The sequence below is a fragment of the Dermacentor albipictus genome, unplaced genomic scaffold (genome assembly GCF_038994185.2).
Source record: "Dermacentor albipictus isolate Rhodes 1998 colony unplaced genomic scaffold, USDA_Dalb.pri_finalv2 scaffold_30, whole genome shotgun sequence".
NCBI classification, from domain to species: Eukaryota; Metazoa; Arthropoda; class Arachnida; order Ixodida; family Ixodidae; genus Dermacentor; species Dermacentor albipictus.
In genome coordinates, this window is record NW_027225584.1 from 2,135,671 (window position 1) to 2,207,759 (window position 72,089).

General features: G+C 47.2%; 1 protein-coding gene and 1 long non-coding RNA gene across 2 annotated transcripts; both read right to left on the minus strand.

Moving 5' to 3' along the window:
• Positions 1-24,101: 24,101 nt before the first annotated feature.
• Positions 24,102-33,058, minus strand: LOC135909836 (uncharacterized). The gene is made up of 3 exons (XR_010566822.2): positions 32,716-33,058; positions 31,077-31,213; positions 24,102-25,969 (listed from the first exon to the last, which is right to left on the minus strand). It is a non-coding gene; the product is annotated as an uncharacterized lncRNA (long non-coding RNA).
• Positions 33,059-51,218: 18,160 nt separating this feature from the next.
• Positions 51,219-52,082, minus strand: LOC135909868 (G protein pathway suppressor 2-like). Its single transcript, XM_065441902.1, has one exon. The coding sequence runs from the start codon at positions 52,080-52,082 to the stop codon at positions 51,219-51,221; it is 864 nt and encodes a 287-aa protein (XP_065297974.1).
• Positions 52,083-72,089: the final 20,007 nt, after the last annotated feature.

Consider the following 72,089-nt stretch of genomic DNA (forward strand, 5'->3'; position numbering starts at 1 on the left):
TTGGTAGGGGGCAGCCTGCGCCTATTCAGGATAAAATTCAGTTTTGTTCGGCATATTAATGCATCTTTAACGCGTACGCGTCACTTTGACGCGGTAAGTTTTTGCGGTTTTGTGACGTTGTGTGAGAGGCAGGTGAAGTGGGCTCAGCCCGAAAGCTTTTGTCCAATAGCCGAGGGCTAATGGCAAAAAGGTGTCGAATCAGAAATAACTATTTTGTTTTGTTAGGTCAAATTATGGATAATCAGTGTGTACACGTCATATCAGATGGGGAGCTATCGCGGTTTTCGTGACGTCGCGTGACAGACAGGTGAAGTGGGGGTGGTCCAAAAACGTTTTGACTAATCGTGGCAGACTGATTGCAGAATTGGAATAGAAAAGTTTGGAATAATTTTACGTTATAGCGCCCAAGGTTTGTGTTTCTTGCTCTTTGAAATGTTCGTGTTGCACCTCCACACTTAAAGAATCAGTCATAAAGAAATCCGATTAATATTCAATAAGAATGGTATCGCGCGAGAGCCTGCAAGCAATTCATTATTACTAATTTTATGCTTGCAAGAACCATTCAAGATGCTAGGCTGGCAAATATTACGCGCAAGGAGTTACGAAAAATATCTCAGATGCCTGAGGTTTATAAATCACATAGTTGTGTTCAACAACGCAAAAAGTGATTTACAATCAATGACGAAGATGCTTAACTATTGTAGAGTATTATGGGTATATAGGTTTAAAAGTTAACTTATGCGTCGGTATAATGTTTCGTATCCTGGGGCAAGGAAACAGTACATCCTGATTAGTGGTCAACTTCTAGAAGCAGTGAAGGAAAATGTTAATCTGTGACAAGTATCGTGTTAGAACAGTGCGCGCAAAGGCACAACACACCTAAAACAAAGGCACAACGCAAAGGAAAGGCACATGTGCATTTCGTTGATGTGGTGCTTTTGTGTGCGCTCAATTCTTACTGATGCGAAATCATCAAATGGCACAAGTGAAGAAATGGCGCCAAAATTCCAATTGACTGAGACGCCACGAAACGAGTGCGCCTCGGCGGAGCAGAGCGGTCGAAAGGCCAGCTGCCCCGAAAGCGCGCCAGGTGTTGCGTGCGGGTAGGGGACATTGGCGCGACCTAGCGTAACCCTCGTTATCGCTCTCGCAAGCCTGTGTTATACGCTCGTTCCTTGTCCGCGCAAGCTCTCGACCGCGCTCTAAATGCGCCTCGGTAAGGCCAAATCAAAAATTGGAGGACGCTTAAGCTTCGCCTGCAAGAGTGGAACGCGACAGCATTCCCGTCGACCCGCCAAGGGGTGTAAGACAGTGGGCTACAGGGCAGCCATCACTTACGAGGCGCCCCGCATCGGACGCGGTGAGCGCCGAGCCATATGGTCGAGCAACGCGGCGTTCGGCGCAGCAACGAAACGTGCGCCTGAGCAAGCGGAACGAACCGAAGAACTCGGTATCTCGGAGGGGGAAATGATGCACGCCAGCCAAACGTCGTGATCGGCACGGGCAGAGAGATAGACAGATGGCGATCTAAAGAAAGGAAGGACGCTTGATTCTGCAGAGGGAGCAAGGCGAAGCGTTGTCAGGGGAGAGGGAGTCGGACCGCGAACCGCCTCGCACCGGTCCTCGCAGCTCCAATGCGCGCGTGGCGCGCCATCTGTCGGGGCAGCGCCGTACATGGAGAGGAGGGAGTCTTCTGTGTTTGCCGCAAGATGGCTCTGCGTGTGCGGAAAGCGCAGAAGAAATGCAGCGGAAACGCACTTCGCTACTCGTGTAATTGCGACTTCTGTAAGTTACATGTTCATAATTACCGATATACACCGCAGTATAACTTTCCACGGCTCGTTTCGAAGGCAACACCGCATTCACTAGAGGCGCGTTTGTACCGCTTGGAAGCATCGAACTCATGGCTGAGTGGTAGCGTCTCCGTCTCACACACCAGAGACCCTGGTTCGATTCCCACCCAGCACATCTTGGAGTTGCTTTTTATTTATGAAGTGCCTGCCGTGATTTATCGCTCATGGTCAACGCCGCGGACGCCGACACCGACGCCGACGACACGAAGCTATCAGACACGAGCTCCTTAACGCTATCGCGTTAAAATGCGCCAAGCCGTTGGCCAAACGTCTCAACGCGCTCGCATGCCCGCGAGTAGCTCATAACTCGAAGGACGGCTTAGTGGCATACAATTGGACATTAATGATTTCGTATTCAGAACTCATAAGAAGTGCTTAGGTGTCCTGGTTCTTTAAATGCGCAAACATTTCTATGCCTACCCAACGAGGAAATCGGTCCGTCCATCCGTCCGTCACGTACGGCGATCGTTTCCAGATAGGGCCTGCAGCAGCGAGCGAAGGGACCTTCGTGCTGTCTCTCGCTTCAACGCGAGCTAAGCGGCGAGCTAAGCAGCTCACACGAAGCTATCAGCACTTGGTGCACTCTGTCCCCATTGCAGATTGCTTTCGAGATAGCGCCCGTGCGGCCACACCATACGCAGCCGCTGCCGGAGTATGCTTGATCAGCATTGATAATGGTTCGCATCGAGGAGAGGTGGCGTCATCCACCACGTTTACGTACAAGGTCTAACATGACACTGGTAAATTACCTCCCGTACTACAGCATGCATCGGCCAATGGTCATCTTCCACGAAGCAGCGGCATCACCCAGACGCACCGCCACCAAATTTGAAGATAAAGAAAAAACGCAACAGTGACCAAACAAGAAACAGCGTACATTTACAGTAAATGCTATATATGTTTGCTTCAATTACAAAATATTTCTCGTCATTTTATCCCACGTCTACATGCTCCGGGAGTTATCTTTAACACAAATGAACATTGCTACTACTCGCCTCTTCTTCGTGGTCTCATGCTGGTCTCAGTTAAAGGGAAGCTGAAACACTTTTCGAAAAAAATGAGTTCTCTGCGGCATTCTACAGTTTTGAGTCCCCTGAACACGAATATCTCGTTCAAAAAGGGCGGAAACAAGCGCAAGCAGCTGCTTTTTCATGAAAACGCGCACCAGCGCCTCAGGGAATCGCGCGAACGCCGCTGTTGCCCGTGATTGGTCGGAGCCGCTGTGATGTCAATGGCGGCAGTCGCCGGTCGGCGCCGCCGTTTCAGAGCGTAGCACCATGTAGCACGCTGTTCTGTTCTGGCTTCATAGCTGAGTTGTAAGCATTATGGAACGTTCTCGCTGTCTCGGACAGCTTGTATTTTCGCCGTACATGCAAGGTAAATGTACCTGGTAGCGAAGCTTCCATAGGAGCCCATACGTTCAAAACATGGCGGTCCATCGCCGGTTCATGGGGCTTAGCGCCATCTGTACGTGGTGGGAACACTTCCGGCGGAAAAAAAAAATAACGTGACGCCATGTCCGTTAAAAGCAGAAGTGACGTCATTTTGTTTTCGAAGGCGCGAAATTTGTTTTGTTGTTCTTCCTTTGGAGCTATATATTCAAATGCCCCGCCAGTCGACTTGATGGGCGTTTCGAGCTTTCAGCGTGGAAAGCGATGCAGGAAAAGGCCAGCCGTACGGTTGTCGAAATCGCATCCCTGCGCAGAACATACTTTCTTTGGAGGCCGACGAAAGCTTTAGGTGTAGAGTGCTGATCCTATTGTCGGATGCCAAGTCTGTCGGCCAGCGCAGTCGCACGAAAACAACTACACAATTATCTGGCGGTCGCAACTCACTACTTTTGACTGAACAGATTAAGAAGCAATGAAGCTACCCGCGTCACCAAATTCAGACAAACTTCGACAAGCAAGAAAGCACAAATTGTGAGGGGGGCGTATTTCAGCAGGTGATACGAGTGCGCCTTTCTGCCCATTTCAAGACGTGCATTGCACTGCGAGTGATAGTGGCGTCAACGCCCCCTGTAGCGATGGGCGCTGAAAAAAATGCATTTAATAATAATAATAAAATTAAACGTATTTTTTTTAACTCAGCACGAATATATAAAATTGGCTAGGAATTTTATTTTCGTTGAATGAATCTAACTGTGTCTCGTTTGAATTAAAAAAGGCGTTTTTCTTTCCAAATGTTTGTTCCCTCCAAACATAGTCGCGCTTCGATCGCTGCTCCCATAACCCCCCATGCTGATGTCGGTGACAATCTGTACTGAACCGCTTTTCGCCCGAAGCTTCGCGACCTATTTGAATCGGCCTTGGTACATGTTCGAACCGACAGCCGATACGGAAAACGATGGCGGCAACGGTGGCAACGACGATGTTGAGTGTGCCAAAAGCGAGAGTGATGTGTGCACCTTCTCGCGCTTTGGAAATCTTAGCTGTTACGTATGCTTTTTTTTCATGTAGCTGCACGTTCCAGTGACGCGAGAAAAAATGCGCTAAAGTGTCACTGGGAACTTGCTGCTGGAAGAATGCCGAAGCACTAACTTCTCATTAGATTGTAAACACGGGTACAATTCCGCGATGTCAAGCACCTTGCCGCTGCTTGTCTAAAGTCCCGTGGTTTTCTGAGCGTTGATACACGATCGCGAACATAAGTGCCGCGTTTCAAAGCGCGCACATGCAGTGCTGCGACGTACAGTCATGGAAGTTGCTTATCATACACATCCAGATCGAGATGGCCAGGGGGATTATATGTGGAATATTCAGAACATGGTTCGACGACTTTGCGATTGTGGCTCGATCAAGAATCGGTATGCGCGCTCCATGCTAGTGTTGTCATAAAGATATTAGGCAGTTTTAGCACCGCCGTGTGGTAAACATGATAACTGCAACCGTACGTCGAATGTCACTAGGCAAGCCTATACTCCATTTCATACCTCAGGTGCAACGCTGTGGAAGCTACGCACGAAGTCCGGTTACCAAAATTTATTAATGCGCGCGTTTCCGTCTATGCTTCGCAGCATGCCAGCGGCGTTTGCTCGCGCGAGCATGCACGTGAAGCTGCCGCGACGGGCTGCAATCAAAGAATGCCGAAAAGAAAATTGATTTAAAAGAACGTGTTAGCAGCCGTATAAGTACACGGATTGTTTCTATGGGTAAATTCTTTTTTTTTCATTCAGAACTGATCTTATATATGAAAAGCTTTCTCAAAAATCGGATCAAGAAACACCGAACTTTTTCTAAGTGCGAACGCAGCCACTGCAAGAAGTATCTCAAGCCTCCACAGCGTTGCACCTGATGTATGAAACGTAGTATAGCAACGCTAGAACAACGCGTTTCCGCATTTGTCTAAGGCTATCCGGCTATCGCGCAAATGGTCCGAGCACAGCACAGTTGATTTCGTCGGCACGAACTTATCTCTCCTCACCGCACTGCGCTGCAAGCTTCTTGTCCTTCGGGAACCTGTGAAACACCACATCGTCTCGCCCGCGTGTGTTCGCGCAGCCGAATGCTGCACAGAACGAGGGCATGTTGGGGGCCCTTGGCTGTAGGCACTCACGCAGCACAGAAGGAAAGAACAGTTTACGAAAATCGCAAAACAAACGTGAGCGGCGGTGGCGGCAAATCTCTCGTAGCGTCGTTCAGTAAAGCGCAGGACGGAAAGAGGCATGCCAGCGCATGCCAGTACGCCGGTCCGGCAGCTCGGTCCCCGCCAGTGACGTCACTCTCACCGGTTCTCTCCTCTGGTAACCACCTCACCCGGCGCTCCGGGAAGCGATGGGGGCGTGTCCGCGGGGGTGATTTAAAAAGCGATTTCCGCCCCTTATATTAACAAAACGAAAAAAAAATTTCGGAACCGTAAATTATTAGGTCTGTTCTTCCCAATGACAGCAATTCATGGAAACTGAAAACCGTTTCAGCTTCCCTTTAACATTTCGGGGTTGCACTCGCGTTTCACGATTCTTTTGCGGTGTTTCTAGCAATTATACCTTACACAGCAGCGTACGATGTTCTAAACAGCAGGTAATTAGTAGCAAATGCTAATGCGTCATATAGATAACTCCCACAGGAGATTCTGCATGTAATCTTTTTTGATCATGAATCGCCTACTCGCGCAGGTGTCCAGCTTCAGACCCAGTAGTCACAGCCTCAGTGGAGACCTAGATCATGAGAAGAGAATTTCACGATCATGAGAGGCCATGAGAAGGGAATTCTCATGAGGTCATGAACAGCGAATTGAGAGTAGGGTGTGCTTCGGCTAGCTCAAGACAGGGCTAATTGGAGATCGCTGGGCGAGGCCTGCATCCTGGCAAGGGACATATAAATAAGGTGATGATGAGAGTGATGATGATGATGATGTCTTTCTGTGTCCGCCAGCGCTTCGCCGTTACCGAAAGTCGTTGATGTCGCACCGTAGCCAGGATGTGTGTTAGGATAGGATAGGATAGGATTCGCGACCTATTTGGCAACCCGTCAGGTCGCCAACAGGCTGCGCGAAAAGAGCTTGCCGCCCGTGTCCAGTCGTCGACCGAATCGTATGTCTCCTACATACAGGAAGTGCTCGCACTTTGCTGGAAAATCGACGAGCACATGACCGAGGTAGACAAGGTGGGCCATATTCTAAAAGGCATCGCGGAGGACGCCTTCAATTTGCTCGTCTATAACGACGTTTCTATTGTCGAGCCATCGTCAAAGAATGCCGCCGCTTCGAGGTAGACAAAAGCCGCCGCGTCGTCCCACCGTTTTCCGGACTCCCAAACACTCCGCCACGTCCTCTCGCTCCGCTCTTACCGCCACTCTTACCGCCACACGACCATTTTAAGAGAACGTCACACGTATCGTTCGCCGTGAGATTGAAGCGGCGAGTCCGGCCCCCCTTTATCCACGACCCCCTGACGGCACCTTTGACCAAGCGGCCCCCACTGTCTCCATTGTACAAGCAGTTGTGTGGCAAGAAATTGCAAACCTTGGGATCCCTACCACCTGCTCTGTCTCCCGACCTGATTCGGCACCCATTCCCATATCCACAACTTGTAATTACCAGTATTTCGCTCCCAGACCACGCAATCCTGCTGAATGGCGAACCCCAGACGACAAACCGATCTGCTTCTGCTGCGACCGTGTTCGTCACGTATCCCAGCACTGCCGCACCACCTGGATACCGCCGTACTTGAGCTCATTCCCTGCTCCTCACCCATACGCCGACGCTCTCCGTTATTCACCTCGCCGTCTGTACCATACTCCGGATGCCCCTGACAGCCGCTCCTCCGTGTGATCGCCGTCGCCCGAACGCCGTCGCTCCCCGTCACCCCAACCTTGCCGCTTTTCATCGCGAAACCAACGGACGGAAAACTAGGCCATGCACCTTTTGCAGGTTGTGCTGCATCACGTTCGTCCTGTCGAAATCCTCCGTGATGCTCCTCACCAACATGAACCTAATTGAAGGAGACGTAAATGGTGTTCCGTTGACGGCATTAATTGATACTAGAGCCCAAGTATCCATAATCAGCGCTAATCTATGTCGTCGCCCTAAAAAAGTTCTTACGCCTGCCATCACTCGAGCCGTGCGCGTCGCCAATGACGCCACTGTTGCCGTCAGGGGTATGTGCACTGCTCGCATAGGAATTGTTGGCCGCCAAGTTCCAGTCCTGTTCATTGTTCTGACCAGTTGCCCCAATGCCCTAATCTTCGGGTTCGACTTTCTGACGGTGCCTTCTACCCTCATCGACTATTCCACCGGTACGCTGTGCCTCGAGCTCCCTCTTCTTTCAGACTTTCGCCCCGAACAACCGAACGCCCTCTGCACTACAGCGTTTGTTCGCTTAAATCCAAAAGCCCTAACCTTCGTCGAATCGGCCTCAACGGCAACCGTGCCTGATGGCGACCATGTCGTCACACCTATTCGTGATGTCCTCCTGGTGCGCGACATCTCCGTGTCCCACTTCGTCGTAACCCTTGCCGCTAATCGGATGTGCCTCCCCGTTGTCAATTTTGGCTTGACGAAGCAAGTGTTACCTGAAGGCATGGTGGTAGTCACGCTCCGGTCAGTGACAGACGTCCACGTCACTGCGTTTGCCGCCGACGCGTCTCCAGATCCTCGTGATTACCCGCAGGGTGCCTTGAGCCTCGACGGCCCATTACGACCCATGGTCGCTCCGGACCTCGCACCTGACCAAGCAGCCGCCCTATATCGCCTTTTGCTTTCCTGCCGCGACATATTTGACACTGACAATTGACCACGCGGTCAGACGTCACTTGTTAAGCATGGGATAAACACTGGTAATGCTATTCCCATCCACCGCCGACCGTATCGCGTGTCCACGGCAGAGCGGGAAGTTATTCAGCAGGGAGTAAACAAGATGCTCCCCAGAGGCATTGTTGATCCCTCGTCGAGTCTTTGGGCGTCGCCGGTCGTGCTCGTCAAAAGGAAAGTTGGCTCGTGGCATTTCTGCGTTGATTACCGCCACCTAAACCTAATTACTAAAAATGACGTTTACCCTTTACCGCGAATCAACGGCGCTCTTGATTGTCTTCACGGTGCCAAGTACTTTTCGTCCATCGACCTCCGATCTGGTTATTGGCAGATTTCCGTCGATGAGTAAGACCAAGAAAAGACCGCTTTCGTCACTCCAGATGGCCTCTACCAACTCAAGGTTATGCCGTTCGGTTTATGCAATGCCCCCGCCACGTTCGAACGGGTGATCGGCTCTCTGCTTCAAGGTTTCAAATGGCCAGCTTGCCGTTGTTACCTCGACGATGTTCTTGTGTTTTGTCCTACATTTGCGACGCACCTTGAGCGCGTCGCAGCTATCGTTGACGTCTTCGGCAAGGCTGGGCTCCAATTAAACTCATCAAGTGCCACTTCGGTCGTGGACAGATTACAGTGCTAGGCCATCTCGTCGATGCATCCAGAGTACAACCCGACCCGGACAAGGTTTGAGCAGGAATGGCTTTTCCTGCACCTCAGTCTGTCAAAGACGTCCGCAGTTTTGTAGGGCTTTGTTCTTATTTCAGATGGCTCGTGAAAGATTTCGCAGCAATCTCTTGACCACTCACTGAACTTCTGAATTAACAGAGACGTGCCTTTTACGTGGGGTTTTCCTCAGACTGCCGCGTTTTTGCGTCTTATCACGATTCTCACCAATCCACTGGTCTTGGCCCACTTTGACCCGTTCGCACCTACAGAGGTCCGAACCGATGCCAGTGGTTATGGGATCGGCGCCGTCTTATCGCATCGCCAACACGGACACGACGGTGTTATAGCCTACGCTAGCCGGCTTCTGACAACTCCAGAGCACAACTATTCGATTACCGAGCGCGAATGCCTTGCTCTGGTCCGCAAGGCATTCGTTCAAGGCATTCGCAAGGCATTCGTGGTCCGCAAGGCAAAGTTCCGCCCATATTTATATGGCAAGCCCTTCTCTGTAATCACAGACCATCATGCGTTCTGTTGGCTTTCGTCGCTCAAGGATTCTACTAGCCGGCTCGGTCGTTGCGCCCTCCGACTACAAAAACATCCCTACACAGTGACTTAGAAGTCGGTACGCCAACACCAGGACGCAGATTGCCTCTCTCGCTACCCAGTCGAAGACGCGACCTCTACGTCTGATACTGACACCGATGCCTGTGTTCTCTCTGCTTTTCCATTGCTCCATGTCGCCGACGAGCAGCGCCATGACGCGTCCTTGCGCATCATCATTGACCGCCTGGAGTCGTCACTTGCCGACAATTCCCTTCGCTTATTCACACTTCAAAATGGAGTACTCTACTGCCACAACGTTCACCCCGAAGGCCCTGCCTTACTCCTTGTGATACCTAACACCTTCGCTCGGCTGTTCTCCACGAACTTCACGACCTCCTCACTGCCAGTCACCTGGGTGTGCGACGTACCTACGACCGGATCCGCAGACGCTTTTTTTGGCCAGCGCTTGCTCGCTCCGTTCGAAGGTACGTAGCTGCGTGTGAGAAATGCCAGCGACGCAAGACACCATCGACGCTCCCTGCTGGGTACCTTCAACTACTCGACATTCCCGCGGAACCATTCTTTCTAGTTGGTTTGGAACTTACTTGGCCCTTTTCCTCTTTCTACCTCTTGGAACCAGCGCTGGATTAAAGGGGGGAGGGCTAAGGGGGCTGCATCCCAGGGCCTCACCTCGGACTGTAGGAGAAGTGGGCCCATTTATTCTAACCTGCTTAGCATTTGGAACCATGGGCAACGGAACTTCGAGCGACATGTATGAAGATATAAAACCAAAACGAGCCGAGGGGCCCCCCACCTAATATAACAGTATGCATTTAGCCTGATCATTTGGGGAGAGCTTGTCGAGCTGCAAAAACAGGAATCCCCCGCCACCCCGGCGGGGCTCTCTTCCTTACGAAGCGAGGTGCGTTTGCTTGGAAGAGTTTTCATGGTTTCCTGTCAGGCTGTCTGGCCAATGCTGTCTCGAGAGGAGGGGCAAGAGGGAAACGCCTAAAACATGCAATGTGGGATGAGGACCTAAATCTTCCTTGCCCCTCGTCACCGCCACTCCACCCTCCACCTCTCAAATAGTTCCGCCGCTGTCCTTCTCATAGAAAGGATGTGCTGCAGTACCCAACAGTGCCTCCCATTAGACTTTTCTTTACCGTGATGGTAATTTGGGCGGGGGAGGATGAGTCCGATAGCAGATGATGATAAGTCTGATGGCAGAGTCTAGACAGGAAAGGAAAGAAGACGTTACACGTGCTTTTGTCCGTGTGCCGTGGGCCATAAAATGTTCACTGTTCGGACTAGGGTTGTGGAAGGGTGAAGGGGGAAGTTGGAGAGCTGGACACAAAGGCCTGTCTCCAGGGCCCATTCCTGTCTAGTGGCTGCGCACCCTCGCGCGCGCTCGACGGAAAAAATAGGTCAGACTGACCGCCGAACTTTCGAGAAAGAAGTAGAAAAATATGAATGAGGAGTCGCCCTCTCCCGTTCGTTCCCGCGCTCGAAGTCGACAGGGCGAAAGAAAATTCGAGAACCTCCCAGAACAGTCGTTTGCTCCTAGCCAATAGGAAGACGAGACCGGAACGGGAGAAGGAGTAAGTTTGTACTGAGAAGGAGGAAATTTGTACAAGGAACTCTATGCGTATGTGAACGCCTGCTTTGGCGCTAGTAACAGACAAACGCGGCGCGCGTCTATAAAAGGAAGTTGATCGCGGCCTGAGATTCAGCCCCGAGCCGCCGGTTAAGCTTGCATAAGCCCGCCCGCTGAGGAGCTCCCGGGGGACGCACCACTCTCGACCAGCCACGGGCCATCCAGGCAGCGTGCGCCAGTCATCGGGACGGCCTCCGTTGGACACCTGCGGTCGCGTCGGACTGACGAAGTGCCCGGTGAACAATTAGCATCCATTCATGTGAAAATGCTCGGTCGGAAGCATCGAAGTGGTGCGTCTAAACGAAAGGCGAAGTTAGAAAGAGGAGAGCGTGAAAAGAAGCTACCAAAGATGACAAAGTACCTACTGAATGCAGCTTCCGCGAAGCAGTATGATCGCTCTACCCAGAGTCCTTGTCAAACTCCCAATAGTACCGACTGTGCGTCTGTGGTGGACTTGCCAACTCCATCACCACGGTTTCCAGGCAAGAAGCAAGGTTTGACTAATCTTGGTTGTCTGGATCCTGTGAAAACGGCGCCATCCTCGGTCGTCCATATTTCTGAACAACCGACGCTAACCGAGCCCTGTCCTGTTCCTGAGTCAGCAACCAGCAACCACAGAGTTCCAGGTGTCCGGTCCGCCACGCCAGATTTCTACTACTGCTGATCAACAGGTGCCAAACCTCCCCGATGAGCCTCTTTCTACTGACGAGCGCCAGGAAACAACACTCCAAGATCTGACCCACATGTTTTCTGTTAGTTTGGCGTCAAATAATCATGTTCCCACCCACAAAGTGTGCCCCGAGAGGACGAATGCGACGGCTTCTCGTTGCGGCAACGAGAAGTACAGACACCCCCGCAGCAAGAGGTACGTTGCGAGATTCTCCGAAGGGACCCTGCTAAGTGGCCGGACGTTATTACTGACAGCTTTTAGAGTGTATGCCTTGAGAAAGGGCCATTGTATTTTTAAAATCGGGCAGAAAATTTTTTGTCTTATGAAAGGCAATACGAAACTCAGAAACGCTATATGTCACCTCATCTTTTCGTGCGAAAGGCTGTAAATGTGGAGGCGTACGAACGACACTGGTTAATGAACTCGCAGTCCAAAGGTTGCGTTTACTGTTTCATGTGCACACTATTTTCCATTTCCAGCAACCCCAGTGCTTTCACCACGCACGACTTTTGTGATGGGAAAAGAGCAGAAGAAAAGGTTTGCGCACATGAAAATAGCTCCGAGCACCGGAATTACGTGGCAGCATGGCTTGCCCGCTCTAACTGGAGCAGTACAATTGACAAGGAGCTGGTTAAGCATCTTGTCACTGAGACCGCTTAGTGGACAGAGGTGTTAAGCGCGTAGTCGTTGTAGTTAAGCATCTAGCTGAGCGCAACCCAGCGTCTAGGGGTAGTGAGGATATTTTTGGTTCACTGAGAAATGGCAATTATGTGGGAGTGTTCGAGGCCATTGCCAAGTTTGATCCCTTTCTAGAGGAGCACATCAAACGCTACGGGAACAAAGGAAAAGGTCACCCATCGTATCTGTCAAAAACCATTTGTGATGAATTTATCGAGCACATGGCAATGGCTGTCAAGGAACGTCTCATTGATGAAGTGAAACGCGCAAACTACATCTCTTTAATTGTTGATTCGACTCCAGACCTTGCTCGCGTTGATCAGCTGTCAGTTGTTTTACGATACTATTTAAATGGGAAAGTGTACGAAGGCTTTCTTAGATTTGTTCCCATTGAATCGCATACCAGCTTGTATCTTTTCGATACCGTGATGTCCCTCTTGACGACCAATGGCATCTCAATTGATGATTGTAGGGGCCAAGGTTATGATAATGCGAGTAATATGTCAGGAAAATACAAAGGACTGCAAGCTCAAATGAAACACCTGAACGAATTGGCAGTCTACGTCCCGTGTGCTGGTCATTTACTGCACTTAGTTAGCGCGTGTAACGTTGACAGTTGCCTTGAGGCAGTCATATTTTTCACTGTAATTCAGAGGCTGTATATGTTCTTTGCTGCCTCATCTAAGCGATGGAGGTATCTTTTGGACAGCATGAGCGGAACTGGCCAGCAGCTTGTTTTGAAAAGTCTCTCTGAGACCAGGTGGTCAAGGACGACGACGAACGTGCCAGTAAGCGGCGAAGACCGGCTCCCGCTTCTGAAAATGATTTCGGTGATTTAATTTGAGCCCAATTCGACTATTTTAGTGCCAACGGACTCTTTAAGTTGTGGCAATCCCGTAGACACCCGACTCTTGTAGGCGCGTGGCCTTGTTGCGATTTTATCGGCCTTTTCCGTCCAGACCACGCCGCTGCGACGCTAACCCTAGCCGCGCTTGTGTTAGCGAGGCGAAGTGCTGCTGCGGCGCCAGCTTTTCTCCTCAGTGTCTGCAGTGATGGAATATGAAGTGGAAAGGGAGCTTCTGACTCCCGAGGAATTTTCCAAGGATCCCGGATGGGAAACACTTGCTGCCAGGCGCTGCCGAGCCAAATCGGCGCCCATCGAGCGAGTTGGTGCCATTTTTACCGGCGCTAAGCCAAATGACAACGCGACCGCAAAGGGTCGCCGAGACCGCAGCAGCGCTAAAGCCAAAATTATTCGGGGTGGAAGGATGCCTCCGTTGCCCAAAGAAGACGCGAAGATCATTGTCAGGTCGAAGGGAGGTCTGAACATCAGCAAGGTGGGGCCGACAGTTGTGGCCCAGGCCATATGGAACGCAGTCGGTTTCGACCAGGCGAAGTGGGACTCGGACACGATGTGCCCAAATTTCCAACAAAATATCATGGTCATCAGCACCCCCAGCAGAGAGAATGCGACCCTCTACGTCAGGGTCGAGTGCATCGGGTTAAGAATGGCGAGCTGCAATGCAAGATTGTCACCCAGTTACGACCGGGGAACAAGACACGCATCCCCCACTCTCCTTCGCTTCAGCTAGGATGCGTTCGATGAAGCGGGCTTTGTGCTGACACCGCCGTCATTCCACCAGCCCCATCGCCGTTGTGACGAAACGAGTTCGGCGGGCGAACTATTGTGCCCGAGCTCTCCAGCGCGGACCTGATCTGCTACGCGTGAACGAGCTGCCGCGGGAAAGCCGTTTTTTGTTGCTTCCCACGCCCCGACCAGGACGCAAGACAACGAGCTACCCACCATTGGCTCCGAGTTTCCCGGAACGGCGCCCCTCTGACGTCGGCGCCGGACATCGGAATGTGTATGCCTATGTGTGCGTAAACTGTTCTGCGGAACGGCGCCCCTCTGACGTCGGTGCCAGACATCGGAATGTATGTGCCTATGTGTGCGTAAACTGTTCTGCGGGGCGGCGGCAAGTTGACAATGAGTAAACGAACGTTCGCGTCACCTTGCATCACGGGAGGACCGAGTGTATAAAAACTGCTGTGGTGCGAATGCTGGACACACTTCTCTTGAGTAGTCATATTAGACTGATACTTCTCTCGTGCAGTCATGTTGGACTGACACTCTTTTTCTCAAGCAGTCATGTTAGACTGATTTAAATACTGTAAATAAACCCATATTCCTCGTTCTCAATGAGAAGCAGTTCTTCTCTTCATCAACGTCCTCAGCGTGGATAAGTTGGACGACGGCATGGGCCAGCTGCCTTCTAATTCATGCCAGACTCCAATCTTGACAAAGGATCACGAGCGATGGGATTGAGCCCCCAGTCCTGACACTCGCTGTTGGCGGCGAGCAGCACGAGGTGAACGCGTACGAGGCAGCGCCGAACTCTACGTGCCAAGGCGTCATCCGCGGCATCGCACCGAGTGAAGGCCCGGAGGAGCTCGATCGCAAGATTGTCAACTTGAAGAACCCGCTGGCCTTGGGAGCCAAAGAAATCAAGAGCATGGGCACCGTGGTTGTGGTCTTCGACGGCTACAAGGTGCCAAACTACGTGTCGTACGGCGGCACACTTGTCAGGTGTGCATTATGTAGGAAGCAAATGGAGGTGTGCTACGCCTGTGGCCGCCTCGGGCATCGAGCGGACGTCTGCCCCTCGCCGACGAAACTATGTGCAGGGGATTAAGATCGCTACCTAACAAACCACAAGTAATAGCATTACAGGAAATCCTCGTCTCTGCCGCATCCCTCTCTGGTTATCGTGGCGTCTCCGTGCAGGCTGAAGGTCGGGGAGTGTGCACGTTAGTTGACAGGAGGCTTACACACTTGTCTCACGACCTGAAGCTGGCGAGTTGCAAGGTCGAATACGTCATGGCGGAGGTTCTGCTCAACACGAGACAACGCAACCAGCGGAGAAACAGCGTGTTGATGCTCAACATCTACAGCAATCCTAGGGACTCGCAACAGCAGTTCGAAACGGTACTCAAGAAGTCCGTCGACCTGGCCGTCACCCATCCCCTGGTCGTCGTCGGAGATTTCAACGCACCATACGGCGTGTGGGGGTACGTCTACGACACGAGCAAGGGCCGGGGTCTGTGGCAGAACGCCAACGAAATAGACCTCACGCTCAGCACGCACAAGGCGTTCCCCACCAGAATCGGCAACTCGGTGAGCCGGGACACCACCCCCGATCTGGCGTTCGTGAAGAACGTCGAGGGAGCCGAGTGGAGTAACACCGCAATAAATTTTGGTAGCGACCATTATGTGCTCGAGACCCGCTTCGAAGTCACCCGAAGTAAATCCAGAGAATTCACTGTCACGGACTGGGACTTTTTTCGCAAGCTCCGCGGCAACGACAGCGCACCCGTCCCCAAAGACCTGGAAGATTGGTGCGAGCGAATCAAGAGTGACGCCGAGTCATCCACTAAGAAGATCGTCAGTGACCTGGAGGTAGAGAAGATGGACAGTATAGGCTGGCCCATCTGATCGAGGCCAAGCAGGCGCTGCTTCTAAGATGGAAGGGACAAAGGTTTAACCGAAGATTGAGGAAAAAGATCTTTGAGCTTAACAAGGCCATCGAAGATCACTGTCGGACCCTCGGAAAGCAGCAATGGGACGAGGTCTGTGACTCAATCGACGGGCATATGCGTAACGGCAAGTCCTGGGGCATGCTAAAACATCTCGACGAGAGCAGCACCAGATCCAGTCAGAGACACACGCTCGCCAGAGGCCTTCACGAAGCTCCCACATCCTGTTCCGGGGACGAACTGGTTGCCAAGCTCATGAAGAAATACGTTCCCATAAAGCAAGGAGACGAGGATGACCGATTTCCCGACTACCTCGGCCCAGCCCGTCAGGAATTGGACGAAGACTTCACCGTGGCGGAAATTAGGCAAGCCATTAGGCCGACCAGCGAGGCTCAGGAACGGGCCCAGCTAACTCGGCTGTCCACTACGCCGGCCGGCAGGCGTATCCTCGAGGAGATCGGACTCGCACCCACCAAGAACTTGGCTGAAGACACCCAAATCCCCAGAGAAATAGGGGAGAAGATCGTGGTCACCCTTTTGCACCGCAACGTTCATCCCGTTCACAACGCAGGTCGTCGCAAGGCAAGAGCATTGAATATACTAAAGCAAATAAACAAGCACAAAATCGCAGTAAGCTTAGTGGACGCAGCTGCATACCGAGACGGCAAGGCTTTTGCTGTTTCCGTCGTTGACACGCTGGGCAAAGTCATCAACTGTGCTTCCGTCCGGACGACGAACCCAAAGGTGGCCGAGCAAGTAGCCATTGCACTCGCCATACAAGACAGTCGGAGAGACAGGGTGTATAGCGATCCGAAAGCCGCCTTCAGGGCATTCCAGAAAGGCCGGGTAGCCCGGCAAGTAGTTCAAATTCTGAAAGGCGCCAAGCACGGCAACACCTCCATGCACTCGATCCTTTGGTTCCCTGCACACGTCGGGGCGACTGAGGGGGTTCCTCTGAACCTCAACGAGTCTGCCCACGAGGCTGCGCGTGGCTTTACCGACCGCGCTGCCCTCGGATCGGGCGACTCTCTCGCCGGACACAGAGACGCTCCTTTCACACATAACGAAATCAATAAATTCTTTTATTTAGAGAGAAGGGCTTTCCCTCCGCCTCGCTCCAAGCTAAGCAGGCCGCAGGCGGTCACACTAAGACTTCTGCAAACGAACTCCTACCCAAATCCGGCGTCCCTTAATAGCATATATCCCGTGATTTATCCGAATTGTTCTTGCGTGGCCTGTGGTGAGGTAGCTACGTTGTCTCATATGCTCTGGGAGTGCGGGTCGCTGGGCCCGAAGTTCACCAAGGAAAAGTGGGACGCGCTCCTGCGCAGTCCCGTCTTTGAGGACCAAATCCTGGCCGTCCAGCGCGCCCGCGATTGGGCCGGCAGACTAGATCTGTCAGTCCCGTCGTGGGATTAGCCGGGTGCGCATTTTATCGCGCTTTGCTGGACCAAATAAAAGTTTATTCACTCACTCACTCACTCACTCACTCACTCACTCACTCACTCACTCACTCACTCACTCACTCACTCACTCACTCACTCACTCACTCACTCACTCACTCACTCACTCACTCACTCACTCACTCACTCACTCACTCACTCACTCACTCACTCACTCACTCACTCCCCAGGTGGTCAAGACACGCTGAATCATGTAAGGTCATTCTGAAAAATTTCAATGTAGTCTTGTGTTGCCTTGAAGCTATATCAAAGAACGAGGAATAAAACGGTGACACTAGGAACGAAGTGCACTCTTTCCAAGAAAATGACAAAACTAGAGACTGCATTCATGGCGATTTTCTGGAGTGAAATCTTGGAGCGCTTTGACAAAGCAAGCGTAGCACTTCAGGAGCCAGGCCTAGACATTTCAACTGCTGTAGAGCTGCTGAGCTCTTAGAAGGCTTTGTTAATGCTTTGCTACCTCTCTTTGATACCTTCGAAGAGAGAGCACGCGCGCTTAGTACCAATCAATGTTATCAGGGTGAGGGCAAACGCATCGTTTTGTGTAAGCACCCGGACGGAAAAAGCAATAGTGCGCTACAAGGTAGAAAAAAGTTTATCGTAGAGACCTACAATGTTGTATTTGACAGTCTATAGGCTCTGCTTTGCGAGTGCGAAAGGCTGCCTTCACTGAACTCTGCGAAAGGTTCGGATTCTTAACATTGCTGACAGAAATTGGGAACGAGGCCTCTCTGGCACAGCAGGCTTTGAAGTTGGTGGAAACCTACAAAAATAATTTGGAGCCAGCATTTTCCGCTGAAATCGTTCAGTTTGCGAACTTTCTGCACAACTCTGTATGCCAGGACACGAGTCACCTGGGAATAATGAAGTTGCTACACTAAAGAAAGCTTATTGATGTGTTTCCGAACCTTTCTATTGCTTTGCGATTGTACTTAAGCATACCCGTGGCAAACTGTGAGACCGAACGATCGTTTTCCAAGTTGTCGCTGATAAAAATCGCCTTCGTTCGAGCCTCCTTGACGACAAAGTGAACTCGCTTGCTATAATGTCCATTGAAAGTGACCTCCTCCGCGATCTATCCTTCGAACAGGCTATATCTGATTTCGCCAAAACGAAGGCGCGAAAGATGCCATTTTAAAAGAGGACTGTTTGCGCTATACATGAATAGTTCCAATTAGTTCGTTGCGTTGCCTCCCGTGGAGGCAACGCAACGTGCAACGTGGAGGAGGCAACCTCCACGTTGCCAATGAAACACGAGCAGTGTAATTCAAGATATGCAAATCTTCGTTGTTCGTCTCTTGTTTGTTCTTGTGATATTTAGCGTGCTTTTAAAGAACTGTATTTTTGTTGTTTTTGATAGTGCCACGTTTATTTCGTGTCGTCCTTGCTTGTCTTAACTTTAACAAAAATATTTTCATATGATGTTTTGTACTTACAGTTGGTAATTTTCATCTGTATTCTAGTGCATTTTTATGGTGTTTGTATTACCTTAAGTATTGTATATATCTATTGCATATTTATAGAGTAACCTGCATAACGATTACTGCAGTCTGATGCTTGAATTTTAATAAAGAATGTTTTATATAGAACCATGCATCTCCTCACGGTATTAAAATTAGTGATGCAAACAAAGCTTAGCTTCAGAAGGATCGACGTCTGAGCTGTGTTGTCTTTTCTACGTTCTTGTTCATCTTGAGTGCACTAAACTTTCCTTTAAAGCCTAGCATTTGCTGAAAACAGAATGCAGATTATTCACAAAGTGAACATATGTGTTGCTGTTTACAACAGCACGCGTTTTGAAGCAAGTTTTGTTGTTTTCCTTATAATAAGAACAATAATAATAATATTGTTGGTCGCACTTCGTTCTTTTTAATTTGGGGGAATCGAAATGAAATATGGCATATTTCCAGTAGCGTAGCTGGTGACAGGGGGGGGGGGGGTCAGTATAGGGAAAGGGGACCTGCATGCACATTAGCCCAGGGACTCCATTTTTCTTAATCCGGCTCTGCTCGGAACAGGTGGATCGCTGTGGCCACGGATTACGCCACGCGCTACGCCATCGCCCGAGCGCTTCCTACAAGCTGCGCCACAGATATCGCCGATTTTCTTCTACGCAACGTCATTTTATTACATGGAGCTCCGCGAAAACTTCTCACAGACCGTGGCCGGACATTCCTATCAAAAGTTATCGCGGACATCCTGCAGTCCTGTGCCACTAGGCACAAGCTATCCACGTCATACCATCCGCAAACAAATGGCATCACGGAGCGTCTCAATTTCACTCTCACAGACATGCTCGCGAAATATGTCTCTTCAGACCACACTGACTTGGACCTCGCTCAACCGTTTGTCAGATTTGCTTATAAGTCCTCGCGCCACGACACAGCCGGTTATTTCCAATTTTTCCTTCTGTTTGGCCGAGAACCAGCAGTGCCCCTCGACACAACCCTCCCTGTTCACGCGGCACCGACCAGTGATTATGCACTTGACGCCATTGCCCGCTGTGCCCACGAAAGGGAAATTGCACCTGACCGCCTTCTGAAATCCCAAGAGTGTCAAAGGTGTTTGTATGACCGGCGCCACCGCGACCTGCACTTCCCACTTGGTTCTTTGGTGCTTTTATAGTCTCCGTTGCGTCAGGTTGGCCTGTCAGAAAAACTGCTGTCTCGTTACACAGGCCCATACCGAGTGCTTCGTGCCGTGACTCCCGTCACATACGAGATCGCCTCTAACATCCCATCTGCTTTCTAGTCCAGTGATATCGCGCACGTTACACGACTGAAGCAGTATCACCCTCCCAGTGATGACATTTAGACGCTCCGGGACGTCGCTTCTGCCGCCGGGGGATTATGCCACACGCGTGTGGCATTTGATTGTTTGAACGAGGCGCGTGGGTGCCATCACTCGAGAAAAGTCCAAGAAGAACGAACTTGGCTCGGGCGCTGGGAATCTAACCGGCCAGCGCTGCAACCGTTGTTGTAAATATAGCCTGTAAATAGTTGGTCGTCTTACTGACTCGTCCTTCGCGTAGCAATATATCCTGTTTAAATTTAATAGTTGCTACGTTTGTTCGCGGCCAATCTTAATCGGACATAGATCTCACTTTTTGCACCTCGTATTTAACTGGAACCTTGTGGAATACCACAAACGGCGCTACAAACACCGGTCACCTTCCTATTATTTTTAGATTGATTTCGCCATGGTCTATTTCAAAACAAAAAATACCACATTTGTTAACTACTCCAAATTTCAATAGGACTTGAAGTCTACGATGCTTTTCCGCACAGATATGCAAGTGAATATTATGACTATGAGCCTCTGTGCAGTTTCAAAACGTTCCTTGAAGAATGCAGCTTTTAATTTAACCTCCGACACAGGTAAATCTTTCAGTCCGTGATGGAATTCAGAATGCACGCGCGCTCACCGAAAACGAAAATTTATTGCCAATTTATTGCTACATCTTTCAAGCATACGAGAGCTCAAGCCAAAGATGTGTACGATACGAATAAATTCACTTATCTGCCTAATCTAAAAACAAAAAAGCCCTCTTTAGATTTTTGTGCTTTTGAAAGATGATTCCTATTCCAGCAAATATTAACTCTTTTGTCCTTTCGCCATGTGAGTTGTCCGAATTGTTGGAAAATATTGGAAAGGGACTTGGAAACAGGTTCACTTCAATTGTTCGATCGTACCTATTGGAACCGTTACCGCTAGAGAAATTTAGGGAAGGCACATTACAAGAACTTGCGGATGTGTTCTTTGTCTGCCTTCTTCAACGCCAGGTCCAGATGGAGTTATCAGAGCCGTGATAAAAATTCTGCATGAATTATCCCCGCAAGAAATTTCGAATATGGTGAATTACTCTCAAAGAAATGCTTGGATACCTTCAGAATTGAAAATTGCTAAGGTAATTCCGATGCTTAAAAAACAGGTAGGTGGATATAATTTAGATAATACTAGACAACTTTCTCTCACATCCAGTTTGGGTAAAGTAATAGAAAGAATTTTGAATGGCCGAATTACAACCTATATTTCTGAAAAGTCAATACTTCGCCCCAGTCAAGTCGGCTTTAGATCTGAGTACTCAATATAGTGTACTAACGTAGACTTACAGAGTCGCATACAACTGGCTCGACGCCGAAGAGAATATTCAGAATTAATAACCATAGATCCAGCTAAAGCTCATGATTATGTGGAATATAAAGCAATTAGAGAATTACAAGTTTACGAAATACATCAGGGCACGGGTCTTAGAATATTTAAGGGAAAGCGAATTAGACTGTTTTCAATGCGGATGTTCATCGTCTAGTTACAAGCAGAAACTTGGGGTACCACAAGATCCGGTGTTATCTCCTGTTTTATTTATTTATTTATTGTTAGGAAAGGTTGAAAGAAGGCAGGAAAAAGATCGCGGGACGCTGGCTGCTGCCTATTGTTGGTGGTCAGCCATTTTAACTACTCTGAATCGTTTTATATATATATATACACATATATATATATATATATATATATATATATATATATATATATATATAAACGAGAAGGAAGGGGGTTAACCGAGGGACCCGATAATTATTAGTCATATAATGAGAAGCCAACAAACTTACTTACTTGGTGGCAGTATTTGTTGGCTTCTCATTATATATATATATATATATATATATATATATATATATATATATATATATTGTAAATACAATCTTCTATACTATACTACCAACATCCCCGTAACATATTAGTGAGAGGTACGGGGTACCACGGCTGGAAACGGAGCTCCGCAGTGGACGCTGCATCACCGTCCACACTATGAATGACGGTGAGCACTCGGGATCAACGTCGTTGCCGCCTCCTACGTCACCGTCGCATGCTACGTCGCTGTCACCTTCGCTTGTCGTTGTGCAACCCAAGGATCCTGGTACTTTCTGCGGGACCGAGGTTGCCGACGTTGAAGTATGGGTGGACATGTACGAACGCGTGAGTGGAATCAGCAGATGGGATCCTACGCTTATGCTAGCTAACGTGTTGTTCTACCTAAGAGGCGCGGCAAAGGTGTGGTACAAAAACCGCGAAGAGGAGCTAAGCAGCTGGGACCAATGGAAGGAGAAATTGACAGAGTTGTTTGGCAAACCAGTCGGCCGTAAAATTGCCGAAAAACAAGAATTGGCCTCCCGTGCCCAATCCCCCACAGAGTCCTATGTCTCGTACATCCAGGACGTGCTGGCACTTTGTCGCAAAGCCGATCAAAACAAGACGGAAGCTGAGAAGGTCGGGGACGTGCTTAAGGGCATTGCTGACGTCGCGTTTAATCTGCTCATGTGCAAAAGCTGTTCTACAGTTGATGCCATCATTCAGAAGTGCCGACAATTCGAGCAGGCGAAATGCCGACGTGTTTTGCAACCATTCGCCAAACTTCCCTATACTGCCGCAACGTCGACGTATGAAGATCAACCCGCACAGCACCATGCGTCGCCATCAGAGGACGTGGTGAGAATCGTTAGACGTGAACTGGATGGGATGGCGCCCACAGCTTTCTGTTCGCGTAGCCCTGATGCTACCACATTTTCAGTTCCCCTCGTGCAAGCCATCGTTCAACAGGAACTGGAAAATATTGGTTTACAGTCTGTGTGTGCTGTCGCCAGTCCCAGAGCTAACAGACTGCCTTCTACTACTATTTTTGCTCCACCCCGACGCTTCTCTACTCGTTATCGCAACCCGACTGAGTGGAGAACTGCGGATGACCAGCCGATATGCTTCACCTGCCGCCGCATTCGTCATGTCGCCCGATACTGTCGCAACTCGTGGCTCTGAACACCTCGCACGCCGACCAACCTGAGCCGTTTTGATGGAAATGCCCGCAATGTTTCGACCACCGCCGGGCTTAACAGCGCCGACAACTCTGCTCGGAACACGTGGCACAGCCGCTCACCATCGCCGCGCGGACACTAGTCTCATTCACCGCAAACGCGTCGCATATCTTCCCGTTCGCCGCAGCCACGTCACCTTTCGTCCCCTCTGGATTTTGGCCGCACCCTGTTGGAAAACTAGGAAATGCAGCCCTCGGAGGTGGTGCTGCATTGCCGACTACTGCAGCAAATCCTCTATCTGTGCCCTCAAGGAGAAGTGTAATTGACGTTAAAATAGACGGCGTACCTGTGCAAGCACTCGTCGACACTGGGGCCCACGTATCTGTGATGAGGGCTAGCCTACACTCTAAAAATTTTAACACCCTTAAGGGTGTAAATGGCTTGTCCCATGGGTGACACCCTTTTTGGGTGTATTGCTACACCCCAAGCAAAGGGTGCACATTAACACCCCACAAAAGAAGGGGTGTTAATATGACGTCACCTCACCTATGGGTGTAAAACAAACAAACACCCTTTCTATAAAGGGTGTAACACAGACAACCACCCTTTAAATATGGGTGTAGCATGTGACAACACCCTTCCAAAAGGGTGTTATCCCTGCAAGTATTTTAGCGTTCACTACAGCCATGTAGTTAATGGGCAGACTAGCTGTTGTGAATGCTGCCTAGCCTTAGCTATGGTACTACCTTGTTCAGTATGAGCCAGAATCTGTGAGGCGTCATCATATTGCGCTTCTGGTCCGTCATGTGGTAGCATAATGTGCGGCCCTTTCAGGCAAACAATTTAAGGTTTCGCCATTGCAGCAAGGCACACACGCCATGCTTTTGTAATCTTCCTCTGCAGTGATAGTACACTGCCGGCAGGATGCAGAGAGCAATAACAATGCGCGCTGCACTGACACAGGATCTCCCGCACCTTGGTGCACCAGTACTTATAACTCCGTGGAAACAGCACACAGCCAAAAGCATAGTTACATGCATTTCAGAAATGATTAAAAACCTCCTTTTCTTGGTCAAAAATTTTCGCAACACCAGCTCGACCAGGAGGGAAAGACACCACAGCTCGCTGCTGTAGCTCATATTGAATGCAATAGAGCGCAAGCAATGCATGTATTGGCGACGGTAACAAGTGCAGTACTACAGAAGCATACGTTTGCCTGTCAAGCAGTTTTTTGCCGTTTTAAGCACATATTTTATACCTCTATTCATCAAAGTTGTCATTTATCTCCACGGGATGCTTCTACTAGTACCTTCACATATATGACTTAAAGGTAGCACTGAAAGCCCAAGAACAAAGTGCTTCCACGTCGAATAATCTTTCAGCATTTACGAACAAAACAGCATGTGTAGCTGTGCATGCTGTTCAATATGTAAGCATGCAATATTTTCTGAAATATACGTATGCTCCATTTACTGACAGTGACCTGCTTATACCCAATAACTTAGTGTATTTTTCACCATGTGCTTGCATTGAATATTCTACAGGCATTGTAAGTTAAGCTACCAGAATAACAATCAGCTAGTCTAAGGTTACCTAATTGAACAAAATCATTGTAAAATTTGTGACGAAATGTCAGAAGTATTTATTTCATTCAAGAGAAATGGTTACATAATGTTTGCACATTTTAAAAGTAAAAAGGAAGATGAGTAAAACCATACCAATACAAAGACATAAGCACCGAATAATGGCACAGGCTTGCTCAATTAAATTTTAAGCAGAACAGTTTTTTTAAATAACCTCACTACGAACTATCACATGTTTCCATTTGAAAAGCACTGCATCTTATTATAAAGCACAAAAATAACCGGTCACATAAGTAAGAACAAGTCTGAGTGTGTCTTTAACACAAGGATAAAAAGTCGGGCAAGTTGGTACAGTAACCTGATCTTGGATTGTAGCGCGAAGTGACACGGACACAGACTAGAAGCAGACAGGATGAGCGCTAACTCTTAACTAAATTTTTATTGAAACGAAGAATATATATATATGTGTGTGTGTGTGTGTGTGTGTGTGTGTGTGACTGCAAAAAACCGCAGCACATGTAAATGAATATTGAATACATAGTAGTAACATGAAAACGACAAACAAAAGCTATCAGCCATCAACTGCGTGGCAAATCTGAGTGCAAGCTATTCTCTTATCAAGTATACCTGTAGGCATTGCGACCAATGTGCTCCAAAGATGTATGAGGCATTAGTCATTGCAGAGTTGTAAGGACATGACAATCCTAGGATGATTATGTTCTTGAGGCTTTTTTCCCCACTTTCCATCTTTTGAAACATGTATACTTTAGTCTTGAAAACAAAAATGCTACAACTGGCGTGTGATAAGTTTTGCATCTTATTTCCTAGCAGGTCACTGAAAATAGCCACGATGACAAGTTTAAATGCTGTTACCTCATCAGACATTCAAATTTCTTAAACACAAACAAAACCAGATAGGCATTAGAGTGAGCATCACTTAAATACATTACACTGGTTTAAAGTTATTGCACCACTTTGGGCCAGGTAAAAACGTTAGAAACATCAAAAATGTTAAGATTCTACGGCCAACCACGAAAACTAAATAAAAAAGATCATTAAGCTGTCTTGAACGGGTACAGGAGCTTTACAACTGGCCATCTTGGTGATGGAAACGCAGATAGATGAGCAGCCATTCCATGAGACGAGAATGTTGAGGGCTTCGCATGGAAGTCTGAGACACTGCAGAGTAGTTCTTAGTCCACATGAAGGAGGTTGCTTGCATACACGTCTGGGCCACCATACTGAATGCAGTGTTACCGGAACCTTTTCCCCCTGCATTGTGGTAAAAAAGCACGGTTAAGTTTATACGATATTTAATATGCAAAAAAAGAGGTGAGGCATGCAGACAGGACACGAGAGTAGAGAAGTGAACACGAACGCGAAAAACATGAAAATTTTCATTAAATTGTTTTATTAGATAAAATTTTTATACTGTGTGTCATTCATTATGAGGGTTCATAACCGCAACACATTTATTATATAAGCAGGTAGAATTATCAGCTTGGTCAGTTTGTACAAGCTCGTTTGAGGCAAGAAATCGAGTTTCACAAACACAACCTCAACATTCTTGATTGAAAAAGGAACACCTTAGATGACATGCAGTCCTGTGAGTGGGAATTGCACAGTTCAAGAAAAACAAATTAGAACTCACAGACCGATCCTGAAAAAGGAATAAGCACCTGCTACTGCAAAAAGCGAAATAATTGGTAGGTTTTAGTAGCACAAGGGCATCTTTGGCCAATGGGCGCCAAGTCTATATTGCAAAAGATAAAGTTAGCGCATCATTACAAAGCAAATATATAAAGATGACTAATGCCTCTCTGCACTAGTTGCTTTGCTCTAGCGTGAAGTCATTTTAATGCATGCACACGTACGTACACATGCTACACCCAAGTGTAACAGCTGCAAAATTAAAATTGGGCAGCAACAAAGTCGCAACCTTTAACCATTGATCACAAGCTGTACTAGTGACTGGAGGTAGTACCAATATCGCCAATGACTAGTTGCACTCTTTCTGCCCGACCTTATGCTTCTCTTGTTGTCAAAGATGAGTTACAGTCGGCATTGAGGGAAAGCTGCCCGCAAGAGCAGCTCTTATTTTTGTGTTATTTCTAACCAGATACCAATGAAGTGATATATTTTTAGAAAGAGAATGACACTGAAAATTGAGTACGTAAAACATTTGGTACATTTTCCGGCATTAACTTGGGGGTTAACAGCTAAAGCGGCAATCCAGACACTAGAACATGTTTTGACATGTTTGCTACCAGTGAATGCTGGAAAATATGTTGGCATTCTGTAGTTTTGTCCAACAATGCAAAAGGGATTCTTAATAACTGAGGAAATAAATGGAAAAGTATCATGAAGTATATTTCGTGAATGTAATGCAGAATCACTCAACTTCTGTTGCTATATAATCTCCACTTGATTAACCTGCACTTTCTGAACTAGTTCAGGAGGTACTGCATTTCACTACTCATTCCACCAGTTCAACGTGGTAGCAACTGCACGTTGTGATTTGTTTTACTTAGTGCAGGCTATGTACATGGCGAGTTCACAGCATTCCCTGCACTCAGCCGAAAGGCAGTGCATGTTTACGCAGCAGGTGTGGTGCCGCTTCTGCACAAGCGAGGCGCAGAAATAAGTTTCATACAATAATTACTAGAGGGAACTCTGACGTTAGTGTCCACAGGAGATCAAACAAGAACGGCTGTACCAGCATGGAAATTATGGGAAGTACATGGATTTGCCTAAACTACGTCTGTTTGGCTTCAAACGGCTTTGTGACTTTGTATTCTAGTCATTTTCAGCAATATACTGTGTAATAAATAAATAAACATTAAAATCGTCCGACGACAGGATTCAAACACAGGAACTCTAGAACAGAAGTCTGATATTGAAACCATTAAGCGATGGAGGCATGTAACGACAAGCGAGTGCAACGCCCTGATGAATTTATCGCGGGCATACTAGTGCCTTGAGACGCTTGGTGCCCCTCGATTTGGCTACCTGGACAATCTCAATCGTTGCAATTAATAGCAATTGTGCGTGTTGGCGCCGTCTTCTGCACTTCGAAGAGTATAGACTGCGCTGAAATTTACGACAATAAGATTTATATAGCGTATAATATACGAAGCCACAAGAACGTCTGAATTCACAAGCACGAATATCAGACAAATCCATGTGCTTCCCATCATTCCCATGGTGGTACGACTGCGGCGCCAGAGTTCCCTCTAGTAATTACTGTAAGAAACTCTATGGCAGAAATAACCGAAGTGCCTCGCATTTTGTTGTGGAGTAATAAACTAAGTTTTGCTGGTCCCATAAATCTTACTGGTCATTAATTCCAAGTTTTAGTGCAGTCACATGTCTAGTAGGCAATTGTATTTTGCATAAACATTGCAAAGCCAACTGTGATGAAAGTTCACTCTGGTAAATTGTTTATGATCGAGTAGCATAGAGTACTGAAGCAATCTCTGGAAGGCAAGTGAAGTAATTTTCTTATTAGCAGCCTTTAAACAGCATTCGAGCATATGACACATGCACGTAAGATATGCAGATAATATTTCCTTGACTAAGCAAGAAGCGATGCTTCATGTTCCACGAGACTACTTCTATCAAAGCAGTATTGGTGCTCTCTAAAAACAATGCCAATGCAGATGATCCAAATATTTTTCAGGGGCAACAGCTATGCCTGAAATCATGCTAGATTAGTTTTTTTAAACACATGCTCAGACCATGTTAGAAGTGCTTCTTAAAATCCTCCTATTTATTAGACTAGTCATATATCTGTACACAAAGGCTACTAATTAGGTCCCATGCTACATCACCTTAACAAAAACTTCACTTAGTAATACACATGCTGTGATAAGATTTGAGACCACATTGAGATGCTGAACAAGGTGAATTCATTATTTTTAAAATGAAGCTCCTGTTCTTCCAAACCAGAAGAACGGATACTGAGGGTCAAAATTTTTCTGAATCACAGCTGGAAGATGCCAGGGAAGGCACGTGGAAACTTATTTGTAATTTTCTATTTAAATGTAGAAATGATAAAAGGAAATGAAAATGGTAAAAAAAAACAGGCATGGGGGGAGAACGAACCTACAGCCTTTGCATTAGGCATGCGATGCACTAACCACTGTGCCACCGAGGCAGCATTCAACCGTCCACAATGGCCCCTCAGATTGTCGACGCTCGAACACGGCCGTAGTACTACAGTGGTTAGTATATCACATGCGTAATGTGAAGGTTATGGGTCCGTTCCCCACCAAGAGGTGGATATCTTTTAATCCACTTTCACTTACCTAGAATTCATCATTTCTATACTTCATATAAAAAACTTAAAACATGTTCCTCTATGCTTTCCTTGGCCTCATTATCTGCTGGCTTCTTCCAGTTCTGTTACTTCCAACACTTATACATATTCTAATCTGGTAAGTAAACAGTTCTGTATGATGCTGGAATGCAATATGAAACATTATTGCAGGGCCGTGTTATGTAGAATGCCTTACATTGCCCAGGCAAGGTGTATTTATGTCAATCTGAAAAAAAAAAACAATTCCCACTCTAGGCAGAAATGCTGTGTACTGCTGTGTGCAACAGGGTTTAACGAAAACAACTTGTTCAGAAATAAAGCCACCAAACAACGAGAAAATATGCAAACTAGATGAAAATTTGTGCAGTTGCATGTTAAAAATTTAGCACAGCAACAGATGTATACATAATGAAGGAAGCGCGAGGATGGTTTATTTTGGACACACGGGGCAATATACTTGAAAGATGCATGTGAGCTTACATGGGGAGAAATATTGTTTATGCAGCAGCTAAACTACGAACAGGCCTAGAACACACTGATGCAAGGTGTCGAGCATGTAAATCTTATCATGCCCTTAAGTGAAAGAAACATGGCTGTTTCTCATGATTTGCTACATATGGCTGGCTCACACAACTTAGCCAGTTCTATATATGCCTTGTAATTACCAGGTGGTCTGTATGACATGTGCAAGCTTTAAATATGTACAAGTGCCACGTAGCTGGACAGCACCAAGGCAATGTCGTTTGCCATCGTTTTGAGGAAGTGAAACCAATTCTTACATTTCTTCTAATTAGTTAATTAGTTAGTAACGATTACTTAACTGCTCAAATATTATATTCAAAGCAAAAGTGTCAGTGCGAAAATTGTAGAGCATCCTGAAAAATTCCCAATCCAGCTTTCTACTGCTCAATAGGTGCAACAAATTTTTCTTTCAAGCTATAAAGAAGCCAGTGAACACATGCAAGAAGTGCCGTGCAACTAACTGCTCGTGCACCTGAACACCATTTGGCTCCTCCTTTCATGCTTGAAAAAAACTTTTTGAAAAGAATATTTTAGAAATTGATTAATTATTATTGACTATGTTTTAGGCAAAATGCATGAAATAGTGTGACTGCCACCGCCATTTTCGGCGACATGAATTGACTCCATTTTCATGTCCAAATCCAGCTATACATGGTGCGTGTTTTGAGCTGGTTCTGTAATTTAGGCTGGTTTTGACTAATTGAAGCTTCGCACATTAATAATGGAGTCAGGTTAAAAAGAAATTGGTACATAAACGGCCACTGACAGTACTACATACTCCTTTAACTTAGTGCAAAGTGCTTGTGAGCCAAGAAGTTGGTAGTTCTAAGCAGTATTTCTCATTTTGACCTGGTGTAATAGCCCACTTACTATGATGCCATGCTGCTAAGTCATGCTGGTCCCAGCTTCAATCTAGGCCATGGCAGCTGCCCTCCAATGAGGGTAAAATGCAATACCGCTTATGCACTTAGATTCAGGTGTACATTAAAGAAGCCAGGTTACCAAAACTTTAGGTTTTGGGATGTAAAAGCCCATAATTTAATTTTAAAATCTAAAAGTGCTTTATTAGGAGCAGGGGCATCATTTTGAGCTTTTACTGCACTGCCATGGCACCAAGAAGCTCCAAGTAAATAAAAACAATTTCTTAGACAATGTACATATCTTGCAAACATTTACAAACACTTCTCTGCATGCACCTCCGTTGCTGTTATATTTAGATCCGTATGCCAAGGCGGGCTATGATGTTAGAACATGTTTCAAATTTTTTTTACCGCTTTAAAGTTGTTGGTTATTTTGCATCTCACTGTGTGTCGAACGCACATTTCAGTGCATCAATTTCTTCAGAAAGTGCACTCCTCTTTATTTATTTGTGCATGCAAAAAGGGTTCAGAACTGCTTTCTGAAGGTCTGTATAACAAGCAAAAAACAATTCTATGTAGGCTGCACAAAGAGAAAGGATTGGTTTGTAAATATGTTATTTAGTTCTTAAAAAAAGACGCAGCTGTCAGTATTCTGTTCCAAAGTAAAAATTGCCCCTACCTGGCTTCGCTTCATTTTCCAATGCTGATGGTCCATTCGGGGGCACTCAACTGATAGGCTGCACTTTGGCGATGTCGGGTGTGCTGTCGCCAGTCCCAAGGTCGAGCGACATCCTCACCAAAAGTAGAGTCCAAACGCTATAAAAGAAATATCTCATCATTTTGCTATCAGTTTTGTCATCTTGCGTGTTTCACACACGGCCGTCAGTGAAATATTTCGTCACTTGGATACTGAAAGAAATTCAAGCATTTTCTGGCAGCCAGGCTGATGATGATGATGTGTGGTGTTTTATGGCGCAAGGGCCAGGTTTGGCCAAAGAGCGCCATGACAAGTGGTAATGTTGACGATGTATTATGGAAGATGTGACTTGGCTGCAAACTGGCCTAAAAATTGTCGATGTGAAGTGCGTAAAATCTACGTGCTATAACATTATGGCGATGACTAATGACAAATACTATTAACATTAAAATCCATCGTGGAAGAATGATGCAAAATAGAAAATATATAGGATGGTAAAATTACTTGGAGCACTGCTGCCTCGCGGGAGCCCTTGAAACACAAGGGCCTAGAGGCATGTGCTATATGAAAGAGCTATCACAGCGGCATCCTCTGAAGAGAAGGTGGCAGCCAAGCTGAATACACAGTAAATGAAGAACATTAAAGAGCAGATGCAGTTGTCATATTAGATTGATCAAGTACAGCAGAAATGGAAAATAAATCAGTGATACTGTGTCTGTTGGCTTTGAATGCAAGAAACGTAAAAACAGGGCCTTGCAGCCACGCCACTTTGAATTTCCCGCGTTTGCTACACCTCACAAGTTTGGCATCGTCCGGTACTCGGGGATAGTAACCGCTTAAAATCAAGATGAACGAGCGTAAGCATAAATGAACAGGATACTTAACCGGGCAATATAGGCGCATAAAACAACTCACGTAGCGAAGCTACTGTCAATTACCCGATGACGCATCTGGGGGCGGTGCAGTTTGGGCGAACAATTCAAAAAGGAATGCGAGTTTCACTTGTTTCACGCCTACTAAGCTAACACAGAATTTGAGTTTCTTACTAAACTATATTGGATATTTACGCTCCGAATAAAACGCTGGAAATTTTGTTACCTCACATTGCATACGTATGAGTGAAGAAATTGCTTTTATTTGTTATACCCAGACGGCACGCAGCAGCTACCACTCTCATGCAACAAAAGCATGAAAGTGGTACTCGTGACACCGAAAACAAACATATACAGCGCCAACGTTACGCCCCTTAGAGCTGGAACTAAGCACGATCAAGCCATTTAGTTTTCTAGCTTTCATAACGCCATAAACACGACCAAACATCGAGCGAAAAAACTCTGCTCTCGAAAATTATTACCGCTTCCATTTATACACCTATCGCTGCCACAAGCAAACGTCAATGGGCTAGCTATCCACAAGCCGCAGATTAGACTAACAGCAACATATTACGGTAACGTAAAACTATTTCCACGCTGACTTAGCAGCCGCGGTGTGCTCTAAGTGCCAAAGTTCTCGTTTGCCGCTCGAAGTTCACACCATGATCACGGGCACTGCATCTTTCACATGAAATATTGCACGCTTTGCTCCGGAGCTCAATAGGAGGGCGAAACGCATTTGCACGTACCTGAAATCCGCATGCCGGAAACCCGTCGACGCTTCCGAGAACGGGGCGCACAGCCATACACCCGTACGGCGGCTTGACTTGAACGTGAGGCACTTCTATCAAACATTTCACATGCGACATGTTTCACACCGATTGCGCGAGCACCAGAAAATGACGCAGGCCGCATTGCGACGCCGAGCAGACGTGCAGACACCGATGAGCTGTGTGCGCGGATTGCAGAGAACAAAACCATACAACACGTTAGGCGCGAGAAGATGGCGACTGTCGTTGCGGAGACGACGAGGACGAAGCAATGACGCGCGAATGAATGTTGCCAACCGTTGGTTCCGCGTTATGCCGGCGGTGGTGGCTTTAGTGGCGTGTGTTGCGGCTGTCAAATTTTTCATTTCTTTTCCCCAAACAGTATAGCTAAGATCAGTTCTTTGTTTAAATTTTTAGTTGTGTCGTTTGGCATTATCTTTGTCTTTTTATGCTATTAAGCGGCCAATTATGGCCTCTCAGGTTCGCGCGCGCCAGCTTCGCGCGCAAATCTCAGAGGCCATAGACAACTCGTTAGAAAATGCCGTTATTGTCGTAGTTAACGCTTCATCATCCTTTCTTCAACTGAGATAGAAAGGTAGTGTCCCTTTTCCTGGGGTTGGGAGGGGGCGATCAAGACGGCATCGCTCAGCGGGGGTGGGGGAGTAGGTTGGTGTTGGTTCTTATCGCGAAATTCGTGAACCCTGCGATTTTTTTTTTATAACGTACGCATTTCTATACTTCCCCAACAAGAAAAACCATCCGTCCGTCAGTCCGTACCGCACGATATCTTTCAATATAGAACCCGCAGCAGCGAGTGAATTCACCTTCGTGCTAGCTCTCGCTTCAAGGCTTCAACGCGACCGAAGCGGCGAGAACACTGCGCTCACGAAGCTTTCAGCTTATGCAGCACTATGCGCTTTTCGCAGATCACTTTCAAGATAGGCGTGCGCGCGTCTGTTTTCAAAGCGAAGTAAACGGTGAGAACACAGCGCGTGAAGTTTTCAGCAGTGGGCACACTCTGTCCACAATGCAGTTCGCTTTCAAGATACGGTTCGCGCGGCCGTGCCACAAGCAGCCGCCGCCGGAGAACGGTTGATAATGGTTCGTCGCGGATGAGGAGGGCTAAAGAGCGATAACGGCTCAAAACGAACGGAACGTCACCAGCGCGCCTGGCCCCGCCACCTGCAGTACTTTGCTTGCGCTGCCGACCAGAGCAGCCCGTGTCGCCGCAGCGCTGGCGCTTATACTTGTCGGATCAAGTCTCATAACATTGATAACGACATGGACTGCGTGTAGATGAGGAAGAGTCACAATGCTTACGCACACTTAGACAAATCCGAGAGGAGTTCATGGGTGATTTTTTTTACCGGAAATGTACAGTCAGCGGTGGGACCCAGAGTTGACAATGCCTGTAAGAGGGGTGCCAAGCTTTTTTTTCTTTTGTGAGAGTCTTGCGCAGCTCCCAAAGATCTGCTCAAGCTAAGACTTTCTGATGGCTGTATGTGTTTTTTTTATTGTCGCATGCCCTCGAACCGCCACGAATCCTACAGTGTAATGGCATTAATGCAGTATTCACGTCCAAAGGGAAATGCAGCCGTTAATTGGGCTGCCTAAGGTTTGCGGCCCGGCGGCAGCTGCCCTCCCGTCCCCCGTTTCCGTTGACAAGTTAGGGGGAGGGGTCTAGAGCAATCTTACACCCCCCTCCCCACAGTGGCGTAACCAGAAAATTTTTTCGTGTGAGGGGGGGGGGGTCCCAATTGACCGTGGAGGGGGAAGGAGCGGGGCCATTGCCATAGCAGCAAAAATTTTACTTTTAGTGAGCGTTACAAGTGCCCGGTGTGCCTCACTTGGCTACGCCGCTACTAGCGCCCCGCCCCCCCCCCCCCCCCCCGCAATCGACGGAAATCGAGCTATCAGAACGTGCATGACACGCATGCATGACATAACATGAAAGACATGCCGCGAAGCTAGCATGGATGTCGTCACATCATCATCATCATCAGCTTATTTTGACGTCCATCGCAGGACGAAAGCTTCTCCAGCGATCTCCAATACCCCTGTCTTGTGCTAACTGGTTCCACGTGTTTTCAAGTTTCCCGATTCCATCACGTCCACATTATTCTCTGCCGTCCTCGACTGTGCTTTCCTTCCCTTAGCACCCATTTTGCAACTCCAATAGACCAGCAGTTCTCTCCCTTACGCATTGCAATGTCTGCCCAGCACGACTTCTTCCTCATAATGTCAACCAGTATATCAGCTATTCCCGTTCGCTCTCTAATCCACATCGCTGTCTTCCAGTCTATTATCATCATGCCTAATAATTTTCATTCCATCGTTCGTTGCGCGGTCCTCAACGTCTTCCCAAGCTTCTTTGGTAACTTCCAAGTTTCGGCCCCATACGTTAGTAACGGTAGAAAGCAATGGTTAGCAGTAAGCTCCCTGGTCATGATTTAGTAATGCCTGCCGTAAGCTCTCCAGCTAATGTTTTATTTTTGTTAATTTCCTTGATCAGAGGCCCCTGCGAGTAATTAAGCTCAATAAACGTATTTCTGCGCAGGTTCTAGAGGCTGACTGCCGACCATGACATTCGTTCTCTCGCCACGCTGCGGAACATTACTTTTCTCTTCTGCATACTAACTCTCAGTCAGACTTACACTTTCTTCGACATGTTCCTCAAACGTTTGTTGCAAATAGTCTGCAGTGTTGCTGAGTATGCCAATGTCATCTACGAACCGTAAGTTGGTGAGCTATTTACCGTTAGCCCTCACTCCTAACCATTCCCAGTCTAACTGGTTGCACACCTTTAAGTATTCAGTGATAGCATTGTAAATATTTTGCTATTGATCATATGAAGCCTTTTGCAGATATCTGGCTATGCAAAGTCTGCGCGTTAGTGTCATCCGTTCAATATCAACATTCGTGGGAAACTTCATTTTTGACCACTGTTCGGAGCCAGTGCGCTGCTGCCTAGGTGCCCCGATCTAATCATTCCAGCTACCTGATTCAAGCGCAGGTAGCGCGCGTTTCATGTGCAGCCAATATCAACGCCTTAACTGGCAATGTTCATTCATCATATACTGTAAGCTTGTTCACTTACTCCATTATAATTAGGGTGTAAATTAGAAAGACTGGGGTGTTCCAAGGGTGTTTTCTTGTTGAACACCCTTTTTCGCTAAAAAAGGGTGTTTCAAGGGTGTTTACAAGGGTGAAAAAGATGATTACACCCGCATTACACCCATAAGGGTGTGAAAATTTTTAGAGTGTACGTAGACCTTTAAAGAAGGTCCTCACCCAAGCAGCGGCCTGAGTGCTTCGTGTGGCTGACGGTGGCGTGCTGGTTGTTCTTGGAATGTGTACTGCGCGTTTAAGTATAGCCGGCCGCCCTACTTCTGTTCTGTTTGCTGTGATCGACAACTGCCCTCACGACGTTATCCTTGGATTGGACTTTTTATCCATTCATTCTGCTCTCATCGAATGCGCGACAGACGTTCTTCAATTAGAACTGCCTCAACTCGCCGATGCTCCGAGCACCACCCCACCGCACTTGTGCTCGCTTCATGATGTGCGTCGGTCACACGAGGCAGCTACTTACGTCACTTTGACCGCCCAGCCACAGGTTCCTGACGGTGAATATGTGCTTCGCCCAATCATCGACGTGCTTTTGAACCGGAACGTTACTGTTCCACATACGCTGATCACGGTTTCTAAAAACGACGTTGTTCTACCGATTCTGAATTTCAGCCTGTGCCCTCAAGTGATACCGGCCGGCATGTTCTTGGACACTGTTTCTAGTGGTTCCGAATTTGATATTAAGAGTCTGAATGCCGAGAGAGGTTTATTAGCACAAGTTCCATCTCACAGCTCTGGTTCCTTAACGGATGACTTCGCGAAAATGATTGCACCTGACCTCACCTCTGCACAGGCCATGGACATACGCCTCCTGCTTGAATTTCGGCGACAGGCCTTTAGGCCAAACATCTTTTGTTCAGCACCGTGTAAACACTGGAGACACGAATCCTATTCGTCGGCGTCTCTATCGTGTATCGCACGCCGAAAGTTCAGTCATCCAATCAGAAGTGGACAAAATGCGCCGCAAAGGGGTCATCGAGCCATCATCCAGTCCTTGGGCTTCGCCTGTCGTCCTTGTGAAAAAGAAAGATGGCACGTGGCGTTTTTGCGTCGACTATCGCCACTTAAACAAGATCACGCGAAAAGACGTCTACCCACTACCACGCATCGACGACGCCTTGGACTGCTTGCACGGAGCTAAATACTTCTCGTCCATTGATCTTGGATCCGGCTACTCGAGATTTCAGTTGATTAAATGGACCGCGAGAAGACGGCCTTCATCGCACCGGATGGCTTATATCAATTCAAAGTCATGCCCTTTGGCCTATGAAATGCTCCTGCGGCATTTGAACGTACGATGGACTCTCTTTTTCGAGGGTACAAATGGACCGCCTGTCTCTGTTACCTTCACGACGTTATTGTTTTTTCTCCCACTCTCGCAGCCACCCTACCCGACCTGCTGCCATTTTTGCGGTCTTCCGAAGAGCCGGCCTCCGACTGAACACCTTGAAGCAGGCACGTACGCAGGATTTTTTTCGGGGGGGGGGCCCGCCACCTCCATCATCATCATCATCATCATCATCGTCGTCGTCGTCATCATCATCATCATCATCATTATCAGCCTGTTTTATGTCCACTGCAGGACGAAGGCCTCTCCCTGCGATTACCCTTGTCCTGCGCCAACCGATTCCAACTAACGCCCGCGAATTTCCTAATTTCATCGCTCCACCTAGTGTTTTGTCATCCTCGATTGCGTTTCCCTTCTCTTGGTACCCATTCTGTAACCCTAATGGTCCAACGGTTATCTAACCGGCGCATTACATGACCTGCCCAGCTACATTTTTTCCTCTTGATGTCAATTAGAATATCGTCTATAGCCGTTCGATCTATGATCCAAACCACTCTCTTTCACTCTTAACGTTATGACTAGCAATCTTCGTTTGATCGCTCTTTGCGTGGTCCTTAACTTGCCCTCAAGTCTCTGCCCCATATGCATTGGCAAAATGCACTGGGAAATGCACTGGCAAATGCATTGGCACTGGACATATTGCACTGGCAAAATGCACTGATTGCACACCTTACTTTTCAATAATAATGGTAAGCTTCCAGTCAGGAGCTGGAAATCTCTGCCGTATGCGATCCAATCTATTTTTATTCTTCTGTGAATTTCCTTCTCATGATCAGGGTTCCTCTGATTAATTCACCTAGGTAAACGTACTCCTTCACAGTCTCTAGTGGCCGACTGGCCATCCTGATCTCTTGTTCCTTTGCCCGGCTACTTATCATTATCTTCATCTTCTGCATAATAATATTCAACCCCACTCTTAAGCTGGAACCGCATGGCGCGTTTTTCGCGAGCGAAAAACGCGACGGGTGGCAAACGCCCGCGTTGCCGCCGACGCGCGAGCACCCGTACGAAAAAAAGGAGCGGCGCTTTCGCGCCGCGTTTTCCGGGTTGCCAGACAACATAACTCTCAACGACAGGTATTGTCTCGGTTACCGCATATATAATATGCCCTTAAACTTACAGAACACTACAATAGAAATAATCTGAGTGTAATTAGGCAGCGACATTTCTTTCCGAAGTGTATTTATCAAGCTTAATTTCAAGCAGCAATATTGTGTGCGAAACTGCGACTATGTACCTTCCGCATGCTGAGAAGCCACTGCTTGTTTACAACTTCACATATAAAAAGGAGGGACGGCCGCTTACTACCGAGCAGAAGAGGCGATTGCTACTATTAATGGGGATACTGATACTGACGCAAGAAAAAATGCGGGTCAGGAGGTACATGTGGGTGCGGCCTGCCTGTTTGAGAAGAGAGCGAGCACCATACACTGGTAATATTATTAGCAAATTGTCTTGCCAGTATTAGCGATGAGACGCGACGCTTCTCAACTTTAGTTATTAGGGCCTCGTTGAAGGTTGCTTTGTTCATTTTAGGTGAACACGATGCGCGAACCAACACGATGCGCGAACGAAATCACGGTAGCACATGTTTTCCTTGACGCGCGCGCCAGTTCTGCCGAGAGAAAAAAAAAAGTTCCGCCAAGGAGGTTCCGTCGAGATGCGCAGAGACTAGGGCCATCTGGTGGCAAAAAAATAACCAAAATGTCTTGTGACCAAATGCCACGTGACTTACCTGAACTCTGATTGGTGGACGCGCGCGCGCGACGCGTTTTTTTCTACTCCGAGCAGCAACACGCGGCGGCGCGATTTCGTGATGGATCCTGCTGGGCACGCGTCAAAATGACGCGCGCGTCCCACCATCCGCGCGTCAGTCGCGCCTGAAATCGCGCCATGCGGTTCCGCCTTTACACTCTCTCTGTTAAGGTCTCCAATCATTTGTTGTAACTCGTCTGCATTGTTGTTGAATAGAACAATGTCATCGGCAAACCGAAGGTTGCTCAGATCATTGCCGTCGATCTTTACTCCAAAGCCTTCCCAGTTTAATAGCTTGAATTCTTCTAAGCACTCAGAAAATAGCTTTGGATAAATTGTGTCTCCCTGTCTGACCCCGTTCTCTATAGGTATCTCCTTGATTTTCTTGTGTAGAATTAAAGTAGCTCTAGAACCTCGTAAATATTCTAACGCGAAAGACGAGTCAGTAAGACGAGAAACTATTTACAGATTATATTTACTACAACGGTTGCAGCACTGACCGGTTAGATTCACAGCGCGAGCCCAGTTCGTTCTTCCTCCTCTTTTCTGGAGTGATGGCGCCTACGTGCCTCATTCAAACAAACAAATACCTCACGCATGTAGCAATACTTTCCAAGGTTTTTACGTAAGCGTTCTGTACTCCTTGATTACGTAGTGCCTCTACGATTGCTGGTATCTCTACTGAATCAAATGCCTTTTCGTAATCTCTAAAAACCACATAGAGAGGCTTATTGTACTCTGCACATTTCGCGATAACCTGGTTGATGACATGGATGTGATCCATTCTAAAGTATCTTTTCCTGAAGCCAGCCTGTTCCCTTGGTTGACAAAATCCAGTGTTAACTTTACTTTATTGGATATTATTTTGGTAAATATTTTATATAGTACTGGGAGCAAGGTAATGGTCCCATAATTGTTCAATTCTTTAACGTCTCCTTTTTTTGTGGATTAGTATAATGTCTGCATTCTTCCAGTTTTCTGGGACCCTTGCAGTCGATAGACACTTCGTATAAAGAGCCGCCAGTTTTCCAAACATTATGTCTCCTCCATCTTTGATTAAATCGACTGTTATTCCACCTTATCCTGCCGTTCTTCATCGTTTCATGTCTTGCAGGGCCCTTCTGACCTCATCGCTAGTTATAGGAGAGTTTCTGTATCCCGTTCATTACTGTTTCTAAGTGAACTATCGTGACTCCTCTGGGTACTGTATACAGGTCAGCTTAGAATTTTTCCGCTGCTTTTACGATATCTTCGAGAATGCTGATGATATTATCCTTCTTATCTTTTAGTGCATACATCATGGTTTGTCCTATTCCAGGTTCCTTTTTTTTTACTGATTTCTGGCTGCGTTCATTTTTTGCGGCTTCTTCAGTTTTTCTCATGTTATAGTTTCGAATATCAGTTATTTTCGCCTTGTTGATCAGTTTTGACAGTTCCGCGAATTGCGTAACGATCTGCGGCCGCCAGTCCCATACAACCACGTAGAGCGCAGGACTCTGCGATTCTAGACGTACTGCGTTCACTGCGAAAGGTTAGAAAAACACGCACATAAGCACAGCAGATAAGTGGCTACGTGAGGCGGTTGGACCGATAACTGTAGAAGCGTCATTCAAAACAAGTAATTGTTCTTCACTTCCGGCGGCCTTTTCTCTACTTCCTTTTTAAATAAAAAGATGTTGATCCATAAATATTCTCATAAACAAAGGTTAACTTTTTTATTATTCCCTCTTGCTTGAAGTTTGGTTGTTGCCATGGCTCTCTCCCTTAGTAGATCGCTTAATTTCTCAACTCCTTGCGATTTTTGTTTCCAGTTGCCAATTTTGCACGATAGTGCTATATAGTTAGGCAAAAACAGACATGGTAACGGGCGACATTCATCTTGCTAGTGGGTTTAAGGGTTATTGCAGGGTTTCATGATGGACGCTGTTTCACATTATTCTATTTCCCACCTTATCTAACCCATATAACGTGTATATGGTTCCAGGCATCTGCCAGCGTCGGGGCGAGCCGTAACTCAAGGAAACAATGAAGCTAAGGGATAAGTTAAACGCAATTGGCGTTTTCTCCGGCCGCAACTAGTTCCATAAGGGTACAGACCAGCTGAGTAACAGCCGCATCCCTCTCCTGGTCCCAGGATCAGCCTAAACAAAGAAGGTTGAACTAACAAAAGCAACAGCTATGCGCGTGATGGTTGAATAGATGGTGACAACCGAACGCATTTCGAGTTAATCGCGCGGGTGCGGAATCTACGAGAAAACTTTCCTTCACTTTACAAGAGATGCCGATAACTATCGCCATCTAAAAGGAGTGAAAAAGGCAGCATAATGCTGACCGATGATCAACTGCGAAGTCTCAACATTAATCTGGCGACGCTTTAGGAATGTGTGAGGAGTGGTGGCGTGGGTGGGGAGGGGGGGGGGGGGTATGCCACTTGATTTCGGGGGGGGGGGGGCCCGGGCCCCCCCGGCCCCCCCCCCCCCCCTGGGTACGTGCCTGCCTTGAAGTGTCCATTCGGGCGCCGTCAGATTACCGTGTTGGGACACCTCGTTGACGCATCTGGTGTCCAACCCGATCAGGAAAAAGTTCGCACCATAGACAGTTTCCCTGTGCCACGTTCTGCTTCTGACGTGCGCTGCTTCGTGGGCATGTGTTCTTACTTTCGCCGTTTCGTCAGCAACTTCGCCGACGTTGCTCGGCCTTTGACAGATCTTGTAAAGAACACGCCATTCTCATGGGGCCAGGAGCAGGCTCACGCGTTCGCCACTCTCATCGGATTTCTGACCAATCCTCCAATACTTGCCCACTTTGATCCATCTGCACCGACCGAAGTTCACACTGACGCAAGCGGCCATGGCATCGGCGCTGTTCTCGCCCAACAACAGAATGGTACCGAGTGCGTGATAGCTTACGCCAGCCACCTGCTGTCTCCTGCCCAGAGAAATTACTCCATCACCAAGCGCGAGTGCTTGGCTTTAGTTTGGGCTGTCGCCAAATTCGGGCCATACTTGTACGGCCGCGCGTTTTCGGTCGTTACAGACAACCACACACTCTGTTGGCTGTCTTCTCTCCAGGACCCGACTAGATGGCTTGGTCGCTGTGCTTTGCGGCTTCAGGAATTTTCGTTTGTTGTCAACTATATGTCTGGACGCCTGCACAAAGACGCTGACTGCCTCTCTCGTCACCCCTTGGATCTCCCTGGTCCTGTTGCGCATGATTCGGGGACCTGCGTGATAGCTTTTACTGACATGACCGACATGCGCGCTGAACAACGCAACGAATCTTTACAGTCGATCATCGCCGGAGTGCAATCAGGCAGCACCGAGGGCATGTGCCGCATGTTCGTGCTGCATGACGGCATCCTTTACTGCATAAATATCAACCCTGACGGCCCCAAGTTGCTCCTTGTCCTTCCTCGTCATCTGCGATCCGTCGTTCTCGAACAACTTCATGATGCACCGACGACGAGACACCTTGGAGTTTTGCGTACATACGACCGCGTACGACGCCGGTTCTTCTGGCGGGGTCTCTGCCGCTCCGTGCGTCGTTATGTCGCAACTTGCGAATTGTGTCAGCGCCGGAAGAAACCTCCCCTGGCACCTGTCGAATGACTCTATCCAATTGAAGTTCCCTCTTAATATTTCTTTCTCGTAGGCCTTGACCTGCTTGGCTCTTTTTCGACGACTACTAGAGGGCACAAGGGTATCGCCGTCGCTATTGATTACGCGACACGGTATGCGATAACAAAGGCGTTGCCGACTAGTTGCGCAACAGACGTCGCCGATTTTCTCCTCCACGAGGTCATTCTCCACCACGGTGTACCTTGACCGTTACTTACAGACCGCGGCCACTCGTTCTTATCTCGAGTTGTGGACGACCTCCTCCGCTCTTGCGCCACGGAGCACAAGCTATCCACCGCCTATCACCCACAAAAAAACGGTCTTACGGAACGTCTCAACCGCAAAATCAAAGATGCTGTCGATATACGTCTCCAACGATCACCGCGACTGAAACGCCACGTTGGCCTACGTGCCGTTCGCGTATAACTCGTCCCGACATGACACCAGAGGATATTTACCCTTTTATCTTCTGTATGGTCGCGCCCCCACATTGCCGTTTGACACCATCCTCCCTTCTGTGCCACCTGTTGCCACTGAGTACTCTCGTGAAGTCATCGATCATGCTCACATGGCACGTCAGGTCTCCCGATCTCGTTTATTAGCCTCGCAGCATATACAAAAAGAGTATTATGACCGGTAGCATCACGATGTTAAGTCCGCGCCAGGTGCTTGGGTGCTCTTAGGTCACCATGTCGTCGGGTTCGCCACTCACAGAAGCTTCTCTCTCGCTACACAGGGCATTATGAAGTCCTACGTCAAGTTAACGACGTAAATTACGAGATTGCGCCGCTACAGTTTGATGCATCCTCAAGTCCGACGCCTGCTCACATCGTGCACGTTTCGCCGCTGAAGCCATACTTCGCTCGCAATTATTCACCTGCCATGCGCCAAGACGGCGCTTCGCCACCCCTGGGTCCTGTTACGGAAGGATGAGAAAAGAGAGAGGAAGAAGATCGCGGGACGCTGGCTCTGCGTGTTGTTGGTGGTCAGCCATATTAACTACTCTGACTCTTCTTGTATATATATATATATATATATATATATATATATATATATATATATATATATATATGTTGTAAATACTATCTTCTATACTCCCAACATCCCCGTAGCAATATCGTTAAGTTCCATCCCTTCGCTCCAGGACATTTAGGTATGCGTTTATGCCGATGGCATTGCTTCGTTTGCATCGAATGATTATCTACATTTACTTCATTACTCGTGAAAAATTACTTATGTACTCTTGAAACTTGAATAGAGTAGATACACATGTCTCTAAACGTCACTAAAAGTGTATTTCTCTTTCCTTTAGATGTTCCCGTTCACATTTCACTCATGTATCGCCAAGAGTTCATTCCCCAGTGGATTCTCTTCAATACCTGGGAATTACGTACGGTGGGAAAAAAAAACTGTAAAAGCCACATTGAAAAAGTCGCGTCTAAAGCAAGTCGTGCCGTGGGTTGGTTACGTCAGATCAGTAACCGACGATATGGGTTGCGAAGACATACAGTAATTATGAGATATGAAGTATGTCCCACTCATCATGGAATTGGTTGTCTTGTTTTCCGGCAGCCCAGCTTATAAAATTTAGCTTCTGGGTTTATTAGAAAAGGAAGCTCTGCGATTGTGCCTTGGACTCCCTAAGTTTGCAGATAGAAGCGCGAATACCATGTTTAAGAAGTAGATTCAGGATTCGGGATTTTCCCTACCAACATTTAAAGCAACATTTTCCCTACCAACATTTGCCATACCAACATTTAAATGACCAATTACTAGATTACCGTTCTCACCTAGAAACAAGGGGCGCTATAACGTAAAACTATTCCAAAGTTTTCTATTCCAATTCTGCAATCTGCCCTCCACGATTGGTCAAAACTTTTTTGGACCACCCCTACTTAACCTGCCTGTCACGCGACGTCAGGAAAACCGTGATAGTTCCCCATCTAAAATAACGTGTACACACTGATTATGCATGATTTGGTTGAATAAAAGAAAAATAATTATTTCTGATTTGACCCCTTTTCGCCATTAGCCCTCGGCTATTGGTCAAAAGTTTCCGGGATGCACCCACTTCACCTGCCTGTCACGTGACGTCACAAAACCGCAAAATCTTACGCGTCAAAGTGACGTGTGCGAGATAAAGATGCATCAATATGCCGAACAAAACTGCATTTTCTTCTGAATAGCCGCAGGCTGCTCCGTTCCGAAAGGAATAAAAGATAGCTGCCACCGATTGCTCAGGCACTCGCGACTCGCACCTGCCGGAGAGCATGGGTTTATTTGCGCACAATAAAACCATTTGCGTGGCCGTGTAACGTTCTCGAGCACTTTCGGCACATTTATGACCTCGCTTTGCCAACTCTTCTTTGATGAGGCTCTGTCTTATGCTATGTTCACACTACGGTCGTAACGCGCGTAACAGCTCTTTTGGCGTATCGAACGTAACGGCTGTAAAAAACGTTACGGCAGTTAAGCCGGCACCTTTGTTCACATTTACTGCTGCTTAAATTACGGCTTTTACAACAGGCCAATCAAATTTGGAGCTGCAGAATCGACGTCACCAGCGGTCCAATATGGCTCCTGCCAACATGCGAGCGCTGGCCGAGATCGAAGAAATTCACGCTCAAAACAAACTTATAGTCATGTATTCAATCGCCCAAAGACGACGAAGGCGACGCAGAAGCGTTTGGGTGCGGTAAGTATTTCTCGACAGGGCCGCGGACGGCGATTTTCACAACCTTTTCGCCAAGCTCCGAGTTGGTGACGCTGCGATGTTTCATAGCATCATGCGCATGTCGCCCCAGCAGTTCCGCTTCCTTGAAAACCTAATGAGACCACTCATCGAAGTTCGGAGCACGCATCTGCGGCCATCGATTTCCTCGGCGGATAAACCAGATGAACTGAAAACAGTCTCGCAAGGCGCACTGCAAAAATTTTCACGAACACAGCCAATCGTGCGCACGGAATGGCGGAATGGCACTTCCCGCGCCCGGAGCTGTCTGCAGATGGGAGCACGGAAGTGTCGTCACCGGTTGTTGAAAGCCGAAAGCTTATCGGTCATTGGCTGTGTCGCAACGGTCGTAACATAACAGTCGTAAATGTTGCCGACCCTTTAACACTCTCACCCACGATTTTTGCGAGAATGGCGCACGTTGGTACCTTTACGTTCGCAGTCTGAACTAGACGCATACGCTTGTTGCGCTTCCGCTTACGTATGTTACGAAAAATCAGCGCCTTACGAACGTAGTCTGAACATAGCATTAGTTGCAATCTTAACATTCCGTTGCATGCCGCCGCGATTTTCGACGAGCCACCTCAAGCCGAGTAAGGGAAAGCGGACCAATCGCAGACGCCGGCACCACCCTCTTCATCCGGTCATCAGTTTTCAGTGCAGTGGCTGGGCCCCATCGACTCCCCCTCTACTTGAGCGTGCGCCTCGCCTCTTGTCAGCCAATTAGATAAGACAAGCCGCTCAGTGTAGGCAATGTTATTCGTTTTTCAAGCAAACTAAGTGACCTCCTATGAACGAGGACAGCGTTTGATTGGACTGTTCAGACAACCCGTCGGGTGACCGCGCGATGCTTGCGTCAACGGTTACGCAAATTTCACATCAGGAGATTGGAATAAAAACATGTTGGAATAGTTTTACGTTATACGGCCCAAGCAATATGCACCAAAGCCACTGATGCTTCACTGTCTGAAGAGAAGGCTGGCGTAGGCATTTTCTCTGCTTCTCTCTGTTGGTCATTTTCTATGCGCCTTCCACATTACACACCTATTTCCATAGGAGAATTAGTTGCTATTGTTCTAGCGCTGCACAAAATTCCCGCTAATCAATTGTCAGCTGTCGTAGCAGGGTGTCTACCAACCGGGAAAACCGGGAATTCTCAGGGAATTTGAACAGTCTGGAAAAACTCAGGGAAAACTCAGGGAATTTGTGCTTCTATCAGAGAAAATTAGCTGTAACTTTATTGAAAGGGAACGAAAGTCGTGTTAATGCTGGCTCCAGTAACAGAGGAATCGCAACGAATCGTCATTGACGCCGTGTCATCGGCACGATGTATTGCCAGAGTAGTTAACGACCGATTTTCTAGACGCCCGATTTTTTGGACACGCCCGATAATTTGTACGGTTTTGCGGCACCACCACGTACTCCATATAGTCAATGTATATTGCCCTGACTGCAGGTCTGAAATGGCATTAATCAAAGCCGCCACCGCCGCTATTTTGATTATCTCGCCGCCTCGAACCGGCACTCTCGCAGGCAGATCCGCTGGCAGCGGTAACCACCACCGTGGCAACGTTAGGCCTAGCTGTTTCTATGTTACGCTATTAAGCTTCTTGCCGTGCGGTGCCGTGTTTTCATTGAAAGAATTCGCCGCTATCACCAATGGCACCGACTCCGCCTTTGTAATCCTCGCGATTGGCCTTGAAGCTCGCAGAGCACAGCGCGTTGCGTAATGCCAGTCTCCGAAAGTTAGCTTCGCCTCAGTACACTATTGTTAGGCGGTGAAGCATAACAAGCGTGGGAAGGGGGCAATTGTCACGGGACACAGTATGTATTCCTTAATTAGACATGCGTGCACCCCGTTTCCTGTCACAGTACAAGCCCTGATATGCCTAATAAGCGTACTGGCAGGCCTTCAGAGCTTTTTCAGACGTGCCTGTGGTAATTGTAGCCCTTAAAGGCAGTTAAAGACATGCATTAATTTTTTTCAGACTGCCCGTTTTTTTTTTCAATTTTTTTCGCGGCCCCTCGGAAGTCCGAAAAATCAAATGTTGACTGTACAACTGACCAAGAGGATGCTTCAGATGATCCATGTGGTGAAAGCGTGGTAGAAGGAGGATGAGAACAGAAAGGACCGACGCACTGAGGAATTAACGGGAAAAGAAGGGTGCCGCCGCCTTTTTGAAGGAGCTTGAGCTAAAAAAACTAAGTGTTGGCTGACGCTGAGACACAAGTGTCTCTCATCCAAACTAAAATACATTGTTTAAGCAGTGAAACCCAACACTGAGATGTCGTGTACGGGCTGAGAGTATGTCAGGACAGTTGAGGTTGACTTCCCAGCTGCTGAGAGAGAACCTTAGTTGTGACAAAGTTCAGGACCTCATACAGATGAGCTTGCTATCAGTTGACAGAAATACCTGATGTTAGAAAATATTTACTTATGTATGCATCTCCTTTTCATTCGTATTTGAAAATGTTCGACTCAATTTAGAATGGGCTTTACCATTTCTTTCGCTGTGCATTTTACTAAAACCTTCCTTTTGTTTTCTTTTTAAATAAAATAGATATTACTCCTTACTATTCAAACTGGATTAAGTAATTTTTTTGTTTCAGCATGCTTACTAGAGAGTGACAGCATCGGGCAACGTGGTGTCAGCCTGTCTTGACATAAAACAAAGTTCTGGCTCATTCAGGGAATTTCGCAAAGGTGCTCAGGGAAAACCTGGAAAACTCAGGGAATTTGGAAATGTCAACTTGGTAGACACCCTGCGTAGTTACAGATTCTTTATCAGTAGGTGTGACGCTTTCCTCGGCAACAAATGCAGCTATCTTAAGTAGGTTTCAAAATTTAGTCCCTACAAATAAAAAAAAATTATTGGCTGTGGGTTTTGCCACCGTGATCTACACTTAAATTAAGTATGGCAGATGTATTAGCCAGAACGTCTTGAAATGGACCTTAGATTCCAGTTTTACCGGATACAGCTGACATCACTGCATCGAGATGCAGAAAATCTTGTGCGCAAACTGTTGTAAGTAAATTATCGCCGATACCATCTCCAGAAGTTCAGCGTCTCGGTTTTTGCTGGAACAAACAGTGGTGTCCTTCTCAGCAATTGGAAGGTAAGTACACCAGACTACGCTGTCGCATCCCACAATGTTTATTTACATTGAGCTCGTCTGACGATGTCCCCTCTATGCTACAATTGTAAGAAAAACGGAATCGATGGGGCACTACTTTTTATTATGTAGACGATATGCACACCAGAGAAATATATTATTCAAAGCTTCACTCTGGAAAATTGGATTAGGATTAAGTTTACCAGTATTATTATCATTTGGGGCCTTGAAACTAGGCTATAGTCACAGAAACGCCTGTTGCACTGTATTTGATCTTTTAACTGAAACAAACCGAATGCCCTGCTAATTATTCTATCTTCATTCTAGATATCAAATCTCCATTCATTTCACCTAATTTGGTTTCTCTAAATTCTTTGTTAACACTAATTTCTGCTTGATTGTACCACATAGAAAACTCCAGATGAATGTGCCCTCCCTGGCGTTCTTTAACGTGCACCTAAACCTAAGTACACGAGCGCTTTGTATTTCGCAGTCATCGAAATCCTGCCGCCGCGGTTCCGTGATCGGAGCCGCGATCTAAAACTCAGCAATGCAACGCCACAGCCACTAAGCTACTGCGACGCGTATGGTAACCTAAGCGTCTCTTTCCCCTTTCAAGTACTTTCACGGGTCTTAAGCGGCAAAATCACGCTTTTACCGGACAGTGCAGCTCTTAAAGGGACTGACAACCCCGTATTCAGGGTACCCATCTTTTTGGGCGCAATTGGAAGCTTATACCGTCACAGTGTCGAATCATGAAGCGCTAACGCGGAAAACGCTGTGGAATATTTTACCAGAATTTATCCATCTGCAGTGAGGATGCTGTCGTTCCCTGGAAGCATGCTAAAAACGGCGATAGGTGAGCGTGATAGCAATTATATACGCCGGCCTTAGTTGGAGGCAGACAAGTGTGCCCATGCTGTAACAAAGTATCAGTTTGTTTGTCAACTCGAGGTTTCTGCCATTCATGTTATACGAATTTCTAAACGATTTCTGCCACAATAGCGACGTGTTTTCGTATAGTCCAAACGAAACCAATCGGATCGAACGCGAAATGGCGCCTTTACACGTCACGCGGCATTCAGCGTGTTGCTGTAGCCACGTGTGCGATGTTGATTTCCGAAGCATGAATAATGTGCGAGTGTCTAATAATATACGAACTCCAACTTTAAACGATAATTACGATGTTCTTAATAGCGGTCGGCTTCAGTACGGTGATTTCATAGAATACATCCGGATTACCACGATTTCGCCGCCATGTCTCGCTACTTACAGGTTCTTGAGACTTTCTTTGCTAATTTAAAATCAAAATTCCTACTTAAATCGCGAACAGCGTGCGTGATTGTATCACTATAAGTCATGGTCATTTATTTCCATTAACGTCTCAAAACACGTTCTTTCCAGTGGTCAGTCCCTTTAGCGGATGCCGAATTCCCTTTAGCGGACAACAACGCGAACGGCGAGAAATTCAATGGGACATAACTGAGGCACATTAAATTCAGTTTATATTAATGAAGTGCGTTCATGCAATCGCAATACGGCCTCTGTTACCGTCAGAGGAGGCTTGGTAAGCTAGCGGAGACGCAAACAGCGAACCGCCGGCGGTGAAGCCCTCGTAAAGAGGTGCGCACCAGCTTGCCACGACGTCATGCATGTCGACAGCGTTCGCGCTCGTCCATAGTTAATGACTGATCGGTAAAAAAAAGAAACTGCCTCCCATACTAAAAGAATGAAATACAACCTAGAAAAGCTTGGAAAACGTTGCGCGTGCGAAAACGGCCGACGCACGAGAAAATACATAGAAGTCCATGGGGCCACTGTTATGTGCCGGTACTGAATATTCGCCGCAATTGAAAAAAAAAAACGCGAATTATTGATCTTGGTTTCCTTCCGCAACCTTTTCCCGCCAGTTGAATGAAGAAAGAAAGGCTTTATGTCCCTTTATGGATCGTCGCGGACTTTTACTGCACGTGTAAATGTCTTCAGCTGAATAATAATGGCTCTAGCATAGCTTGAGCGGGCTTATAAGCGCTATGAGCACCTTGCAATACATTCGTGGGGGGCAAAACCAGCAAGTGTTCGTCGCTTAGCCTTCGGACAGAGCTAGATAGTGCAGATGAAATCATCAGCTCCTGCACAGTGCGTGTAACACTCTGTTCTCCTCGTTTTTACCCCATATTTCTGGCGCTCTTTCAAGTATAAACGTTGCGAACTTTGGCGTCAACGTGTATCGACACTAACACTAGACGGAAGCGCCGTTTCGCCATTAGACAACGCTTCGCACAGGATTCATTGCCATGTGGGGTGAGATCTGCGTCAACATTTAGGCGTAGAAGAGCGCTGTGAAGAAAGCAACACTGCAATGAACGTCCGCTCGTTTGCGCCGCCGTGCAAGCGTTGCGACACTACCGCGACGCGACGCCTAGAATATTCGAGGCCTTCCTGGGGGCCGTTCCCTAAATACCCTGCATTCATTTATTTGCATAATTTTTTTCTTTAATTTAGGGCTTGAGTATTTATCATGCAATTGTCGAAATTGTATCCTCTAGATAAGGATTACTTTGCTTAGTTACTACAGAATTAATAAAGTTGTGCTGATTAGCTCGATTAACTATAGTGGCTAATGCGTTAGAGCAGCTTCAAGGCCATAGTCAAGGCTATCGAGCCAAACGATGAAATTTTTTCACAAATGCCTTTATTGTGAGAGCTGCACGAACAACTAGTTCAGCATAAGAGACTCGCTGAAACCAACAGTGGTCTCAGTGAAACTGCGCCTGTAGCTTCGATGTCACCGTAGGCCAGCGTCGTAGCTACTACCAAGACCACCACGAACCTGAGTTCCCGCACAGTAGAAGGGGCCGTGGCCGGGCGCGTACGCCGGCATCGGCATCGGAGCCCCGTACGCCGTCGAGCCGGGAAACTGAGCCGTGTACGCGTAGGGCTGCTGGGGCCAGAAGCCCCACTGAGGCGGCCTCCCTTGCTGGGAATACGACGATGTCGTGGCTTGCGGCCACGGAGGCCGAGGATACGGAGTCAGCTGTGGATTGAGCAGTGCCCGATGCAAGATGCCAGGTTGCTGAGGAATAGGTTGCGGCAACTGGTACGTAGCGTGCGCCTGGTTCACTTGCTGGATGCGGAGGTGTTGTGAGCTCGCCGCGGCAGAGTGCTGCTGCATCGCGGCGTTGTGCGGCTGCTGTTGATGGTACGGGTGGCTGAGCGCAGCCATCTCGTCGGCCTTCTTCTGAAGAGGCCGTTTGCGGGCGTCTTCTTCTTGCAGCACCTTCCTGAGCTGCGCGAAGAGCTGGTGCTTCTCCTCCTTGAGCATGAGAAGCTTCTTCTGCGCCTGCTGCAGCTGGTCGCGGATCTCCTCTAGCTTCATGGCGACCTGGCGGCGTTTCAGTTCACGCTCGCCTCGCGCTCGCTCCGTGGCAGCATCTGCCTCCTGTTCCTGCTTTTTCTTTTCCCGCTGTAGCATGATGTGCTTCTTGAGGGCGCCCCACATGGCCGGGTTCATCTTGGGATGTTCCACCGGCGCTGGCATGACGGTCGCACGGCCACCTGGGGGCGGGGTCGAACGTGACCGGGGCCCGCACTCACGCGGCGATGGTGGCTCGCTCGGTTTCTTCAGCTTTACTGCGCGTTCGGTCGACATCCTGAAGACAACGCGACAGCTCCCAATCTCAACCCCCTCTTGAGACCGCCGGGAACAGTGATGATGTCAGTGCCACTGCGAGCTTCCAAGTCCCACTGAGCGAAGAGCAACGGCATTCATCAGACACTTTCCCCACGTTTTGTCTTTTTGGAGGCAGATATTGCACTTCACTGACCTAAAGACAGGCATCGTATCGAATGTTCGTGAAACTGTTCCCTTATTCTTCCCAAAATGATCAGAAAGCACGATCTTTTCTTTTCTTTCTTGAGGAAGTTCGGATTCTTTTCTCTCTTCTTCTTCTTCTTCTCTCGTTGTAATTTGGGTGTGGAACAGTGTTACCGTTGGAAGAGCTTTAGATGTATCGATGCGGAGGCCACATACATAGGCCAATAAAATCGGGTAACTTTGTCCAGAACGAGAAAGTGGAGCTATGAGCATGTACTTTCTAGCACGCCATGGCATGAACTGTGTTCGCATGTTTAAAAATGTGACATTCGGGAGTTTATTAAGCATTCTAGCTAACATTGCATCGGTGTAAAATAAGGCTAATGCCTGGCAGGAAAAAAAAAAACATTCCACTAATGAAGCAGAACGGTGTAGATCCTAAGAAAGGATTCACGTTCCACGAATTGATGTCAAAAAAGAGTTCGTCGCTTTCAGTGTTGTTCGGTATCTCGAGAGTGTGCGTTCTCCTCTGACAACGAGAATTGTCATTAATTAACGACAGTTCATTAATTAACGACAGTTTCTTAACGACAAAATTAACGACTGTTTTTTTTTAGAAAACGAAAGATATATACAGCCCACTCGGATGGGCAGAGATACGCGTCCGTTTTGTTCCTGTAGGGAGCATATACTTCAAAGTCGACCCACGCCATCTATTGTGAGTGATTAAGCTCATCTCTTTGCTGAGTGATACAGGTGGCACGTGGAGTAATCCTGATGTTGTAGGCGTCCACGAGTTCTTTTTTTCTTTCGTTCCTACCTTTCAGCCGGATCACTGTCCTGTGGAAGATATGCTTGCACTCGCATGAAGCGCAGAGTGTGACAAGGTCTTGTGTCAGACTGCAGTTGTATGAATGCAGTTCGCGCAGTCAACCATTTACGCACCTGCCTGTTCGGCCCATAATCAGCCCCACATGCGACGTCCGTTGCGCATTGAACCAATACTTTAACGTGATTCATACTATCACGCATTCGGGGTATTCCTCTCACGGGTGCTTCCGTTTACTTTCGAGGAAATTCCCTTTAGCTTTTGTGCTGCTCTGAGGACAACTCCTTCGCTCGGTTCAGCCGAGCGAACGAGATCAGCGAAAGATGAGAGGGAACGCAGCATGCAGTGGGGGGTGAAAAAAGCGGCGAGAGAGATGACGCGCGAGGTGCAAAGCGGTGAGGAAGGCGCAGCGAATCCTCGAGGCGGAAGGCAGAGGAGTGGATGGCGCGAGCATGAGAAGACAAGCCTAGTGCAACGACGGTAGCTACGAGATGGGGCCAGGGTAGCACGCATCGCCTGGGAGGTTTGTCGGCGGCGGGGACTGTTAATCGCGGCCCACGCATCACCCACGAGCTGGCTCACGCGATCTCCTAATTAGCAGGGCAGTGACACCACACTTCGCTCCGTTTGCAACGTGCCGCGAGAGACCGACTGTCCACGCCAGCCAACTTATTGTGAAAAGACACCACCTATGGAGCTGCGCTCAAATTTCGAATTACGGAGCATCGTAATTGTCTGTAATTTTTTTTCTGTGAATTGCAGGTGCTCTGAAGTAACAAACATTGCAGAAGCGTACCTGCTCGCATATTCTCTGATGCATCTCAATAGAGGTACTGTATGAAACCAGGTTCCTTACATTGTACACACGTTTGTTTTCAGAGTTGTCTTTGCACATTTTACAGTTTATCAGGAGGGGTGGCTAGGCAACAAAGTAGAAGCTATATCACTGCTTCATCTACTGCAATTATTCAAATTGTGCTAGGTGTCATGTGGTCTACTGTAACCTATGCAAATGCGCCGCATGGAATTTATAGGACATGTGAGTGCACAGCAAAGCACCTTCTCTGCCACTGCCCAATCTTTCGCGGTAAAAAATCTGCGTGCTGTGCTCCACCCCAGCAGTTGCTTGCAGCGCTGGGGAAGCTGGCGGGTTCGTTCGGCAATACGAAGGCTGAATGCTCCTCAACACGTGTTCATCCGCGCCGCGCCGTCTGCTCAGTGTCTGCTTGCCATCCTGTTGGTACATGCCCCATGGTTTGCAGATTGAGGCAAAAATTTCTTTGACGCCACCAAACATAAGCTTTGTTTACGTGCATGCGACAGCGAAGTCACGCTTTGTCTCTATTTACCTTGAAGCCTCCTTAGTAAGCGGTAAGGATGAACGCCCTCATAAATGTTCACCTGCGGCACAGTGTCTCCTCGGCGTTCACTTGGCGTTTGCTGGCAACCGTGATGACGTGCCATGTTAGAGTGGGGTAGTAAATTAATTATGCAGCGAGCAATTGGGCCTTTATAGCATTCCGCATTGTCAACTACCAGCGCTACTGCTTTGGTGCCATCTGTTAAATAGAAATCAAACTGCCTTTACTGCTCCGCGCAGCCTATGCAGTCCTGGCCGCGTCGAAACGAACTGTTGATCTCAATAACACCGGCAAAAGATACCTTAAGCTTTGCCCGCAGCTTTAGATGCGGCTTAGCCATGAGTCATTTGTCGTTACTATTTATTTGTTGCTGCCAGTGTGGAGAACCAGTAACAAGTGCAAATTGGGGTTGAAGCGGGTGATCTGGGCTGCATTGGGCGCTGCCATGTTGCTCCATAATCACGGTGGCGTCGGCTGCTAATGTTATTGGTGCTAACCGCCTGACTAATTTGGAAGTATTCGAAGTGTATGCATAAAGGGCCTAACATCTTGCGTATCACTGTAACATATCATGTGTCAAGCAAAAATAAGTCTTTCTGATCCCTCCAGTAATCAAACAGTAAAACCAAAAACTATATTGTGCGGCGCAATAGTATTTCCCGCTGTCACCTGGTACCTTTAGCGGTACAGCAAGTCACTTGTGAGATATACTCTGAGCAGCTTGTAAGACGGACTGCTCTAGGAGGCTACAAAATGCCTATTGGGCTTCTTGAAAGCAGCTGGACTGTGCAAGCACATGTGGTTGTAGGCAAACATTCCTCTTCAAGTGCATTCAGACTGACTGCCCTTGTATTATTTTTATCATGTTTCCTTTTTCTCATCTATCTTCTCCCCTTGCCAATGCATAGGGTAGCTAACTGAGCAGAGGGTTAAATAACCCGCCTTTCCCTATTCATTTCTATGTCTGTGTAATGGTTCGCTTCGTACGTTCATGTCGGTAGAGAAACTCTATGAAATAGTGTTTTGTTGCTACATGCACCTGTTTTACTTCAATATCAATCCTGTGAATGCAAAAAAGATGTGCCTACTATTGATTTTGACTGCCATTGAAATCAAGCTCAAGATGTTTCTGGCATTCACTAAATTGTTTTTATGCCTTAAATAAAGTACGCAGTATCCCATGCCGGATTAAGAAATTTTGAGGTCCGCAGCTATATTTGCTTCAGGGCAGCAGTGATCCTAACTATAATGCCGAGAACGATCACAGTGATTCATAACATGTCAACTGTTTAAATCGTTCCGCTGGTTGCGTAATACCCGTGTCACACGGGCGTTTGGAAGGCCTTCCAACCGATAGTCAGTTGACTCAAAGGTCAAGTTCGAGCTGCTACACGGGCGGTTTCGAAGGCCGCAGAGTCAATAGTCTATCTAGTCAACGGAGCACCTTACAACTCTATCGAAATCTCGATGGCCTTTGAACAACGGAAACGGAAATAGCGCGAACATGCCATCTCGTTCACAGTGTGCTCGTACTCACGCTTTGAAATAACAAATCAAACCAAAATGCTCTAAAAATACTATATATGAGTGTGATGAATTATTCAATAAAGTATTTTTGCCACTTGATATTGCGAACGGCACATACTCTCGACAACAGCGACGTGCAGTGGCGCAAACGTTGCCGCAGTTTCGCTACTTAACAACTTAAAAACTAAAAATACATGTATGGCAATGTATAAACATTTCTTTAAATGTATAAACAAACATAAAAGAAATTATAGTGCTTTTAAGTGGTTTTAATGCTGCTTAACTTTTCGTGACATGAAAATGAAAGTAAGGATCCGCAGCGCCACGCAATTTTACGAGAAACGCCTGAACCACTCAGCGGCCTTTCGAAAGTGCCGTGTAGCAGCGCGACAACTCCTTTGAGTCGATAGAGTTGTGGCACTTCGAAGGCCGTCGACTGGAAGGCCTTCCGAATGCGCCCGTGTGACACAGGTATAAGGTTCTCAACTTTATTTTTATGTGAAACCTTATTTGCCAATGAACGCACGTAAACTAGGGCATTTTACATGTTGATTTAACATTTGCAACATGTCTGCTTTGTGAAAACAGGTTTACTTTCTTTGGATATAGGGTTATGCAATTTTTAAGGTCTGTTGGGCACCTTGCTTTCACGTAACCGTAATGCTAGTCTCAAATTCACTCTCTGTTTCACTACCATCACGCGGGTAAAAGAGAACTGCTTGCTGGTAAGCAAACAAAAAATTGTTATTACACGTACATTTTCAATTGCTTTGCATCATCGTCATCATCATCATGATGCTCATCATGATCATTATCAGCCTGGTTACACCCACTGCAGGCCAAAGGCCTCTCCCCTACTTCTCCTACTGGCAATGTGGTATTAAATATCGGTGTATTGCAGAAAGAACATGCATAGCATACGTAACAGTTCTCTAGACTGTTTAAATGGCCGCTATGTTTCACAAAAAGAAAAATATCAGTTTGGCGCCACTATGACACCAGTCATGGTCATGCCACAAGCCAGGTCCGTTCACTGTAGGACATACATGTGGAAACTAGGAGGTACCACAAGGTAGCAGCTTCGGACAGTGGCAGTATCCACAGATGGCCAATCGGTCACGACAAGTAGAACTCAGACTTTGACGTAATGGTTCTGCGGAAACGCGCAACGTTGGAGAGAGGTAATTGATAAGGAGAAAATGAGAGATCCACCCAAACGTAGCTACGCGCTACCAAGGAAACCTATACGCGTTCCTCGAAATAAAAGCTTCGCAGTTGAAGAAAAATTTGTCGTATTCCGGAAGTCGAACCTGTGACCACCGCCTTTCTGGGGCAGCCGCTCTAGCATCTGAGATAACCAGGCGGCTAACAGACGGCAGGGTGAAGTCGAACTTATCAACAACTCTGAAGCAAAGCTGTCATGTGTCGACGAAGTTTCTTCGACTGCGAAGCTTTTCTTTCGAGGAACCTGTATGAGTTTCCTTTGTAGTGCTTAGGTACATTTGGGTGGATGTGTCATTTTCCCTTTATCAGCCACTCAGACTGTAAGACTCGACCTTGAACCATAAAATGGAATGGGAGGTTTATAGCCCGTGCAGTTCCGACAAGCACTTTAGACATTATACAAGAAACAATGCCAATGGTCCACAATTTTTCACAGAGGTCACCAGTTAAAAAAGTTAAAATACGCATGTAGAAAAGGGCGGCTATTCAGGCTAGTTAGTCGGTGATACTGGGAGCTTGATGGCATTAAAAAGGCATGGATAGACATAGACATAACGACAACACGCAGTGCGGTGTGCTGTCCTGTCATTGTCTGCTCTTGTCTTGCAAGTAGAACTTAGGTTCCAAGAATTTACAGTAGGCTTGTGACACTTGATATTTTTCATATAGAAAAATTAAACTTCTGACAATACCAAGGGACATAAACAAATTAGACTTCTAAAAATGCTTCTTGTGGCGTTTGCTGCCAACAAACTATTGAGGTTGGAGCACAAGCAATTCTTCAACAAGAAAAGCATAGAAAATGAGTGTTAGTTCGCACAGGTTCAGACTAGAATGCAACATTTTTCAGGAGGCCACGAAGGGTACTAACTCGCTTAGGCGTGCGACCTCAGGAGAAAATGTCAAGACAAGATCAACTCTCTACATTGCGAATAGTTTGTTGGCCTGGTTGGTAAGTTCCGCACTCTACTCAGAGGCTCAAAAATTTGATGCTTAGGGCAGAGATGGCCGACAGAGGCATTTAAAAAATTTAGCGAGCCAACAATCATGGAAGGTCTGAAGCAACTGCTCATAAACTTTGTTTCACAGAAAAGCTATGCAAAATGTTTTTGGCAGCTTTGGCAGCTTTTTTGGGATCGGTCGTGCCTCGACGGGAGTTTTGCCAGTTTTTGTGTCTTCAGCCTGAATACGAAGACAATTTTTCATGCGTCGCAAATGCGGAACAATGTCTTTCCATGAGCCAGCATGTATAAATTACCTTCTATTGGACAAGCTTTTCAGGAACAATGATTTCCATGTTGTTCACAGTTGTTCAAAAGCTAGTTCCACTTCTTTGGCGACTCGAAAGAGAACATGTGCAACTTCTGCCAGAGTAAAAGGCTTCACTGCCTCGGCACAACAATCTACAGTCGAAGCACCTAGCAGGTTTAAAAAGTGATCGCCGCATCGTGCATGCGTGGCCAGTGAGTTCTTCAAGTGCACCTGCGGGCCCTTGTATTTCCCGATCATGTTTATAGTTTAGTACGCTGCTAGCCATCTTGCTGGCTTTATTGCAGGACTGGCTTCGGCAGCTACTGACTGAAATGTTCTTATCCTGAAGAAGAAAGCGCACGGTTGGTACCAGAAGTTTACCAGTGTGCCATTGGTACAGAGCACTGAATCTTTTTTGAATGTCACCCTGTAGCCTGCAGCGAAGGACAATGGAAAGCTGGTCACCATGATATACAGATGGCATGGAATTTACGTGGGAGCAATGTTTAGCACCTTGCACTTTACTTAACGATCCACCACGTTGCATTAATTATCGGCCATCATGGTGACCAACTCATCGCAGTTCACCTTGCGAGTATAAGATGCAAGACTTACGTCATTATCATGGTCCAAATATGAAAATAGAAAAAGAGGTGCGTCAAGTGTTTTGCAAAGAAGCATGTGAACCCTTGTCTCTTATATGGGACTAGGCAAGTGGAAAGGTCGCTTGGTTACTGTACCAGCAAAGGGAGAACGCTTCTGTACAAGAAGAGCAGGTCACCTCTTCCTTCTACGCATTCTTTCCTTATATTTCAGCTAATATTATATCGTTTTAAAGACTTATTGTGGTAGAAGTCTTCCTGGAAGGCACTTTACAACGTTTATAGTATGGCTAAAATTGTTGAAGGGCCCGTCAAGGGGTTGTATTACATGACTGATTTCACTGCTTACCTCACCATGATAAGCTTTGCAAAAATCTGAGCAATGGTTCTTACATTCTGCTGAAATTGTAAAATTGCTTTGATACAGGAACGCTTCTAGAAATTTATTTCAGCCTGTTCCACAGACATCTGTCGTATTGTATTACATATATGCGCCATTCATACATTCAGCCAGTTATGAAAATTCAAAACAGCGCTGTCTGGTTTATTGCTTTCTCACATTAAAATCCTGAAAGAATGCTGCTTTTTAATAAAGTGAAAACTATAATGTTTCCCGCATTACCAAACTGCAGACTCTTCTAATGGTTAATAATTACATAGTTACCAGCTACCCATCTTCTGCGATGAACTTTACCGAATCAGGACGCTCTATAGGCAATGCATTAAATTTTTTTTCTGGTTCTAAAGCCCAAAATTTGTAAGAAAAATGGACAATTTCAGATGGTCGATTAGTCAAGCAGAATGTTGTTCCCGCAGAAGTCCAACGTTCAGATAATTTTCATAGATAATTAAAATTGTTAACCACTTGCGTTTTCATATTTTCGGATGAATTTTCCCTGACTTTAAATGTTAAGTTATACCGTTTGGTTTTTTAAAAACTCCTTCTCATGTGTTCTCTTCTTTGACCGATGCAATGTTCTTATAGGTGCTTAGTTTGTTACGTACATGTGTCTACGCCATATTACTTGCTTTGCTTCCACTACATAGCTTTGTTATGGATCTCAACTATCATCGTGCTCGAGAACCAAATGCATTTGTTCACATGTTTTACTCTATACCGCACGTAAGAAAGAAATTTCAGTTCAAGGCAACGTTTTTCTCATAGGGCCCCTTTTAAGTAAAGGGCCTGCGCCCTCAGCCCCATACGTTAATCCGGCCTCGGTAATAACTATTAACACGACTGCAAGTTTTGGTTCACCGTCCTTCTTATCATCTTGACATTGATGTAAACAGCAGAAATCCTAAAATTAATTGCAAGGAGATAAGAACCTTAAATCAGAGGATGCAAATAACTTAAGTTTTCCAGAACTTAAAATTTGCTCGACGTTTGCTGGAATGAAAGCAGTTTAGAAAACATAATGTAAACTCTATTTTACTGACTGCAGCATCTCTCATGGATGCGAAGTGGGTGTTGCGACAGCCATCCAGTGCGCGCAAGAAAGGAAAACTGCTACGATGCTGATAGAAAGTTTTATATCTGTATTGTTTAAAACCACAATTACGTGCAGAAATGACATGACACTGGTCATAACTTAAAGCAACGGGTAATCATACGTGCAGTGCGCATACATGGGCACATAAGCCTGATGCTCAATGCAAGCGTGCCAGTTGCAAGCTTGACTTGAAATGACAGCCACTTTCAGATACAAGTGGCATGATGACATAATTGGAATCAATGCTTGTTATTTCTTTATGCGCAAAATGATCAGTTGTATAATATTTGTGCCCAGACGCAATGAGGCATCTCCGAATCACAGAAGTCACACCCCATCTGCACTATGCAACTTTGCCACATGATATGGGAGGCTCATTGACAGATACAGTTATGGATTGTGCAAGAGTATTATGCAGTTGCTTGCATTCTTGTCTTTCATGGGTACTTGCATAATGTGAAAAAGTGTACCTTGATGTTATAAACGTTATGTATACGACATGACAACAGAACTATTCCTTTCCCGTGATTAGAGGAGACTTTCGTGTCAATATGTACATTGAAGTTCTTTAAAATAGCACTAACACAAAACAATAAATCAATCTGACTAATAAAGCATATTTGAGAACCCTGAAAGCAGTCATTTCAAAGTAACATTTTGATTATTAGATGAGAAAATGAAGGTCGAAGTATCAGTATTCGAATTTCTCTCCTAAACCCCGACGCCGGTACGTCAGTGTCACGTCATGGATTCCAACAGGCACGTACCCAGGATTTTTTTTCGGGGGGGGCCCACCACCTCCATGATCACCATCATCATCATCATCATCAGCCTGTTTTATGTCCACTGCAGGACGAACGCCTCTCCCTGCGATTTCCAATTACCCCTGTCCTGCGCCAACCGATTCCAACTAGCGCCCGCGAATTTCCTAATTTCATCGCTCCACCTAGTGTTTTGTCGTCCTCGATTGCGTTTCCCTTCTCTTGGTACCCATTCTGTAACCCTAATGGTCCAACGGTTATCTAACCGGCGCATTGCATGACCTGTCCAGCTACATTTTTTCCTCTTGATGTCAATTAGAATATCGTCTATACCCGTTCGCTCTCTGATCCAAACCACTCTCTTTCTCTCTTAACGTTATGCCTAGCAATCTTCGTTCGACCGCTCTTTGCGCGGTCCTTAACTTGCTCTCAAGTCTCTGCCCCATATGTCAGCACTGGCAAAATGCACTGATTGCACACCTTACTTTTCAATAATAATGGTAAGCTTGCAGTCAGGAGATGGCAATGTCTGCCGTATGCGATCCAACCTATTTTTATTCTTCTGTGAATTTCCTTTCTATGATCAGGGTTCCCTGTGATTAATTGACCTAGGTAAACGTACTCCTTCACAGTCTCTAGTGGCCGACTGGCGATCCTGATCTCTTGTTCCTCGCCCGGCTATTTATCGTTATCTTCATCTTCTGCATATTAATATTCAACCCCACTCTTACACTCTCTCTGTTAAGGTCTCCAATCAGTTGTTGTAACTCGTCTGCATTGTTGTTGAATAGAACAATGTCATCGGCAAACCGAAGGTTGCTGAGATATTTGCCGTCGATCTTTACTCCTACGCCTTCCCAGTTTAATAGCTTGAATTCTTCTAAGCACGCAGTGAATAACTTTGGAGAAATTGTGTCTCCCTGTCTGACCCCTTTCTCTATAGGTATCTCCCTGCTTTTCTTGTGTAGAATTAAGGTAGCTGTAGAACCTCTGTAGATATTCTTACGCGAAGGACGGTCAGTAAGACGAGAAACTATTTACAGATTATATTTACAACAACTGTTGCAGCGCTGACCGGTTAGATTCACAGCGCGAGCGCAGTTCGTTCTTCGAATATCCTCCTCTTTTCTGGAGTTATGGCGCCTACGCGCCTCGTTCAAACAAACAAATACCACACGAATGTAGCAATATTTTCCAAGCTTTTTACGTAAGCGTTCTGTACTCCTTGATTACGTAGTGCATCTACGATTGCTGGCATCTCTACTGAATCAAATGCCTTTTCGTAATCTATATAAGCCACATAGCGAGGCTTATTGTACTCTGCAGATTTCGCGATAACCTGATTGATAACATGGATGTGATCCAGTGTGAAGTATCTCTTCCTCAAGCCAGCCTGTTCCCTTGGTTGACCAAATCCAGTGTTGCCCTTATTCTATTGGAGATTATTTTCGTAAATATTTTATATAATACTGGGAGCAAGCTAATGGTCCCATAATTTTTCAATTCTTTAACGTCTCCTTTTTTGTGGATTAGTATAATATCTGCATTCTTCCAGTTTTCTGGGACCCTTGCAGTCGATAGACACTTCGTATAAAGAGTCGCCAGTTTTCCAAGCATTATGTCTCCTCCATCTTTGATTAAATCGACTGTTATTCCACCTTCTCCTCCCGCTCTTCATCGTTTCATGTCTTGCAGGGCCCTTCTGACCTCATCGCTAGTTATAGGAGAGTTTCTGTATCATGTTCATTACTGTTTCTAAGTGAGCTATCGTGACTCCTCTGGGTACTGTATACAGGTCAGCTTAGATTTTTTCCGCTGCTTTTACTATATCTTCGAGATTGCTGATGATATTACCCTTCGTATCTTTTAGTGCATACATCATGGTTAGTGCATACATCATGGTTTGTCCTATGCCAGGTTTATTTTTTACTGATTTCAGGCTGCGTTCATTTTTTACGGCTTCTTCAGTCTTTCTCATGTTATAGTTTCGAATATCAGTTATTTTCGTCTTGTTGATCAGTTTTGACAGCTCCGCGAATTGCGTAACGCTGTGCGGCCGCCAGTCCCATACAACCGCGTCGAGCGCAGGACTCTGCGATTCTAGACGTACTGCGCTCACCGCGAAAGGTTAGAAAAACACCCACATAAGCACAGCAGAGAAGTGGCTACGTGAGGCGGTTCAAAACAAGTAATTGTTCTCCACTTCCGGCGGCGTTTTCTCTACTTCCTTTTTAAATAAAAAGGTGTTGATCCATAAATATTCTCATAAACAACGGTTAACTTATTTATTATTCGCTTTTGCTTGCAGTTTGGTTGTTGCCTTGGCTCTCTCCCTTAGTAGATCGCTTAATTTCTCAACTCCTTGCGATTTTTGTTTCCAGTTGCCAATTTTGCACAAAAAGTGCTATACAATTAGGGAAAAACAGAAAACCAGACGAGGTAACGGTCGACAGTCATCTTACTTATGGGTTTCAGGATTATTGCAGGGTTTCATGATGGACGCACTTTCACATTATTTTATTTCCCACCTTATCTAATCCATATCAAGTGTATATGGTTCCGGGCATCTTCCAGCGTCGCGGCGAGCCGTAACTCAAGGAAATAATGAAGCAAAGGGATAAGTTAAACGCAATTGGCGTTTTCTCCGGCCGCAACTCGTACCATGAGAGTACAGACCAGCTGAGTAACAGCCGCATCCCTCTCCTGGTCCAAGGACCAGCCTAAACAAAGAAGGTTGAACTAACAAAAGCAACAGCTATGCGCGGGACGGTTGAATAGATGGTGACAATTGAACGCATCTCGAGTCAATCGCGCGGGTGCGGAATCTATGAGAAAACTGTCCTTCACATTACAAGAGATGCCGATAACTACCGCCATCTAAAAGGGGTGAAAAAGGCAGCATAATGCTGACCGATGAACAGCTGCCAAGTCTCAACATTGATCTGGCGGCGCTTTAGGAATGTGTGAGTAGTGGTGGCGTGGGCGGGGAGGGGGGGGGGTATGCCACTTAATTTCGGGGGGGGCCCGGGCCCCCCCGGGCCCCCCCCTGGGTACGTGCCTGGATTCCAAAGTATGTTGTCGCATATACGTCAGACTCTGGAGTTTTGCAAGACGCGCAGCGCGACCTGCCGGTTCGACGAGGCAGTAATCGAGTAGTGCGAAACCCGACTCCACTGATAAGTCGCCTATGCAGCTAGGGACTGCGAAACAACGATTTGACTAGATTTTGGTCTATATTGCGAGTGTTTTGTGCATTTAACACCCAGACAGCGAGCTATGAATTTTTAGTTTGCTGCCTGACTTTATTTATACCATGGGGCACTTGTCAGACTGATGGTGGAAGCGACGGCAACCTCGATAGCTCCGCGCACTACGAAGAAACGCCGCAATCGGCGCTGCTGTTGTGTTCTAAATTGCCATGACCGTGAAGGACTGAATAACAACGTTCAGTTTTACCGATTTCCATCGCGATTGTATGAAGGGGAAAGGCGAAAGCGCTGGATACGGGCCGTTCAACATGTTGGGTAATCGAATGTCTTGCATTCCCCACAACACAGCGACTGGCATGAGAAAGCGCGATAATGTGGTGCTGCTGTAATTGCGTTGCGTAGGCCTAACGGAGGACCATGGCAACCAAGCGGAAACTCAAGAATCTGCAGCCGCCCCTTCGCTGGCAACGAAAAAAAAACAGCGTTGCAAACCATCCTGCGTATGTGCCATCGATATATTCCGTCCGGCTCCACTTAAAAAATTAAATTATCGGGTTTTACGTGCCAAAACCACTTTCTGATTATGAGGCAGGCCGTACTGGAGGACTCCGGAAATTTTGACCATCTGGGTTTCTTTAACGTGCACCTAAATCTAAGTAGACGGGTGTTTTTGCATTTCGCCCCCATCGAAATGCGGCCGCCTTGGCCGGGATTTAATCCCGCGACCTCAGCATCCCAAAACCATAGTCAGTGAGCAACCACGGCAGGTCGCCTCCGCTTGACTCAACAAATGGAACGGAGAGATTCGGCAGGTTAGTTTAAGCATACGTTTTGGTTCGTTTATGAATTTAAGATCGTGTTATATAGCATGGTTGTATCATGAGTTCATTTCTAGTTCCGGTATTTTGTATGTCCTGCGCCGATACAACAGGAACGTTTCGCAATGTGCTGAGCCTGCTATACTGCGTCTTTCAAATGTGAGCAATAACGTTGCTGTAGGAGCACTGGATGAATAATTGCGAAGTAACGCACGTGTGGAATAAAAATAATTGCGTTTATATACATTAACTTGTGCGCGTGTGTTGCTTGAAGCGTCTGCGAAAAGCTCAAAGGTGCTGAGCGATGCTGTAGGTCCTGCGAGACAGAAAGATGCGGCGCGCAGGCATCGTAGAAAGCTTGCTTTTGTTATGTTCGCACGCTGTTTGCTGCCTTGGAAAACGTTTCTCTTTGCTGCCCTGAAAAAGGTCATGGAAGGATTTACTCTTTGTAAATAATTGCAGAAAAAAACATTACGGTAGAATGCATAAGAATATAGGAGATACCTGACACTTGTGTTCATGATATTTTCAATATGAACCAGTTTGAAATGCTTCGATTTTTACGCTGATACGCTATATTTTTACGCTATAAGCAAACCTGATGCTCTCTATACTTGCGAATTGTAGCACTCCGAAATAACACCTGAGACCTCTTTTACATTGTACACGTACTTCGCCCTGCTGAGCTACCTTGCTTTCCGAAGCGTGGTTGGGCGGAAGAAGCTTTCCAGCTCCTTGATTTTTAGGAAACCGTGCCTCAACACAACCGAAAGAGGAGCGTCCACTATGGCCTTTGCACCTTCTCTTGAGGACAGCTATTTTTGCACTACTCAGTTCGCACCAAGGCTGCGATGGGGGCGCTGGTGACGGGTTTTTCCGCAGCGCCGCCTGGGCGGTGTCTGAGGTCAGGTTGGGTCGCCTTGGCTGAGTAAAGGTTCCCGAAACTGGCCATGTTTATTGTTTGGTTCCTTTAGAACACAATGCAACCAGTCTGTACTGTTATTTAATTATGTAGTCCCTAGAATAAGCCATCAAAATCAATGACGTCAAAGCGACCAGGTGCTGGAACTCAAAGGAGGCGTCGCTAACCGTCTTTTGTTCTTGCGCTCGTTCTAGCTTACCAAGACTCTTATCGCGTAAGAGTTGTGTTTTTGGTGTTGTAGAAACGCAATTTACCGAAGCAGAAGAAATCAATTTTCTCTTTTAAGTCCCTTTCACAACGAATATGCCACGGGTACTTGGATGTGAACAAGCACATTTATTCTCCCAATGGCAAACAAACTGATGAAACAATGTTTCAGTCATATTGGCGCAGAACTTTCTCACAGGCTTTTTTTCGTAAAAGCCAACCACACATCTCCTGATCTTGCGGATTTATCTTTCATGCTACACTTTCTTGCTCTTTTTCTTGCAGTGAGTTCTTTTACATGTGCCCACGAAACGTAGGTCTTTCATTAGGTTTTTCTTATTATTCTACAATTTTATATTTTTAACTAATTCATTGCGTATTTGTGGTAGCTCTTCAGACAGCAGCCATTATTGCTTGGAAAGCTTCTTTGCAAGGAGGTTCTAAAGTTGCTGATAGAATATTCAAGTAGTTTTTTTAAATAGCAATTATTAGTCTTACAATTAAAAGTCATCCTGTGTCCCCAGTAGTCTGTTGTCCTCTGCACTAGTTGGTTAAGGTGTATTACCTGAATATATGGAAATAAATATTGCCACTACAAGTACGTGCGTTGTCGTATGACTATTCAATATTTGATACTTACTTTTTTTGTTCAATTCTTGTTTGGAAAAATTAATATTCGCCCTGCTCTATTTCTTATACGATGCACAAAGGGGTACCCAAGCCATAGTTGTGCTTTCTGAAGGCTTACATTGCGGCATATAATAGTGGCAAAAGGCAGCTATTCAGAGAGAACATGATTGTGTTGTTTAGTGAATTCTGCTCTTCTGCCACATGTATAGTGAATATATTATATCGCAGACAGATACAGAGCCTCTCAATGGAACAGACATTTATTTGATACACACCTTTTTATTCGCGCCCTTTTCATCTGGCTTTCAAAATTTTGCTCATTGGGGCGAGCATATAGTATCATCATCATCCGCCTGGTTACGCCCACTGCAGGGCAGAGCCCTCTCCCATTCTTCTCCACCTACCCCGGTCATGTACTAATTGCGGCCATGTTGTCCCTGCAAACTCATTATTCTGATCCGCCCACCTAACTTTCTGCCGCCTCCTGCTATGCTTCCCTTCTCTTGGAATCCAGCCCGTAACCCTTAATGACCATCGGTTATCTTCCCTCCCCATTACATGCCCTGCCCATGCCCATTTCTTTCTCTTGATTTCAAGTAAGATGTCATTATCTCGCGTTTGTTCTCTTGCCCAATCTGCTCTTTTCTTATCCCTTAACGCTGCATCCATCATTATTCTTTCCATAGCTCGTTGCGTCGTCCTCAATTTAAATAAAACCCTTTTAGTAAGCCTCCAGGTTTATGCCCCGTAGGTGAGTACTGGTAAGACGCAGCTGTTATACATTTTTCTTTTGAGGGATGATGGCAACCTGCTGTTCATGCACTACACCTATATACGCATATCTGATGCGGGGCGTCAAGCAAGAACTTTTCGCAGGACTCATTCGTAACCCGCCGAAGACCGTAGCTGAGTTTTCTGCAGAGGCATCGAGGATTGAGAAAACTCTGGAGATGCGCACACGGCAATATAACCGCCAGGCGCTCAAGCCGCAGTACGCCATCCAAGGACTGGATTCCGACGACCTTCAGGAGACCATCAGGGCCATTGTGCGCGAACTGCGCAAGGTCCTGCCTTCGTCGCAGCCCCAAGTGGCTTCGATCGCCGACATCGTGAAAGAAGAGGTGCACCGATCGCTTGGAGTTCCCGAGCAGCAACCGCAATTACCGCAGCCCCAGCCAGAAGCGTTGACATACGCCGCCGTCGCACGCCGTCAAGGTCCCCCTCCGCGAGAACGCCACGGCCCTGCAACGACGCAATTCCGTCGTCCACCGCCGCCGCCGCCAGCACGCCCACCCGTCGCCCAGAGCACCTGCGCGAGGAAAATGGACATTTGGCGAGCCCCCAACCACCGCCCGCTCTGCTATCACTGCGGAGAAGCCGGCCATGTGTATCGCCGACGCCCATACCGGGAGATGGGACTGCGAGGTTTCGCCGTCAACGCTCCGCGCCCGCAGCAAGGTGAACGCCCTCGCGATATCGCCGACTACCTCGCCGCTACTCAGTGGAGCTCTCAATGACCGTCGCGTTCGCCATCACCAGGCTGCTACCTCTCGCCGCAGCGCCGACCATACACTAGCCCAGCCCGGGGCCGGTCAGTGAGCCCATATCCGGAAAACTAAAAGCAGCAACCGATGGAGGTGCGGTTGCTGTTCTTCGAACTGACGAAGATACTCCGCCGCCGACGAAGACGACGAGGAAACCATCGCGACGACCTAATGACGACACGCCGCCGTCCCGACGAAGTCAGGAAGCCAAGACTACACCGACGAAAGACGGCTTGACGACGCGACGTTCCAGCTTCAGTTCAACGCGACGCAGCCATGATCCGACGCCAAGACCCAACTGCAACGCCAGACAAAGAACCACCGACCTCGATGTACTTCTCGACGGCCACGCAGTCACTGCCTTTGTCGACACAGGGGCCGATTACTCCGTAATGAGTGGACACATCGCCTCCCAGCTGAAGAAGGTTAAGACTGCATGGGAGGGCCCCCAAATTCCGACCGCTGGGGGACACCTCATTACGCCGACTGGAATCTGCACGGCAAGAATAACCGTTCATGACCGGACTTACCCTACCACCTTCGTTATCCTCTAACAGTGTTCACGAGACGTCATTCTCGGTATGGACTTCCTGCACCAACACGGCGCAATCATAGACCTGAAGTCAAAATCGATAGCGCTGTCGGAAGATCAAGCGATAACGCCGGAGAGCTTTCGTAGTCACCATGCCTTGAGTGTTCTCGAAGATCAAGTGAGCATCCCGCCTCGCTCGAGCATTGTTATTTCGGTCGGCACCGAAACACCCGCTGACGTAGAAGGCGTCATCGAAGGCGACCAACGTCTACTGCTAGACCGTGAAATTTGTGTCGCAAGAGGGATCGCTCGACTGCATGGAGGGAAAACTGAAGTGTTGCTGACAAACTTCAGCCAAGTGTTCAAGCGCATCAACAAGGGCACGACGATCGCGTACATGGAGGAAATTCTGGAAACCAGTAATGCGTTTGTCCTCTCGGATTCCTCCGCATCTACCCCGACGACGATGGTTCCCGAACCAGACTTTGACATTAATCCAAGTCTCCCCGTGATTAAGCAACAGCAGCTCAGAAGTCTGCTCCGACGATACAAAGGCTGCTTTTCGACGTCATCGAGGATTCGACAAACACCAGTCGCCAAGCATCGCATAATCACCGAGGAGTGCGCTCGACCACTCCGCCAGAGCCCTTACCGAGGTTCTCCCCGAGAACGTGCAGCTATAAGAGAACTATTCGACGAAATGCTGCGCAACGACATCATCCTGCCGTCGAAAAGCCCGTGGGCATCCCCTGTGGTCCTGGTAAAGAAAAAAATTACCGACGATTACGTTACTTCCTAATGCGAAATTTGAGCGCAGCAAATAAGCTGTTTCACCTTTTCGATAGATTGAGGCAAAGAAATCGAGCAACACATGTATGCGCTATCACAGAATTTTTTTTTATTTTTCACACGTATTCCTTTAACAAAGACTCCACTAACAGTTCTTGACACTCATGAAGGAAGCTTTGTGGTCCCAGAAATAGACTGATATATGTTCGACTTGGTACACCAATGCTTGATTCTCAAAGACGAGATCTATACAAGTGCCTCGCGAGGTTGTCACAGCCGTGGGACGCGTTACGATCGAGAGGAACGGGATGTTCTCCCGCATAAGTGTTAGGAAATTGCTGTTTGTCTTTATGTCAACATTAAAGTCCCCCACTACTAACATCGGTGTGGATCGATGGACGGTTAATGCGAGTTGCAGGAAGTGCACGACTCTTTCGTGAGTGCGGTAGCGGACTCACGAAAGCGGTATCAGTCGGTCGCTGCTAGCGCTGGGGGGATGAAAGGGGGGCGGAGCTGGTTACGAGGCCGACGACAACGCCGACGCGAAACCCAGGAACGGACGCCAAAGAGCCATTTGTGTAGCCAGCCCTCCTCCACAGTCTCTCCTCCTCCCTTCCATCATCCTCCCTCGCCCGGAGAGCCGACAGCGCGCATGCGCGGCGGCTGAGCAGATTCGTCGGCGAGCTGGTTACGAGGCCGACGACAACGCCGACGGCGACGCCGACGACGACGCGAAACCCAGGAACGGACGCCAAAGAGCTGCGCTCTAAAAGTACGGAACCCTACGTGTCTGCGTCGATTACCGTCGTCTGAACAAGATCACGAAGAAGGACGTATACCCCCTCCCACGAATAGACGACGCATTGGATCGACTCTGCAACACTAAATACTTCTCGTCGATGGACCTCAAGTCTGGCTATTGGCAAATAGAAGTCGACGAAAGAGATCGCGAAAAGACGGCCTCTACGAGTTCAAGGTTATGCCATTCGGACTGTTCTCGGCGCCTGCAACGTTCCAGCGCGCTATGGACACGGTGTTAGCAGGATTGAAGTGGCAATCCTATCTCGTTTATTTGGATGACGTCGTCGTCTTCGCCGGAAATTTCGACGATCACCTCAGGCGGCTTGCGACAGTACTAGAGGCCATAAAGTTGTCAGGGCTTACTCTGAAGCCGGAAAATTGCCGCTTCGCTTACGATGAGCTTCTGTTCCTAGGCCACGTAATCAGCAAATCTGGTGTCCGTCCAGACCCGCAAAAGACAGCTGCCATCGCACAGTTCCCGCAACCCATCAACAAGAAGGCAGTGCGTAGATTCCTTGGCATGTGTGCCTACTACAGGAGCTTTGTCAAGGACTTTTCACGCATCGCGGAGCCGGTGACACGTTTAACAAAATGTGATGTTGAGTTCAAGTGGAAACGCCGCAGGCCGACGCAATTGAAGAACTCAAACGACGCATGCAGTCGCCGCCGGTACTTGCGCACTTCGACGAGTACGTCGATACAGAAATCCATACTGACGCCAGTAGCCTAGGCCTCGGTGCCGTTCTTGTCCAGAGAAGAAACGGAGTCGAACAGGTGATAGCTTGCGCTAGCCGGTCGCTGTCAAAAGCGGAAGGCAACTATTCTTCGACCGAAAAAGGAATGCCTCACCCTCGTTTGGGCTGCAGCTAAATTTCGCCCTTATCTTTATGGCAGGCCATTCAAAGTCGTCAGTGACCATCACGCGTTGTGTTGGCTAGCGAATATAAAGGATCGTTCAGGACGACTGGCGCGGTGGAGCCTCAGACTACAAGAGTACATCGCTGTAACCTACAAGTCCGGACAAAAACACTCCGATGCCGATTGCCTATCACGCGCACCCATTGACCCGCCGCCGTAAGATGATGAGAATGACGACGCCTTCCTTGAAATGATAAGCGCGGAAGACTTCGCTGAACAGCAACGGGCACACCCAGAACTAAAAGGCCTCGTAGAACATTTGGAAGGGCACACCGACGTTGTCCCCAGGGCATTTAAGCGCGGATTATCTTCCTTCACGCTTCAAAACAATCTACTTGCGAAGAAGAACTCACCAGTCCGCGGCAATTACCTTCTTGTTGTCCCGTCAGGACTTCGTCCAGGAGTATTGCACGCCCTACCTGAC

Excerpts from the sequence above, each read along its gene's own strand:
- LOC135909868 (XM_065441902.1), bottom strand. The coding sequence starts at position 52,082 with ATGTCGACCGAACGCGCAGTAAAGCTGAAGAAACCGAGCGAGCCACCA.